Raw genomic sequence first — 71390 nt, 5'->3', positions numbered from 1 at the left:
CTTCTACAGACTCTTCCTTAGAATGCAGATTGTGTTTAAACAAGTACTTTATGTCTCTAGGCCTCTGTAAGAAAGCAGAAAACCTTTGCTGTGAAGAGTACCGTTCCTCAAACTGTTATATTGTAGATTCTCTCAGTTTGGCAAATGCCGAGGGTCCGAGTGCCTCTCGGAGATGGCTCCTGCAGCCTCTTCCAGAGTCTGGACTGGTTGTGAGATGGCAATTCTGTGAGGTTAATAGCAGCTGAACATGAATCCACTGCAGCAGGAGCAGGCTCACAATCAGCTCACACTCTGGCTCAAGCAAGAAATATGTTTTTCTTTTCTAAGTTATTTTGCATGCATAGAAACAGTAATTATTTCTGCTTCATTATATCTGCTCCTGAGCCTTTTCTGATACCGTGGCCTTTTGGAAATGGTTTTCTTATGCAAAGACTGCAGCACTGCCCATGTTACCAAAATATACCTGGGCTTCCCTGTTTTAATGCAGAGTGCAGTAATGCAGTAATGAAAATAATAGGATCTGTTTGCTCAGTAGAACAAAAAGGGTTTTAACAATAATGTTTACTAACACTCCCCATTTTCAACTATACAGATTACTTGGACTGAATTGTTTTGCAACAGTGTTTACTTACAGAAGTGGCTTTATGTTCAGTTTGTATTTTAAAATCTGACTATTGAGCTCTTCACATACTGAACACCTTTTTATCAACACACTTAAATTGCTTGTTCAGGTCCAAGAGTTTTTAATGTGATCCATCATGTCATTGTTTTCTGACTTGGTTTGCTGGTACAGAATATCCTTTGTAAATTTCCATTTTATGTTGAGTGGTTACTTTGGGGAGCGATGCACTCTTTGCACAAAGGAAGGAGCTCTAATGAGCTACTGTTGTTTATTTTTCTATAATATAATTGATTGGGTTCAGTAAATAATGTAGCATCTGTTGTTATACTGTGTGGGGAAATGTCAAAACAGTGAGATAGTAAGCAGATGGTTGAGAATGGAGAGGGAGAAAATTAAAATAGACTCTATTTAAAATATAATCTCATAGTAGATGAGCAAAAATGAACTGAAGTTCTATGTATAAATATTTATACTGAGATATAATTTGCTCAGAGGTGTGTGTGTAAGAAGTAGACTATTTAAAAGCCTTTGTAATCTTGCTTTTGCCCAGTCCTTTCCCTGCAATGTAATCACCTTCTATCAGTTTCTGTTACTAAATGACCTTGGAGAGGTTTTCAAAGGCACAAATAGCAACTGTGTATATTGAAAGTTCCTTGAAAATGGGTAAATCTCTGCCTGACTGCCTCTTCAGTTTGAAAAATTGTCTTTTAGGCACATTTTGAGGCAGGCAGTGTGTTTGTGCTGCTTCTTCCATTCATTTACCTTCTCTTTAAGTACTACCTTAAGTGAGGTGATACTGTAACAGAGCTGCTTCTGAATATGATCAAATTTTTGACAGATGCTGATGCTGCCCATGAATACCAAAAATGCCCTTGAAAATCAAGCTCACCTCATTCCGCAGTCTAATGTTAGGCATTAATTTTATTTTTAAAAAATCTAATCAAAGGATTGGTGCTCTAGCAGCTAGCAGAGACAGAGGACAGAGAACACAGACCTGGGCCCTGCCCTTAAAGTCTTGACATCAGCAATGTTAGCTGCAAGACAGCCATACACATATGACTGTCATGTAGTGTCATTGCAATTTGAGGGCTGATTTCATGCAGGCTGTTGTAGAAAATGTGTTCACCTGTACTCAGAACCATCTTCTTATAAGTACTACTACTACTACCACCAACTTTAAATCCTCAAGCTCCCATTTCTCTTCTCCCAGTTTTCTTCTTTAACGATTCCTACTTTTATATGGACTCCGTGTATCTAGTGTGCATTCGTGGCATTTTTAATTGCATCTTTTAACAGTGTTTCAGTTTATTTGTAGTAAATTTCTTGCATATATTTCTTTTCACTCTGAACTGCCATTGAGGGTCCAGTCTACTGCAAATGGTCAATTACCATTGCAAGAGGAAGGCAATTTGACATGTGCTTTTAAAGAAATACTTTTACTGCCTTTTAATTTATACCCTTTAAGGAAGCAATTGGCCACTTGACAATTACTCTCTCATTCAATTTTTTTCCAAGGCTTTCTGCCAAATGATTAAATTACGTTTCCCATCGTGCATTAACTGTAGACCTAATAATATGTGTTATAAAGAAGGATTTGTTTTAATTAGTTGTCTGGTGGGCTGTTATTAAGGAGCGAATAAAAATTATTTTGTCATTGAGATATAAAGGCTCTGGAGCACTGTGTCACATCTTGAAGTTCTAGAAGAAATAAAAAGAAAATCTTTCTCCCTTTCTTCTGTTGCTGGCATTGCAGCCTGAAATGGTTGTTTTTCCTTCCCCAGGCCATCAGGCTGTCTCTGGAGCAGTCTTTGCCCCCCGAGCCGAAGGAGGAGAGCACGGAGTCTGTCAGCAAACTCCGCATCCGGACGCCCAGCGGAGAATTCTTTGAGCGGCGTTTCCTGGCCAGCAGCAAGCTGCAGGTTGTCTTTGATTTTGTAGCTTCCAAGGGATATCCTTGGGAGGAGTACAAGCTGCTGGGCACCTTTCCGAGGAGAGATGTGAGTAAATACAACTTTCAGGAATAAATACCTCTGCTTCTTGCTCCCGTGGGTTGGATGGGCTGGGGTGTTATGGCATAGAAGGTAAAAGGTGTGCCTGGGTATGTTCCAGTGCTGCCAAGCTCAAAGCCAGGGGCTGGCTGCTGTCAGGTGTTACATACAGAGCTGTGAAACCTGCCTCCAGTGGCATTGTAAAAAATCCTACATTTCAGAAAACGTTGTGGACCATATTCAGTGAAAACTCAAATATGCTGAGCCAGCTTTGCTCACATTCTGTTTTGAAGGAAGCTCCATCAACACTGCTGGTAGTTCATTGTTTAGGTCTGTTATGGGCTGGTACTTTTGATTTTTCTGGTTTTGCCATTTGGATGCAACTTTATGTTATGAATAAGGCTCAGCATCAGATATTACCCAGTTATGAATGATTTTAATAAATATTTGATCCACCCTGTTACATAATACCAGTAGATAATTACATTTCCTACCTTGAAATTGTATGATGAACCTGCTGTGGCTGATTTTCAGAATCAATACTGCTCACTGCTTACAATAGCCAATTCTGTTGATAAATCAACAGATAATTTTTGTGCTTGCTCCTAAATTTCTATGAAAATCCACCTCTCTGTTTTCTGCACAAATTAGCTTTTATTTATTATTTAGTCATTGCTACAGCAAAGATGAAAGTCAGTGGGTCCAACTGTGCAGGGGCCCTGGATAAAAGGTGAGGGGAATGGGCACTGCAGAGATGTCAGGAGAGAGCCAAGCAGTGGTGGGTGGAGTTCAGCAGCTCTTTGGCCATACTGCCTGAGCACTGCAGAGGAGTGGGGCAGCTCTGGACCAGCTGGGGTCTTGTTTGCTGGAGGCATCTCCAGGGGACTGGTTAGACCATTTTTCACCAAAGGAGTTCAGTAATTTGGATTGCTTTTCCATTTTGTTTCCCATCACTGCCCCTGGGACAGTTCACTAGGAATGAGGCTCTGAGTGACATGTTCACAGTAGTTTGTAACAGATGCCTCTTACTTTATCATCTTATTTGTAAGTACTCCAAAGGAGGAGAAGCTCATCCTTCGTAAGCATACGACCTTGTGGGTGGATGTGGTTTCTGACCCATTTTTGGCACAATTGTGAACAGGATTGCAGTGCTTGCAGCTCTTCTTCCACCTTGCCCTGTACTGGGAATCCTGATCAGTCAGACTGAGAAGCAGCGTTTAAGGAATCTCATTAATCACTAATTAACTTTACTCCTTAAGCATGCAGTAACATTTCCAGTGGAACCAAAGACTAGAAGTCAGCTGTGTTTCCAGGATTACTGATGGTTCAGTGTACTTGACAAAAGAAAAACAGTGTTTTGCAGTCTAAACAATGGGGTTGTATGTTTTAAATATTTTGCAAGTCATGCCTCCCCATCTGTAACTTATTTCTGATGTAATACATATTTCATATAAATACCCTACAGGTATATTACTCGTAACTTTTTACATTTGTTTTTCACTTTACACTGGCTGTTTCTGTACTTATCACATCATCATCATTATGAATGCTAGTCATCTGTAAAAAACCTCAAAAATTTATCAGGTGAATCACATAAGAACAAGTACTAAAAAACAGTAGAAAAGAAAAAAAACCCACTAAATTAGAGTAGGCTGGTATTGTCAGTATATCTGTGAAACTGGCAGGGAGAAAAGGCTGAGGCAAAGAAAGGAGAGTTTAGTGGCAGGGTCTGGAGCTGTTGGTCTGTTGTGTGGGAAGCAAAGACCCTGTCATCTTTTTTCTATGATTCCAACCTAATAATGCCATGTATGAGGAGTCACATAAATGATTCATGCTGATTGACTCAGCCACGTATGAATCCCGTTGCCATTGTGACCACCAGAGCCACGACAGACAAAAAATATTCCCCAGGGGTTTGCTAACCACTGAGAACTGTAAATGACATCTGTCATGTTCCCCGGGTTTGGAAAGTTGGAAGCGTGGAGCTCCATAGACAGATTAAAAAAAAAATAAATAAGGCATTGTTGAATGGCTTGGATAACTACAGTCAAAGTATATATTCATTGCCTTGGGCTTTGTGGTCTGTAGTCACTTAAAAATACACTGTAAGTTATCAAGACCCTTCTGCTGTATGGTATGTTGTCAACATGAATGGAAATCTGTGCTACAAGGACAGAGCACTTGGAATGCTTGTGCTTCAGAAAACAGGAGTATTTAAAATATCTGTATTTAAACTATACATAACATTTTTGAAAAAAATATGTTTGAAAGTATCTGAATTACTTTGCTTGAGTTTTGCTGCAGTAAGATGAAAACATGTTTTATAAAGTCAGTTTGTGAGTTTTTTCTATCCTAATCTGCTTTACAATAACATACACACCCCAAAAGTGTTTCTGTCTTATCAAAACAAGGAGATTATCTTCAACCAGATCAACATTTTCTTGTGATAAACTTGTTAGAACATTTTTACCTTCTGTTCAAAGCCATCAGTTCTGATATAGTGTTGTTGAAGTACTTTTACATCTTTCATAAATAAAAATTCATTAGTTCTTAGTCCTATGTTCCAGTTGCTTACACAGATATCCTTAGCTAACTTAAAGTTGGTATCATAACCCTACTGTAAATACAAACTTCTACACATGAGCAAATACCCAGATTAACCTTTTCCAGACACTACTTGTAGATTTTAAAGCAGCAGTGACATTCCAAAGCAGTTAAGCACATGCAGTGACTTGTTATTGGGTCTTTGTCACTGACTGTGTTGTTCTTTCTACCCGTGCTGAAATTAGATATTAACCAGCTCCTCTCTCAGTACCTCAGCACCACATCTTGTACCACCAGTGTGTGTCACAAAGTGAGCTTGGGGCAGCTGGGAGCTTGTGCCCCAGCCTCTGGAAACCTTGGCAAGCACATCTTTGGGAGTGAAAAGCTGTATTGTATTTCTTGGCAAAGAAATTTCAATGCAAAGAATGTATTTCTTGTATTCTTAAATACACCTGCAAAGGCTTTGTGGGAACAAATGTGTGTGCTGTTAAATGTGTGTGCTGATTTCAGAGTTATAGTTCCCTGTCTTCCAGAAATCACATTTAGCTATAGCAAAAAGAGCTTACTCTATGTATAAGTGTGCTCAGTCGACCTTCTAGTTCAGTATTTCGGTCCCTTTCTCCTAACAGCCTTCCCAAACTCTGACTTATTGCAGCAAAACTCCAGCAAAGTAATTCTTATACTTTCAAACATACTTTTTCAAAAATGTTATGTATAGTTTAAATACAAACTCTGACTGTGGTACTCCTCTTGACCTCCCAGCTGCAGGATCCTCCCTTTCCCAGTGCCCTGGAGACCTCCAGATACTCAGTTCCTCCCTTACTTCAGTGCTAGTGATGAGCACAAGCCTGCCTAAAACTGTTAATTTCTTACAGGGTGAGCAATTTACCCCTCTTAGGCAAGAAGCTGAAGTGGACCAGGTCTAGCTGAAACTATAAGAGGAATGTGCAGAAATTTGCCCAAACTGGGCTTCAGCCACCCTTCTAGGGTTAATATGTTTGTGAGTGTTTTGTGGTGTCTGTCAGAAAGGAAGGGCCAGGCATGATTCCTCCTTCTAAATGCTATATTTGAAAGACTGAATTTATTAATTCCTCATGAAAAATCAAAATTGCAAGCTATAATTTCTGCTGCTGATTTTTCCTTGAGGTGGAGCATTAGTTATGTATTTGAGAGTATGCCTTCTGCAGACATGGTATTAGAGACTTAAGCTCTTTATTTACTGTATCTGGAAGCCTTGGTAAGCCAAGACTTCTACAGTATTTCACATTTTATTTTTCTGAGCCACAGCTTAGGATCAGGTGGCAGTTAAGTCACTTAAGGTTATTTAAATGCATCTAAAATGTTGCTTAATAATTCAGAACCAGTTTGCTCTGTTTAGAGTATTAAGATTTTTTAAATCCTTTTAATTAACCAATTTCAACAGCAGTTTAAATAAACAGAAACAATAAATCTCCCTTGAAAGTGCAGAAAATAAATTCAACTCAAATTGCATGTCAATTTAAATCAGATATAATCAGGATTTCAGTAAATTTAGGGCTAAGTAATTCATAGTTTTGGGAGTATATGGGAGTAGAATAATAGTAAGATATTCCTCCAAACCCAAATGTGTTTTTTCATTCCTGTGCTTTGGCAAGATTAATCCTCTTTGATGCTCGCAGTGGTGAAAATAATGCCACAGGATAGTAAGTTTAGCTGCAGCACTTGCTGTGGAGTCCTCTGAGCAGGGAATTGCCCTCTGATGTTCTCAGAAAGGTGATGTTGGAGCATAGTCCTTATTTTGTTATGCCAAGTAGTTTGACAGTTTTGTGTATGAGTTCTGGCAGCTATTCTTTGTAAGGATTATTCTGAATTTCACCCTGTGCAAACTACTGCCTTCAGATAACTTACTTTTAAACTCATTAGACCATGTGTAAACTCTCTAAATAGTTCATGAAAGAGTTAAATGTCCAGGACCATCTTTGACTTTTAACATTCTTCCCCCTAGTCATGATCTTGATAGAAAAATGGAAGAAAGATGTTATTGTGATAAAGGATTTGTGCAGTGTCACAGCTACACACTATAGTATTTTTAGTAATTTCATGTAAATCAGGAATGTAGCTTGAATGTCTTTTTTATAGCAGAGAAGGATTTCAGATGAATGAAATATTTTTTCTGATAGGTTCAAAAATTTTTGAGAATTACATGTGATACCTGTAATTTTTCCAGGCATTTCTGTTAGTGATATTTATCTTTCTTACTACACCAAGTAGTAGTCATCTCTTTTAATTCACGTAATTTAAATATTTCTGGTCAGTGATGTCATGTGCTTACTTTGATCTAGTTTACACAAGGCCACAGCCACCTACAAAGGTAGATGTCCCTCCTCCTATCATTAACAGCTTTCCTTAAGTCAATACTACCTGCCCTTGTCTTTCCTCTCCTTTCAAGATCTGTTGTTATTTTATTTATTCAAGCAGTTAGGTTTGGTTTAGTTAAGACACTGAGAAGTTGCCTAAGCAAATTGGCCATTCCAGGCTGGCATATTCCCATGCCTCTCTTGAAGCCTGCTTTCTGACTGTTCTTCCTGATCACTTGTAACAGTGGAGGGATTGGAAAGATTAACCTCAAGTGCAAGAGGGAAGGACACTGAAGCATTTGTAGCTCCCAGATTTTCCTGCTTTTAACGAGTTTGTTGCTCAAAAGAACAGTATCACAGTCTTTTGGTCAGCACCTAAAAAAGGGAGTAAGTAACATTCTTACTCTGATTAAGTCAGTCACAGCACCTGAGAGAACTTTGAGTATGTTTTGTTTCTTGAAATGTGATGTTTACTTTTGTGGAAATATAATTTCCATATAGGTAGTAAAAAATTCTGTAAATATTACAGAAAGATTTTTCACCATGTTTTCTTCCAAGAAAGACAGACTTGATGTGTTTTTTTCAGACCCAGTGTCTTTACATAAGTGACTGATCCAAAGTGAAGGATTAAAGCCCTTCATGTATCAAGTCACTGAAAGGAGATCTCATCTCACAGATGTAAGAAAAGAAGTAGAATTACATTCTGTAGATCAGTATAGTTTGTGATCTCTCACAGCAACTCTTTTTGAGTACAGGGAATGTTTAACAAGTTTCAGGAAATAGGTGTGCATTTCAGATGAGCTCTTTTACTCAGGCTCACTAGAGTAAGCAAGCATTCACCCGGCGCTGAGTGCTCACGTGGAGCGCGAGCTCTCCGTGAGCCATCCTCATTAGTTAGCCCAGTGACTAATGCCAACCATGGGATTAATGTATTCCACCCAAGAGCCCTTCAGTGCACATCCCTCGCACCCAAAGTGCTCTTTTATTCTGCACTGCCCCATTTTACAAAACATTTATTTCAGGGGAGGCACGTTTTTGTTCACAGGAAGATGCCTTAGTTAAGCTGTAGAGCTTTGCTCTTGCATATGACCTTATTCAGCATAAACTGGGGCTAAGATATTTTGTACTTTTTCTCCAGAATTCATGTTTAATATCCATTTTGTGGACTTTTTTGACCCATGCAGGAAGAAAATGAAATTTTAAAATACCAATAGAGAGCCTTTGTACTGGTATGATACTAAGACTGCTGTGTCTGGTTACCAGAAAATTTAATGATCTCCTGCTGTTTTGGTAATTGCATAAGTAATGCATCAGACTAAATCACCAAAGCAGTCCTAGGCACTCTATTTATTCCATTTGCCTATCTACCAATCACAATGTTATACTGTAGATATCATTGTGATATCTGAACATCTTAATCCTTTGAACTGGTGATAAAAATCCTTTTGGATTGTTCTTTCATGCAATTATAATTAAGTGCACATGAATCCAATCCTGGGTCGTTCTTCTGTGAGTGGCTGTGTTCCCATCCATTCCCCTCTGGGATGTATGCAAAGCAAAGTTTCTTACAGTTCATTTGGAGCACTAAATGTATTTATATGTTTTCCAATTTCCAGAGGATGTGGCTGTTTGCTTCCTTTCAGCTCTTCATCAGTCTCCAGAGTGAAAGCTGTAGTATTTCTGGGGATGTCATTTTTTTTCTGTGTAGCTAGTGCATTTAAAAAGAATTAAATACATGGATAATTGTTAGTTCACTATAAGCACACAGGCAGCAGTGCCCACAAGTAATGAACTGTTTTGCTCCCTGGCACAGCAGAAAGGATGCTTAATATACAAATGCTCTCATCTGTAAGTGCCAGTACTTAAACTTTCTCTGCTCAACAAGGAAAATCAAGGTAAACAGCATGAGGGAGAAGGTAGTGGAGCTCCTCTTCCTTTTCCTTGTCAGGAAAAGACAAGGCCCAGGGTTTTCTGTCAGCTTCTCTTTTTCTGAGAAACTGCACAGAGAATTCCTAAATAAATCTAAGATTTCAAACCAGAAAGAAGGAAGGGAGGAAAACAGAAAGTCTGAGGAGAGCTTTACACCACCTTGCTCCTCCTTGAAGCCTGAAGTCCTCCAGTCTCAGAGCTGTTGCCCCTGTGGGACCATTAATGTCCAGGTCAGGACCTGCATGTGACTCCTCCGACTGACTCCAGCTCCATCTTCTTGCTCTCAAGGCAGCTTGTGTAATATTTCAGCACCATTAGCACCACAACAATAAAAGTCACATTATTCAGAGAGGTTTTTCGTAATTGAAATACTTTTGTGCTTGCACTTCTGCCAAAATGAAAGAGCAGATCAGTTGTCATTGAAAATTAGCTGTTTGAAAGGCTAGAGGGAGATGCCGCCTTTTTATAGTGATTTTTTAAAGTGAGATTAGTTCTTGGAAAGAAATGTAAAACAAATGTTCAGTGGTGTTGGTAACTGGATGTATTTTGGCCATATTTTGGGCAAGTACTGATCACTAAACAAAATTTCTGGTCCTTGGCTAAAAAAAGGCACAGAACTGCCTCAGAGCTACCCAGGTGTATACAGCCCTACCCAAGGCCTTTTGTTGGAAAGTAGATAAACTACAGTTATGTATTATTTTCATTACTCACTGTTAAAAAGCTATAGGATTAGGGTAAAAATTTGGTATTTTTAAAAACATCATTAACATTAGGGCTTTATTTAGTTTTGACAAAAAGATTAATTTTTGTAGGGTTGCTTAAAAACCCTTTGTTTTTAAGCTTTTGCTTTTTAAGGTTTTCTTTTTTGCTTTGCAAATATGAGATATTTATTCCAGCTGAAAAATTGCAATTTCATTTGGAACTTTTAAAAAGCACCAGATAGTCCAGGTGCCACTCTACAAATATAGCAACAGTGAGTTTGGGCTCATCCTTGTTGTTTGCACCACCCTGTCATTACGTTTAGTGTTTTAGAAAAGAGGGGAGAACACAGTTGCTGTCTTAATTTACTGTCAAGTAGTGCAAGGAAGGCTAATCAGCCTTCACTGAGTAAAATCTATGCAGGTTTTTTTTTTTTTTTAAATATAAATTATGTTAAGACAATGAAAACTTAGACTCTGTGTCAAGGTTGGCCGCATCTTGGAGCACTGCACGGCTTTCCAAGGGAAAAACGGGAACCATGCTCGAAGTAGAGGATACAGCATCACAATTTTCTGGTTTATAAACAGCTGCTACTTTGCTTAGTAAATGTGTTTTTAAATATGCTTAATCTAAAATATGTTTTTAGAAAACCTCTTGAGAAAAATAAATCAGTGTGATGTATTGGATTAAAGCTTTGTATTTGGATCGAGGCTACAAGTCTTTTACTATGACATATTTTTCCTTGTTTGTGACGGCTTTCTTCAATTCAGATGTAAATTATCTCCAAGTTTATTCAACTAAGCCCAATCTAATTGCATATATTTCTATAAAGTAACTCTACTTTTGTTTGTTGCTCAAGTTGAACGTATTATCTGTGTAACCCAGAGATATTTCAATAGGTAGAAAGGATTCACTGTATTTGTTTGTGTGTCACTCTGAAAATATAGTTTTTTAAACAGATCTGGTACTTTACCAGGTGTGCCTTTAAGTAATTTCTATTGCATTTATACTTTAGGAGGATTAGAAAAGAGAGTAAAAGAACTCTTTGTCCGTTAGATTCATTAAATGTATTCATGCGTGTGTAAGTGGTATAGAGGCTGTGCTGCTCGGGAATCAGATCCTTGTCCTAGGGTGGAGAGAAAGGTGAAGGGTGTGATATTTACTGCCTGTGTAAGTGTCATAATAATTGTGTATTTGATTCTTTATTTTTAAATTACCTTCCTGGGCATTAAGCCATTTTTTTTTGTGTTTATCTTTTCCCCACAGAGTTAGGGAGGGTAAGGAACCACACCTTGTAAGTGGTAAAAGTACAGCTGCTCAGGATGTGAGTGTGTAATAGAACAGATAGGTCAGCAAAGGTGAAGACAGAAATAACTTAAATGTTATTCTAGAAGGAAAAAGACTTTGCTATAAAAATGTATTAAAATGCTGTTTAAGCTAGCATTAGTTTTCATTTTTGGTTGATCTAAAAACCCAATTAATTTACTCAGAGTGAAGTGTAAGCAGCTACTACATTCTTACAGGAGGAGTATAAGAGTTAACATCACTACCTTGTGCCTTGTAGAGTCATAAATAATTTGAACTTCTAAGTGGCACAGAAGTATTTCAACTAGCTAGTGCTTAGTTGGAATAATCACCACAGATGAAGCCATAGCTCCAGTGCACTAAAACCTAAGGTCCCATAAAACTGAATCCATAGTTGGAATAAAAGTTTTGTTTATCAGCTTGAACCTATTTCAGTGAAAGCAGCTCAATGGCAAGATCTGACATGGCAGAAATAAAGTCCTGTAGCACCTCTGGTCATGTTGCTGGAGGGAGTGTTCCCTGAAGGGAGGGGAGTGTTCAGGTTTGCACAGAAAGTCATTTGCCTGAAGATAAAATCTCCTGGGGCACTCTCTGTGTTCAGGGCTTTGAGACAGTCCTGAAAGCACCTGCATGGTATTGTACAGGGTTCTGTGAGCTTGAATGTCAGTAATTTTGCTGTCACTTGTGTTATGCTCTCTCCTTCTGGACATTGAGTTCTTCCTCTGCCACCCTTCTCACTGGATAAACCTGCAACACTTTACAGTCTCTTTTCAAGGGGTTTTAGTTCATGTTTCATTATAATATAAAGTATTGGGCATTAGCAAACTCACAAAAGATTTGAAAAATACATTCAGCTGGTTTCACAGTGTGATGCATGAGATGACTCCTAGAGTGCTTATGACTTTTAGAAAGTCAGTTATTGTAGGACTTGAAGATACATATTAAAATGTACCTTTAGCATTTGTTAAGGCCTTTAACTAATACTGAAGGTGAATTTTGAACCTTAATCGAGAAAGAATTAATTCTGCCACAAAGGTGGAACAGATGAAATCAGATTCAATATATAAGCATACTTCAATGGCTTTCTGTGTAATTGCTAACAACATAGAATAAATCTTTAACAAATAAAGGTGTAGGGCTTTGGGACAGTGTAACTTACATCATGTGCAGAGCTGTTTTGGAAAGAGCATCGTGAAATGGCATCAGAGCCAAAGGGTGTCAGCTCTATGGGCTCCAGAATTTGTACTAATGGTAATGAAACAAGGCACACAGATACATGTCTAAAGGCATTCTGTACTTTTCATTATGAAATAATGCACATAAATATAAGTGAATGAGATAAATATAAATGGTTGAGATCAGTAGAACACTGCACTGAACACACCTTTGCAGGCTACAGCTCTTTCCTTTGATCTCTGTTATAGATCATGCTTTGGTTTCTAATTCTGTTTTAAAATACTGTAAGTTAGAATGCATCTTAGGTCTTATACTTCATATATTTACAAAAGAAACCATTTTTTTTGCTAGGAGGTGTGTTCACTAATAAGGCTTCTATTCTTCGTAGTAAACAACATATTTACAAGCCACAAATAACAAAGTAGAAGCTGCAGAAGGGTTGTGGTGTGATAATTAAGTACAATGGCGACCCATATGAACAGAAAATGCCAAGGAGCTAAAACAAAGCAACAACAGCTTTGTTTGTTGACAGATGCAGGAGCCATATTGTTAGTTAATTGGGTAATGGTGTAAACATTTGCAAACTCTGCTGTCCCTCAGTGAATTAAGCAGCACACTGAAATTATGGTGAAAAGCTGCACAGTCCTTGTGCTGCAGGTACTCCAGAAGGCTCCTAGGACCCTTCTCACTGAGGAAGGAGCATCATGTGTAGTTGTTATTTAAGGCACTTGGAAGTTTGCAAACCTTAGACTAGGACATGTTATCTTGAATTATGCTCAAGTGAGTAACACATTTCCATATGGTCACAGCCTGGAAGGTTGTGTTCTGTGCCCAGGCATACTTTTGGGATTTTTTTTTCCAAGTGCAAAAGAGACATGTTATGACTTCCCTCCCTTTTCTTGCAAAATAAAAAAAGCAAATGAAAAACCCCAGCAAAATGGTTGCAGGATTTGAAAATAAAGATGTCTAAATTAATACAGGCTTGTACTGAAAATAAGGAAAATTGCTTTTCTCAGGTGCCCAATGCCTCAGAAGCTGTGAATTGCACAAACCCCTCTTTACGTCATTCCCTGCTCAGTAACAGACTGTAGCAGAATACCAAAACATTAAAAAATGCTACAAGATACTTAATTAGCATACTTCTGTAATCACAAACTTAAATGCACTACTTTGGCTGTTTTTTATATAACAGGTTTGCTTTCGTAGATAATAACCTTTCAATAATTCAAGCAGCATCTGTGCAGGAATGCATAATTGGACAGTAGATAATAGGAATCTAAAATTGAGTCTTGTTTTTGTAAATTATTTTTCTCTTCAGACATTTAGCAGTAGCTCACCACAGTACATGAAGTTTAGGAAAATAAGTTCCTGCTTTGGGAATAAAAACAATGCATCTGTTTGGTTTTTGGGTTTGGTTTGGGTTTTTTAATTATTTCATTAAAAAAAAAATCTGCTGCAGTCAGATGAAATTACACTGATTTTGATGGTCTTAGGAAGTGATAAGCCTTGAATATTTGTTCAAATTGTAATTTTTCCCTAATCATTCAATAAGACAATAGAAATGCAAATAGATTTCAAGTTTGCCTGATTTAGTTGGGGGGAGGGAATGAGAAGCAATACTATTTTTGTTAATAGGTAACAGGATTAGTAAATTACGCTTTTAAGAAAATTACATGAACATTTCTTATTAATTCATAGCATTTCATGTGCTGGACACTTTATGTTTTCTGAAAACATTTTTAGAAAGCAGTGGCGTGTTGTGATCATAGATGAAACAAATTTAACTTTGGAAAAAATGCTTATTGGCATGCATCTGCATTTATACCTGTGGCATAAGACTAATAATCTATTAGTCACAAGCAGACTTCTGATAACTGGTGTGCTCGCACAGCAAAATAACCAAAAACAGAATCACCAGGGAAAATAAGTTTAAAAATGGAAGGGAAATATTTCAGAAAATGGTTCCTCTTTCTACATGAAGCTTTGCAGTATTCTGAAGGATATCACAGCATTGGCTTGTAAACTTGAATGTCAGGACACTGGGACACTTGTCATTAATTTGTCTATATTAGTAAATATATTGTGTAATAACCACACAATTAAACAGTTTTCTCCCGGCCTGGGGTGATTGAGGTGTTTGGAAAGCACTGAAGTGAGTGGAATCTGGTTGTTCCACCCTGTGACTTGTAGCAAGAAAGGGAGTAGGAAAATAAAGTTTCCCTTTTCAATGGAGAGATCCTGTTGGGTTGGCTTGCGCCATCAGTTTGACTGAAAGATGATTGTCTAGGAGTGCAGTTTTATTTTTCATCTTAACTCATGTGTTCTAGTAAACCTTCCAAAAGTTCTTGACTTTTACAAAAGTAGATTAGTGCATAAGTTTATGGTAGAGAACCAGATCTTCTTGGAATTAATGTCAGGGATTCTGTTTTTTTATTATTCTGTTCATTGTTAATACAAAATAATTCTTGTAACAACAACAGAAAACACAGTATATATTTCTTAGTCTGCATCCTGGAAAATAATACTCACTGCTTCAGTTGTCACTGATAGAGGAACTCAAAAATCTTCCCAGTAAAAGTCTGCAGTATGAAGATAAACAATTCAAAAGTCTACTCACACATATCTTTGTGTTCATGTCTTTACAGGTGACCCAGCTGGATCCAAATAAATCATTACTGGAGGTAAAACTGTATCCTCAAGAAACCCTTTTCCTAGAGGCAAAAGAATAGATCAAACAAGATTGTAGGACTAATCATCCTTTGATAAGCCAGAGGCACAGCATCGAGAGGAAGACTTCTCTGAGCACCACCTTGTACTGACATCCAGCTCAATTCCATGTCACAAGTTTTGCCTCTTGCAAGATTCCTGAAAAATTGAAAAAACAAACATAGCTACTTAAAGTTTCACATACATGAGTATATGTTTCCGACCTCATTTAAATGAGCAGAGGATAAAGTTCTGCTATGAACACTGAACATTATGATTCTGTTGCTCACTTATCATCCAGCTTTTGTTATAATTAATGCACTGTTAAAATGTGAGTGATTGTTAAGTAGAATTTTTACTCCTCAAATGCCCCTTTTTCACCAAGGAATCTTGGACATTTCTGCCTGTACTTTTGACACTAGAATGCTGTATATTTGATATCTCACTGAGCCAGTGCTCTCATATATATGCATTTTATTTCTGTGTTTGAATTTCTACTTTGTCAACTAATTTAAAAAGGCAGAAAAAAAATTAATGGGACATTCTCAGCCATGGAAATTTAACAGTATTATAGTAGAAAGCATATAATTTTTGTTAGTACTTTCTGACTTCTTTGATAAGATGTAAGGTTTTGTTTGGAGAATATAGTTTGACATATATGCGAGATATTTATTTACTGGTTCTGCTTTGGGTCTCAGTTCCAATTCAGTTTAGGAAGTATTTTCCATTACATTGCAGTGTGAAACTGCTTATTGCATGATGTGAATATTTAAATAACATTAGACATGGCCAGTACCAGAAACCTGGTGTCTTGCCAACACTTCAGGAATCAGCTGATATTGAATATCAGCTGTTAAAAACCTTTCAAATACCAGATACAAAAGTTCTTTATTTCTCCTTGTGAAAGAAAGGGCAGTTTCCATTCTAGCAGTTTTTCTTCATTCTGGCACTTGCTTGTCTCCTATTACTCTGCTGGTTTAAAGCACCTTGTTTGGTTCATCAAACAATGGGTATTTTAAGGGGTGGTGTAATAAGAAATCTGCCTTATTGTTGCACACTTTGGACATATTAACAATACATTATTGATCCCATCTCAAATTAAAGAAATCATAGTTCTCTTGTCTGAAATGTATGCACCAGCTACCTGCTACCTGACATGGAAAAATCTAGTACTTTAAATTTCTCAACCACAGAATGAGCATACTGAGGCTAAGACCATAACGTGCAGTTGATGCCAAACCTGCATCAAAACTGGTTTATTTGGGGTTTTTTCTTTTCCTTTTTTTTAATTTTTATTTTTCCCCCCCCTTTTTTTTTATCTCTGGACTTGCAGGACAATGTGCATTAGCACTACAGGATCATCATCTGCTTAACTATTTTTTTTTCATTTAAAGCCTGGCACATTGTTTTCCATCTATGTTTATACGTAATTCATAGTGTTTATTGTAGCTGAATGAGTTCTGATTTGAAAATTTTATACTATGCTAAAACCAGTTGCACACATCTTTTAGTCTTTCTTTTTTTCTTTGGAAGGATGGTGATATAAAATTAAATGTATGCCTATTATTAAGATGTTAGTGATGCTGATATATTGTTACCTTTACCAAAAATGCGAATTTCTGAGCAGGCAAAGCCTTATTCTACCTTTTATAATTCTGTAATTAGTGAGTGCTACACCAGACACTTTTAGAAGTGAAGTATCTATGACAAACAAAAGGTTTAGAAGTGTAAGCAAATCCTAATAATTTGCAGCTCACAAATAAAAGAATTCCTAGCCAACAGAATGATAAATGTATGTGTAATGGAAAGCTGAATGCAAACGCTTCATTCTGAACTTTCGTTTTCTTGCAAAAAAAAAAATCCACTGTGTTTATTAAATAAGAAATTAACATGGGATGCAAATTGGGGTGGTGCTGTTTCTACAAACAATCACAGTAAACATACAGCAGGATTTTAAAGTGATGCATATATTTTTTTTTTCCTTCTAAGTTGGCTTTTGAGGAAAGGAGTTGCTGAAATAGTCCTTCATGAAGCAAAGCAACCTTTCAGCTGACTTGTTTATATTAATCTGTTCTGTTTAACTTCTGTTTGATCTCATCAGGCTGTTTTCTCTCACTCAACTTGGTTTCTGTATTTTGACTATATATTCTTTACTTTGATACTAGTTTTATAAAGTTATTAAATGTGGCTTGAATATTTGTTGAACTTGTTGAAGTCAGTGCTCCCAGGGTTGTTTGGCCTTTTTTTTTCTTCTAAACTCTACTATTTTTTCCCTCATTTTGTTCATATTGCAAAATACACTGTCATTATCAAAATGTTCTAGTGATAATTAACTGGAAGTGTTCAAAGTGGTGGCATTACTTCCCTCTGATATAAAGATTTTGAGATCAGTATACAGGGAACATTCTGCCACAATGTAGACAAGTGTATCGCTCTTTAAATAAAACGTTAATGATTTTGGTCCTTAAATACTTTGGGCCTGATTTCAAGAAGCAACCATGTCAAGTCACCTTTCTGAGTCACACCATCGACATAAACCAATCCCTGTGCAAAAATATTAATATTCTATGCCATCATTTTCTGCTCTCCTGGTATTCACTTCACACGTTGTGCTGCCATGGATAATCCTCTAGTCATTCGAATTTTGTAATTCAGTATTACCCTAGAACTGTAACACCATTGCTGCAGAGCACATCCCTGATTCTGCCTTTTTATCTTCAGGTTCTTCACATTAATGGATTACCATTAAGGTGATTAATGCATTAGTTCTAAGTCTTAGGGAATTACTGTTGCTGAAAGGAATCCCGTGTGATGTGTCAGCTTCCATTGCTCGTGGGGTGAAGGTGGGGACGCTCTGGCTTTGGGAGAAACTTTCTGCCTGTTGACAGTGGTGTTTGAAATCATTATAGAGACCATGCAGAACATGGTGTTTGCTCTGTACTCTCTACATGTGCACCCTTCAGCTCAGTGGGAGTGCTGAGGATGTTTCTAATGGAGCTGTGTTGGAGGGTTTGTCTATTCTTTTTAATGTAGCAGAAGAGGACTTTGGCTTTCATAAACTGTACCTACTCAGTGACATTAGAAACTTAAAATAAATTTTCAATTGCAGCAATATTTCTACTAAACGGTTATATGATTTCACTCCTCTGTATGTGGGGAAAAATCAAATCACAGTATCCCAGAGTCACAGGACTGAAGTGCTTCATTATCCAGGCCTCATGTCCAGGCTCCCTAAACGATGCATGAGAAGATTTCAGTGCCTTAAAATAACTTCCACGGCAAGCACAAAGCACATAAGTGGGTGTCTCCACACAAGAAGAGTCACTACCAGGCAGAACCAGAAGCTGCTTGGAGCAGTCAGTCAGAAATGCTAAGGATGGAGATGTCTTATGTGTGCCATTCCTCCTGGGGCAAAGGCTTCCCCTCTGCTGCTCTGCTCCTGAGGGCTCTCAGGTGGGGCACCAAGGGAGACACCAAGACTTTCCACCATTTGACAAAGCAGAAGATCCATTTTTATTTGGAAACAGTGATGGTGGCCTCCTCCAGAGGAGTTTTCACTGATTTTAATGCACACTTTGGTTTTTCCAATATTGCGAGGGCCTGAGGGGAGACAAGTTCCTGTGCTGGATATTCCCCAGTCTGCTTCAACACCACCATAGCACAGGTAGTTTTAATGTGTGTGCTGCCCACTAGCAAAGCTGTTTGCCAAAATACAGAAATCCTTTAAGGTCCTTGAGAGGGAGGGTGAAAATCAGTCTTTAGGCTGGCAGCTGTGTGCTTGCCTGGGGTGAGCCAACCCAGCCCTTGACAGTGGATGTTCATTGCAGCCATTGATCTTTTTGAACAAAAGAGCTGAGGGTGGAAACTGGATGTTGATTCTGCACCTGAGTTTAGTTTTATTATTCTGTTTGTGTAAAAGAGAAGGCAACTGCAGTAGCTTTAATTATATTTTTTTTCTGGATGGGTCATGCAAGAAAGCAGAAATTACTGTACACTGTACACAGCATGAGACGTTGTTCTCTACCTGAAACTATTTCCCCCACAGATGACAAAGGTGGAGAAACACCAAGTTTAGCACTAAACGTGTCAGGATCCAGGCCGTTTTATACTCAATTTAGTCTGATACAGATGTATATTTCTGCCAGCAGAGCCATCTCTGCCCCCACCTCGCACTGGAACCAGGCAAACTAATTAAAAAGTGACCTTTTTTCCTGGAGCAGTTTTGAGGCTGATGCAGCTCACTGATGGGAGTCAGTGAAGATGAGAGGAAGAGGAAGGCAAGGCCGCTCCCCCTGACAGCATTGCTGATTTTTGTAAGATGAAATTGATAAGGCTCCTTGAAATATATTTTTTTAATACCTTGTTACAACCTTTGCATTTTACATCCTTTTATTTTTAATTTTGGTTATATTTCAAACAAATTAAATGCTATAAAGGTTTGGCTGTCTGAAATTTCCTTAAATCTTGTCAAAGTCAGCAGCCCAGAATTTAGGGGTGAGTGTGTGCAGTGAAGGCAAGGCTCACTCCAGATCCAACTCTTGGGAGTCACTCCAGACTCAAGCACTGTAAAAGTTTCAAAGGGTTTTACTGTCTCATTAGATAGCAGAGAATCCACTCCTCAGCCAGGGCTTTCCTCTGTGGGCTCTTTTGTGTAATAAAGACCGAAGTCACACTGCAGCCTTAATACAATTCAATTAAAATGTCACTCAGCTGCTGGTTATAGGAGGAGGCTTCATTAGTTCCTGTGATTACAGAACTACTGGTTAACAGAATTGTTGTTTTGTACTTAGTACCCCAGTTCCCTTTGCTGTTTCCCAGCTCCATGTTGTGACAGTGTTCCCCAGGATTCCACAGTTCATCGCTGTTCCCTTTCGATCCACTCAACTTCAATGAGTTTGTGTTTATTAACAGCAAAAGCTCACCACCGATCCCTTTCTCCAGGAAGTGGTGTCTCAGTACCTTGAATAACACAGGTTCCCTCACAGATGCTTGAGGACGTGGCTGGAATCCTCTCACTGTGAAAAATGCTGCTTTCTGCTTCCAGCTATCAATTCTCAGATAATGTTACTTTTTTTTTTTTTTTTTTAACTCAAGAAAGTACATTTCCACTGTAGTAAACACCACTACAAATGACTAGCTTAGTTGTTTCTATTTTTAATAAAAGGAGTCTCTTTCACCATAAAAATATCTTCTGGCAGCTTTCCTGTTTCTGATAATTTTAATAATCCTTTACATCTTTGATAGTTGTTCCTTGCAGTCTGTCAGTTGTTTAATTCAGGATTTGTGTCTTCCAAAAGTTAAATTTCCATGGATTTTCTGATTTTCTTTTTAGTTTCCTACTTTGAGTCTGTTTTCCTATTACATCATTGAATGTGCTGGTTCACACGGCCCAGCTGCTTCTTGTGGGCATTCTGTAATCTTTTTAAGTCAGATACATGTGTACTCTGAGGATCTAAGATAGTGTCTTCAAAAAGTTTTGGTTACAATCTCAGTCTTTTACCTGTGACTTTAATTTCTCTTTGTTATCTTCCTTTTTATGCAGTTTTCTTCTAAAAGGGTAGTGCTACTCGGGTGATTTTAAAGAATCATCATCGTTTTTTAAAGTAGTGAATATAAGTATGTTTTCATTCACCTAAAAATGTAGTTTCTATCATTTTATTTGCATCTATGCTTTATTTAATCTACTGTCACAGTCTCCGTTAGCATGAGTTACTATCACTGATAAGTATTTTATACCTTGTAATTATGGCAACCTACTCATGATTTTGCCTTTTCTAAATTTACAGGTAGACGTAATTTGTTGTCATTTGAAAACCCCCGTTCTATTGCAGCTATTTTAGGAGCTTAAAAATTATTCTGATGTGTACTTTAGGAATATTTTTCATTTTGTGTAGGCCTATTTGCCTGTTTATGTCCTGATTAAGACTGATTGCGTAAGGGAAAGCATTTCTGAACTGGTGGCAATGAAGAAGGAGGTTTTTTAATGACAGCTATAAAGTCGCTGATGCAGAAGAACAAAATATTTTATAATCTTGTGGATGTAATAAAGAAAAAAGGGGGGAGATATTTTTTAGAACCTGCGATTTACAGAGAACACTCCATTGCTGAAATATACTTCTTCAAGGTTTAGACGAAGGTGAGTCAGACATTGTGTGGCTGTTGCAGCATCGTCTAACGTGGGAAAACCAAACCAAATAAACAAACAAAAACACCAAAAAAGTGATCCCCGCCTTGCTGCGGGTCCCCCCGCGCCTTCGCACCTCGCGGCCGCCGGCTCCCCGGGAGATGCTGGCTTGGCGGAGCGGGACGGGGGCGAAGGCATCTCCGGGCTTGCCCGGGGACCGGCCGGACCGCAGCCGCCCTTCGGCCTCTCCCGGGCGGGACGGAGCCGTCGGGGCAGAATTCCCGGCGAACCGGAGCGTGCGGCGGCCGCCGGGCGCGGAGCCGCCCCGCGGGTCTCCCTTCCCTTCCCTCCGCGGCCGCCCTGGCTCCGCACCCGGCCTGGCTCTGCCCGCACCTCCACCAACAATTATTTTTAAATTGTTTAAAAGATAATTAAAGCGAAGTCAAAAGAGCGGGAAGCGCTCGGTGCCGCGCCTTCCCCCGCGGCCGGGGGCGGAGAAAGGGCCGCTCAGCCGTGCGCTGGGCGAGGGGCGCGCAAGGAAAAATTGGGCATTCCCGGGGGAAAATCCCCAACAACCCACGAACAAACAGCCAACAAACCAAACAAATGGAGCCACATGCTCGGGCATCGCCCTAGCGCTGCCCGGTCCCGCGGGGCTGATGGCACCGACCGGTGCCGTGGGAGATTGCGGATGGTCCGTCAGTAACTTGACAGAACTCTGTGTTTGTATTAGAGCCCCTTAAAATACCGCGTGTCAGCTGGAAAAAGAATACAAGAATCATTTTTTTGCCCCAAGTGCGTGTTGTTTTGGATGACGCTGTTACAGCCGTCCCCCCGCCCCTCCGCAAACCCCACGATGTGTCTCTTTAGCGATGATAGACTGTGTTTATCTATCGCGTTCCGCCAGGATTGTTCTGCTCCTGAGCTCCTGGGGCAATAAACATTGAAGGGGGAATCCTCTGCCAAATCCGACCGGGGTTGTCATGATCATGAATAAAAATAAAAGGATTAATCTTCTGCTTTCGGCTAATGAAAAAAAATTAGCCTCCAAAATATGGAAGCGCCGCGATGTGCTGAGCCGGGATGCGGCCGGGCAGATGCGGGAGCGGCGCGGGGGGGGCGGTCCCGCACCTTGGGGTGTCCGTGCCGCTGCATTTCCCCGCCGCCCCCTCCCCGGACCGGTCGCCGGGCCCCAGCAGGCAGGAGGGAGCTCCAGGGTTTTTAATTACACTCCTTCCCTTTGCTCCCTTCATTTTTCTGCACCCTTTGCAGTGAGACACACTTGGAATTAGAGTGGTTGTGACATTTTAGTGGCAGCTTATTGTGCGGAACACTTAAAGTTTAAAAAACAAGCCCCATAGAAGTTGAGGGGCTTAAAGCAGCCCCCTTTGTGGGGCAAGACATAGAGTTTTGATTCTGGACAATGGTGTTTCTCAAATTTCTTCCAAAAACCTGCACCCCATCTGTGATCTCAATGAAATCGCTTTTCTCTCTCCCTTCAATTCATTTGGCAAAGGCGAAGCAGATGCATGGGACGGGGTCTGAATTTTAATTATTAGGTTTTACCTGAAACAAAACAGCAAATCCTTTTTACCATGTGTTTGAAGTTAGGAGACGGGTAGGGGAATATAAAATATAATTAAAAAGCTCTCGGATCGTTAGGGAGCTGACAAGAGCCTTTTTAATGAACCTCTCGGAGCGCCCTACGGTAAATTAGCAGAGCGGGGCTTTCCCGAGTCATTCTGGCTCTGGGCTGCTGCCCCCGCGGTACCTGCGTGCGCCCGGCGGTGCCAGCGCGTGTCCCCGCGGCTGCCGGGAGGCCGCGGCACACGCGCGTGTCCCTGCGGGGGCCGCGGGCAGCGCCGCGGAGCCTCCGCCGCCGCGCACCGCCGGCGCGGGGACGCGGCACAGCCCGTGCCGAGCCGAGCCGCCCCCGGCCCGCGGCCGCTCCGTCGACCCGCCGAGGTTCGCAGCGCTGCCGGGACAGCCCCCCCGCCCTCCCCGCTTCCCGCGCATTAACTCAGAGTGCATTTAACCAGCAATAAGGTGCGGGGGGAAAATTGTCTGTCACTTTAATCCATGCCCGAGGGGCTGGGAAATAAAAAGGGAGAGGGAGAAGGAGGGAGGGAGAGAAAAGCAAAGGTCTTAAAGAGCCCCAAATCCACAGGCGAGCGGTGGGAATGCGGAGCCAGGCTCGGCTCCCTGGCCGGCCCTCGGTGGGCAGCGAGCCCCGAGCAGGCAGCGCCGGCTCCGGAGGTTGATCCCGTCTGCTTTGGGAGAGGACCCGATCTCTTGCCGCACTCCCCCGGCAAGAAAGGGGAACTCATGCCCGCGCCCTCCTCCGCTGTGGATCCCGCTCAGCTCTCCTCTCTGGCAGGTGGAAGAAGGGGAGAGCAGAGCTGGGGGCCGCCATGGGGACCCCCACACCCCTGTGACCCCGCAGAGCGCTGTCCCCTGCCGGGACGCGTGGCTTTCCCCCTCCACAGGCAGAGGATGCTCCCCTGCCCGCCCCGCTGAAGCGATTAAGGTTTCCTTCCCCTCACTTGGGAAGCCCCAGCCCGAGCCTCAGCCAAACCCGGGGGACATCAGCCAGTGCCGAAGGCCCTGGGGACGGACCACGGATTTTTAATTTTTAGATCAAGCACACGGGGGAGGAGGGGTGATGGATGGATTTTTGCGTGTGTGAGCTTTTTTTCCTCTTTCTGTGTGTCGGTGTGCGTGTGTGTGGATGGGCACAAGCTCTCAGAGAAAAGAAATTTTAGAGTAACAACTAAAGGCTTTCTTGTGCAGTTATTTTAAGGGCTTTGTTCAGTGCCTGAAGGGGGATGCGCCCATTTGTTCGGGAGGGGATTCATCACATGCCCCTTTCATGTGAACCAGAGGTTAACAACCTAATGAGCACTTGGTGAAGAGATGAAGCGTGTAAAGAGCCCGATTTTCCCAAATCCTGGTCTGCTGTCTTGGGGATGTGCTACTCTAACCTCTGCTGGGCTAATAGTCTCCGCACTTCCAGCGGGGAGGCCCCGGGAAGCCCCCGGGTCCAGCCGCGCTCAGGCGGGGCAGCAGCAGCGAGGCGGCTCGGTCGCGATGCCCCGCCGGGGAGCCGGGGGGGCTCGGCCCCACCGCTACATATGTTGGGTCAAGTCTCCCCATTGTGAGCGTGTAAAAAGGTGTAAAAACTCAATCATCTGTAGCTTTTTTAAAGGGAGGGCTTACCCTGGATTTGTTGCATAATGGATTGTTAAAAAAGTAGAGGGTTGAATTAAAACTGTTCCCTAGTCACTTTTAATTAGACCACTCTATTTAATTAGCAAAGTTGAAACATGCAATTAAAATTAGCTCAGTTTAGCACATATTAAAGGAAATGGGGGACGCGGCTCCGGCTCATATTAAAGCGAGTCGGAGGAGAAATGGCGGAGAAGTCTGAGAGTAAGCGAAATGACTCTGTGGAGGTAATTCAGCCGGCGGCCATCTGTCAGAGGACCCGCCGTGCCCCTTCATCTCGGCCCCGATGCCAGTGTCCCCCTAATGACCGTCCCCGCAACGCCAGCGCGATGCGCGCGGCCGGTGCCGCGGCATGGTGCGAAGCCCTTCGAGGGCCGCGTGTCCGTGTCTTTAGGATGTGCTCTTCTCCAAAAGCCGGGGGTTGAGTGCCTGCGCCGGCCCCGGCGAATCCCCGAGGGTCGGACAGCCCCGGCCCCGCCGCCCGCCCCGGTGTGGGTTCCCCCCGTCCGACCGCCGGGCTGCGGGAGGAGAGGAGCCCGCGCAGGAGTGCGCGGAGCCTCGAATTTCCCTTATTTTCTTCCACAAATCTTTCCCCCTTGTCGTTTTTTCCTCCCCCACTGGGAGCCGGGAAATCGAGTTAATAATGTTTCAAATACTTGAGAAGTCCGGGCTAACGGGAGTTCCGTCTCCCTTTCCTCGCTCCGGATCTGAAGAGGTTGCCTGGACTAGAAGGAATGTGCCTTTTTCTTGAAGGGGGGGTAGTGGTGGTGGTAATTTTCATTCTTGTAATATTGGTTTGGGGATAATTACTTTTAATGTCAAAAAGATTTAGTTTAATATCATCTCTATTAGGCGGCTGGGCGGATAATTAAAAGTGAAGATGATAGCAGCAGGGAAACAGATGGCATTTGCTTACTTTGATTCAGTAGGTAAATAATGAAAAAGTCAATGGCAAACCCCCTAGAACAATTGAAACCTTAAAGAGCACTAACATTAGCAGGTACTTACAAACTGTCTTCCGCTAAGAACGAGATGAAAATACACTAATCAAGAACTATATTTCTCTGGGATGCTTCCGAGGGCTGCGCTGCCTGCGGGCGTGCGTGTCCCTTCCCCCGCATGGCAGCCAATAGCCGGGCGCTTTTTAATTAAGATTTTACTACTGCAACTGAGGGAAGCTGCAGCAGCACCGTTGCTGCAGCCCTCTCGAACTTGGGCACCGGCGCAGCCGTACACGGGAAGCCTTTAGGTGAATCAAGGGGAGTGAGGGGAGAAAGAAACACCAGAGAAATCGGGTCTTCTTCAGAATAAATATATTAAACCCCTGTCGTGTTTTAGCGGGCTGACCCAGCCGTGAGCGCTGGGCCGTGGAGCGTTTCTGGATGCTGACAGAGTCAAACGCCCGGCGGGGATAACTGAGCAGCAACCGGGGCACCGCGCAACGAAACGCGGCGTCTCTGGTCATCCCTGTAACGAAGTAGTATTGACTTTCACGCGTCTGGAGGGCACGGGCTGCCCTGACCACGGTGGGGTTGCCTCTAGCACCCTTTAGCCCCAGTGACTCCGGAGGTCGGCGGCTTTCCGCGCCCGGCCCGGGCAGGGCACCCGCCCCGCTCTCTGGAGCCGGCCCAGGCGCCCGGTGCCAGCCCGGGCTGCTCCTGCGGGCCCCGGCCAGCGCCTGCTGGGAGGACGAGAGGAGCTGGGTCCAAGCCTGAGTTCCTCTCGTGGTTTGACGCTGGGAGTTGCTCCCAGAGCCAAGCTGGGAGCGAGACCAGTCTCGGGGGCTTTAAAGTCGCATATCACCGGGTTTGGAGAAATGAATTTCTCTTTCTACGTCCCGCCCGGGCAGCGGGAGCGCGGCTGCTCTGTGCGTGCCTAAAACAAACATCCCTCCCCCAGAAAGACAAGGGAGCAGGGATGTACAAGAAGATTTTATTGTGCCTCGTCAAACAGAAATGAATTGCAGTAGGAGAGAAGGGAGGAAAAAGGGAGGGGTGGGGGGAGAGCAACATCCACCTCCCCGCTGCCTCCCGTCCGTACTCATTCACACACTGGGTTCTGGCAGGCCGGGACAGAGCTGGAGAGAGCCCCGAGCCCACGGCAAGTCCTGGCCGCGCCTCTGCTGGTCCGGGCGAACTCACAGCTTAGGGGTGGTTGGTTTGAATAAATCTGTGAAATGTGCGCACTGTCTGGGTTCACAGCGAAAGTTTTCAACGGAAAATACGGACAGGGGAGAAATTATTATTATTGTTAAAATGTCAAACCGGTGAGAAGTGTGATTCCGGGCTCTCCTTTTCTAAAAGAACCTCGTAAGAGAAGAGCAACACAGGAATAGTTGGGTCCCGGTTGGAAGCGGCCTCTCCAGCCACTTCCCTCCTGGAAAGCGGAAAGGCAGAGTCTCCCTGAGCTCGGAGCAGGGTGCCGAGTCCGAGAAGAGGCCTCGGCTCCGGGTCAGGAGCGACGCCGGCGAAGAGCGGCGCTTCCCGGGAGCGGCGGCTTCGCCTCCTGCCCCCTCCGCCTCCGGGCGCCTGCCGGGGCCACTGCCGGCCCTGCGGGCGGCCGGAGAGGAGCGGGGCGTGGGAAACCCTCAAGCGCCCCTGAAACTGGGGGAGATTTGGACAAATGTCCTCAGAACCTGCCGAATCCCGGAGTTGCGTTACATATTCTTGCAATTTCAAAGTTTTTATTTAATAAACCCTTTTTACTACGATATACTGAGTGTAACATTTAAAACCAGCACATGACCAAGCGTTTTGGACGAGGGGGTGTCCTCTGCTGGCTTTGGACGAACAGCAGAAACAGGCACTGGGCGTTTACGTGCCCAGCTCTGGGACACGGCACCCCAACTCTGCGTATCGCAGTGAGCGGGGCCGTGCTGCAGGAGCCCAGGAAACAGCCTTGGGACAGAGATGCTGCACGTTGTGTGTTCCAACTTCAACACCGCCGTTTGCAATGTTACTGAAAGCCTGAGGCTCCGAACAGAAACCACCGCGTTTCACTGGCTGATTACTGACCCACTCTTGGGTCGGGCTGTTTTTTTTTGTTTTGTTGTGCTTGTTTGTTTGTTGGTTGTTTTTTTTTCCCATGTTTTTTTTTTCTAATATAGATAGTTTTAACCCGCCATGAACGGAAAGGATAACCCAACCCTTTAATTGAAGTCAGAGCTGAAAGACAAGGGAATGGGGGAAATCGGCATAACCCGTCCTGTGTTGTTGCTGGTGGCGGGCTGCCTCGGGGGGGAAATGGAAGGTATTTGCTGGAAAAAACTCCATCGCAACCCCAAACAAAACTGCCAGGAAAAAAAGGAGAATATTTTCTCCATGTTAAACAAACATAAAGCAATATTTTAAATGTTTCTTATTATGTCTGATCGAGATCTACGAAATCCCAATTAAATCAGATGGTTAGAGTAATACTCCCCGGAGAATAAAATTAGTGGTTGCGAATAAAATTAAATCGGATATTTTGACTTGACTTGGCTGCTGTATTAAATAAAGGTGTTATAACACCTAAATCACGAGGAGTGGGAGGCAGCTGCGGCCGCAGAAAATCGGGTAGGAAAGCGCTCATTTCGTGATTTCGTGTCAAAAAAAAAAAAAAAAAAAAAAAAAAAAAAGAGGAAGACGGATGTAAGTGTAATAAAATTATTGAAAATTTGGAGGAGAGCTCTGCAAATGTGCATTTCGCAATCACGGAAGGAGAGTGACCAAGGGGAAAAGTCATCTCAGCATCAGCGAGCGCTGCGTGTCCTGCAGCGGGGCAGTCCCGTGGCCCTGCGCGGTGTCCAGCCCGCGGAGGAAGCGGCGGGCAGGGCCGGCTCGGCCGGCGGGGCCGGCACGCTCCGAGCAGTGCCGGGGCTTTCTCTCCTCCCGGCTCGGGGCCCGCAGCTCCCGGGGCACCCACCCGGGAAGGCACCGGGAACAGCTCTCGCGGCGTGGGAGCGCAGGTGGGGATGCTGAGGCGGCGGGAGGAGGCCCCTACCACCGGCAGACGGTTCCCGCTACGGGCAAGGACTCATGTGAAAAAAAAAAAAAAAAAACTTCAGAGAAGAGTGCCGAGGAAGACGGAGATCCCTCGTGGGAAAGAGAGGGGAGAACCCTGGGGAAAGGAGACGGCGTTATTTCCCACCGAAGTGCTACCTCCTCCCGCTACCAGCGAAGGTGACGTCAAACCCGGGTGGCTGATGCTAAAACAAAAGCTCCGGGGTTAATATACAGTTACCAGCCCGGCAGCCTCCTCCTCCTCAAAAATCAGTCCCTCGGGTTTATTGTCACCGCGGGGAAGGCGCCTGTTGAACATGTAGTCACGCAAACAGCTGGCAGGAGAAAGAAAGAACGAACTTTACTTTTTGGGGAGCGAAGGGCGGGCAGGGCTCCCCCAGACTAAAGCGCAGAGAAAGGATGGAAAATCATACTCACCTCGGGCTTCTCCTGCTGCGGCAGCACTTGTGCATTCACCTGCGGGTGTGGAGAGAGAGTGAAAGAGAAGAGGGGAGAGAAGGAAGGGAAGGAATGAAGGGAAGGAATGAAGGGAAGGAAGGAAGGGAAGGAATGAAGGAAGGAAGGAAGGAAGGAAGGAAGGAAGGAAGGAAGGAAGGAAGGAAGGAAGGAAGGAAGGAAGGAAGGAAGGAAGGAAGGAAGGAAGGAAGGAAGGAAGGAAGGAAGGAAGGAAGGAAGCATAGAGGCGTCGTTACGTTCTATCATAAAACAAAATCTCCAAGGGGAGGGGAGAGACCATAAATTGAACTGTCACCTTGCACAGCATATTCCCCCCTCCCCTTTTGACAAGTAACACCCAGGAAAAAAAAAATCAAACGGTTGGCAAGTACCGTTTCCAATGAATTAAAAGAAAAAAAAAAAAAAAGGAAAGGAAAATAGGGCCAAACTCTCAGGTGGCGGGGGAGCGGGCAGTGTTTTCAGGCACACCCACGCCCACGCTGCCCCGCTGTCCCCGCGGTGCCCCCCGGACGCTCCCGGCGCTCCGCGGGCGCGGCGCGCTCGGGCGGCCGCGGCGGAGCGCGGGGCGGCCAATCAGCGCGGCGCCCGCGGGCCCTGGCCAATGGCAGGCGCCACATTGTTGTCAAATGTTGCCTAATGGCAACGCGGGCCGCAACAATAGCGCGAGTGGCGGCGCGAGTGGCGGCGCGGCGGGCAGCGCGCTCCGCTCCGGCCGCACGCTCCGCCAGGGCCGCGCCGCGTCCCGGGGGGCTCCGCGCCCGGCCCGGCCCGACCGCCGCTCTGCCCGCCTGCTCCGGGCTCGCTGCGGCGGAGAGCCCGGCTCCTCCGCCCGGCTGCGGAGGTGCTGCTCGGGAGACGGGGTGACTTTTTTTTTTTTTTTTTTCGCTATTCTCTGCTGGATTTTAGCCTCTGCGGCTCGTGGCGAGGGATCCTGTCGTTGAAGGTGCCGGATTGTTCTTTGAAGGGACACTGCTAGTCTGTGGCCGCAGTTACAGGGGGACGGGGGAACGGAACTTAGCGAGCAGCTCGGGTTGCACCGGGGCGCCGTGGGGAGCGGCGACCCCGCAAGCGCGGACGGGAGAGCTCGGCTTTGAGCCTGGCGCGATGAACTTGGTGCTGCCCCGCCAGATGCGCACGGAGAGCAAGGAAGCGGGAGTGATCTAAGTTTCCTTGGATTTTCTTGTGTTAGCTTTGCTTTTCGGGCGCGGAGGGGAGGAGGGCGCGGAACGGCTCCCGACGGGCCCCTCCTCATTTGAACCCCGCTCCGGGGCCGTGTGCTGGTGCGGGGGGACGGGGGCGTCGAGCGAGGCGAGAGGACAGGCGCTGGGGTTTGCATGCCCGCTCCCGGGGCTCTGTGTGCCCCCCACTCGTGATTGCGCTTGAAGGCAACGGGAGCCTCTCCGCGCCCGGGCGCGGCTGCGGCGCAGGGGCTCCCCCGCCCCGCGTCGCTTTGGGGGAGGCCGGGGAGGGGGGGCCGCTCTCTCGGGGCGGGCTCGCCGGGATGGAGCTGCGGTCGGAGCTGCCTAGCGTACCCGCCGCGCCCCCCCCGGTGCCCCCCAGCTCGGTGGCGGCCGCGGCGGCTGCGGCGGCGGCCACGCTGCCGGTGAGCGTGGCCGGGAGCTTGCTGCGGGCGCCGCCGCTGCTCCTGCGGGCGGCCGAGAAGTACCCGCGGACGCCCAAGTGCGCCCGGTGCCGCAACCACGGGGTGGTGTCGGCGCTGAAGGGCCACAAGCGGTACTGCCGCTGGAAGGACTGCATGTGCGCCAAGTGCACCCTCATCGCCGAGCGCCAGCGCGTCATGGCCGCTCAGGTGGCGCTGCGCCGGCAGCAGGCGCAGGAGGAGAACGAGGCCCGCGAGCTCCAGCTGCTCTACGGCACGGCCGAGGGGCTGGCGCTGGCGGCCGCCAACGGCATCATCCCTCCCCGGCCCGCCTACGAGGTGTTCGGCTCCGTCTGCGCCGGGGCCGGCGGCGAGGGAGGCGCCGGCGCCTCAGGTAAGGCCGCGCTGCGAGCCCTCGGAGCGGTGGTGATGGGGGGAAGGGGCCTGGAGAGGCGGCGGGAGATGAGCGGGGCGCGGAGCTGCGGGCGGGTGGCCCCGCCGACGGCCGGGGCGCTCCGCGGGGCGCGCCGGGGGCAGCCCCACTGACGGTCTCTGTTCCTTCTGCACCCCCGACCCGCAGAGTCCAAGATGCAGAAGTTCGAGCTGTTCCCCAAGACGCTGCTGCCGAGCCGCGCCGTCACCCCGCAGCAGGCGGGCGGGAAGCCCCTCTCCCCGGACGGCGAGTCCGTGCCCGGCACCTCCTCCCCAGATGCTCGCCACGGCTCGGGCTCGGAGAACGGGGACGGCGAGTCCTTCCTAAGCTCACCCGTCTCCAAGGGCCCGAAAGAGGGGGAGGAGAGCCCGGGCTCCATCAGCCCGCTGGGCTCGGACTCGGGCTCAGAGGCGGACAAGGACGAGCAGGACCCGTCGCCCTCGGCCGGCGGCCGGCAGCGGACTCCCATCGACATCCTGACGCGCGTCTTCCCGGCGCACAAGCGCAGCGTGCTGGAGCTGGTGCTGCAGGGCTGCGGCGGGGACGTGGTACAGGCCATCGAGCAGATCCTCAACAACCGCGGCCCGGAGAAGGGCCCCGAGGAGGCCTGGGCCCGGGACGGCGCCTTGCAGGGCCTGCCGCCCACCCCCGCCGCCGCCCACCACCGGCCCTTGATCGCCGGCGCCATGGCCCCGGCCATCGGCACGCTGGGCAGCCGCTCCGCTTTCTCCCCGCTGCAGCCCAACGCCACGCACTTCGGGGCCGAGGCCGGCGCCTACCCCCTGGGCACCCACCTGGGACTGAACCCGCTGCGCCTCGCCTACTCGGCGCACAGCCGGGGACTGGCCTTCATGACCCCCTACTCCACGGCCGGGCTGATGCCCACGCTGGGGTTCCGGCCGCCCGTGGACTACGCCTTCAGCGACCTGATGCGGGACCGCTCCGCCGTGCACAAGGAGCAGGTGTACTCCAGCGGGCTCTACGGGCCCATGGTCAACAACACCCCCGAGAAGCAATAGCGGCTTCCTAAAGCTCGTCTGTGTAGAGGTAGCTAGGTAGGCACGGGTGGACGGACACGGGTGGCTTCCTCTCCCCCGTGCAGGTGGTGGTTGCGTGCAGAGCCCGGCGCGGACAGGCGTAGGTGTATTAAGGTGATAAAGGTGCACTTTCATTGTCCAGACATGAGTCACTCTTTGTTGCTTATGGCCATAAGCATGGATATCCTCAGCGCGTCGTGGGGTGTGCACACACACACGCGCGCTCTTTCCCACACACATACATATATATATATGTATACTAGCAAGTGTATAATGTTATAAAATGGAAATCTAAGTTATTAATGTAACTCGTAGGTGAACTTGGTATTAACGTTAAGCTAAAGGTTAGGCAGCGCATTGTAATACTTACCAGGCATATAGATGAAACATTGTCAAATCGAAAACCTTTTCCTTCTCGCCCCCAGAAACGTTGCGGTCTGTATATAACATTGGAAAGTAGATATATTTGTAACTGTCCGTAGGACCCTGGCGCCAATGGTGTATGATGGTTTAATAAGCCTCCTTCATTTGTGATCTGCAAGAAAATTGCTTTCTTGTTCCGATGTAGCAAACTTCTTGCTGTTTCTAACAGGTAATTCTGTGTTTCCATTTCATAGAAATAAATGTTATTTTCTATTAAAAAAAAAAAAATCGGTCTTATGAATGGCAAGTGGTATTTTATGAGATGATGGAAATGTGTTTTGGGAAATTTATTTGACAAGTACATTCAATATTTAAAGGAGTTTATGCAACTCTTACAAACATGTTTACTACATTTTTATCATGGTCAAACTAGATATTCTCCAGATAAATTTATAAATAAAAATGAAGCGTACAAGCAGAAGCAAATTCCTTATCAACTGAAATTGTCAAATACATTTATTTCTGGTTCTGGTCTTTTTCTTATTTATGCCTGCAGAAAAAAAATCCCCAGAAAACCTACAGAGGTATAAATTTAAGCAGGATTTCTCCCTTCAGTATCTTGATGGTTTTTGACATATTTAGGAAATTAGGAAATTTGGCATTGTCGCAAAGAGAAGCCTGGTTAAATCAAATCCCACCTTGCGAACTGTGGGTTGTGTAGCAGCAATAAGGTTTTACCCCTCGTATCTGAAATTGAATTATGCCTTTCAGTTGTTTTTTGTGTCAAAATAAGCACAGGGATCTATAATAATGACATTTTTTCAAAATGTAAAAGTGCGTTTGCGGCAGAGGCGGATGAGTTAAAATCAGCGCAGGGAAGGTTTCTCTGTTTTCAGAGCTGTGTGTCCTTCACCCTCATCCGAAGGTAAAGGCTACTTTCGTGGCTTTTTTTTCTGTTCTCGCTCTCTCTTTTTTTTTTTTTTTTTTTTTTTTTTTGGCAATGGTGTCCAAATGTTTTTTGAGATCAAAAAGTAAGAAGGGCTTTCCTGCCTCTATTTATTTCTATATTGGGATGAGCGGGGGGCAGCGGGCGTGCCCCCGTGCATCCCGAGAGGGGATCCCACCGAAGGCCGGAGCGTGACTTTCTTGCCAGTCCTGGGAGTGTTTGGTCCAGGAAAACTATTACTCACAAAGAACAAGTTCAGTGCATGGTTGAATTAAGACTGTAAAAGCTCCTAAAGTTGGTTGGTATGGAAACCTAATCCCAGCGAACCGCTCCGTGGCACAGCTGGACTGTTTACTTTCTCACTTCAAATATAACTGTGTAAACATTGGCTGGGAGCTGCCAGCGCGGCTTCTACCAACCAGTTAATATACTGGTGGGGCTGGGAGGACAGGAGTCCTGCCGCAGCTATGGAGGGAAGCTCCTGGGTAAAACCAAATTGCATCAAAACGCAATTCTTCCATCCTGCATGCGATTGATCAACTTGGATACAATTTTATGATTTTCTTCAAAAACAAAACCAAACCCAAAACCAGATCCAAAACAAAACCCCACCAAAAAAGTAAGTAAATATTGCAAATTACACCTAGGCAAATACTTTTGACCCCAGTCCATCCTGGGAGCAGCCAAATCAATATCGCAAGGGAAACTTTTTAAAGTCTCGTGTTCCAAGAGCGGGTGAAACTTAATATTACTACAATAAAACGGTTTAATAAAGAAGGGCTTTAATAGTGAGCTAATTTGATTGAGTTTCCTAATTCCACTTTAATTGGAAAAGGAGTTGTCTGTTTGGTTATAAAGTGCTAGGGTTATGTTAGACTGGGGAAAAAAAAGATGGACGTTGAGCATCTGAATAAACTTTTTTCTATTTTTTTTCTTTTTTGGTTGGCAGCTGACTTTGTGCAGGATGGGTTTCCATATCTAGGATTATGAACGGGCTACAAAGAGCTGCTACTTAAAGAAATCAGGTCGCCACATTTCTCCTATTCTAGCCCTGTTGAGAAGGGCTTAGGAGCTGTTGATTTAACTCAGCCCCCCTTTTAATTATAAAAGCCATTCTTGTGTAGTTAGGCGAGCAGGACAATTTATCAGAATTGTTGCCGTGTCTTGGAGGTTGGCTTGAGCTTGGATTTATACAACCGACAATGGGGATCACGACGATTAACTTTCATACGGGTAGTTTAGGCAGTTAGATTGGGGGGAGGAGTGGGGGGGGGTGAAAATCTCTGATAAATTATCGTACTGAAGTAATTCCCATAGATTAAAAAAAAAAAAAAAGAAAGAAAGAAAGAAAGAAAGAAAGAAAGAAAGAAAGAAAGAAAGAAAGAAAGAAAGAAAGAAAGAAAGAAAGAAAGAAAGAAAGAAATCCCTTGGGTTTGGAGCTGCCTCGGAGAGGTTCGTATACAGAAGCCTCTGGCAGAACATAAAATATTCAGGTCCCTTTTAGAGTAAAATAAAATGCTGTCACTTGAATAAAAATCGGCGGAACCGAGTATAAATTATTTGTGAAGCAGAGAGGCTGCGGGTGAGCGCTCGCAAACTTCCCTGTTAATTAAATCTTAATCCACGGGTCGCAGGAAGCGGCGGAGCTGTAGCAGCGGCTGCTGTACATACAGCGGGACACGTTCCAGAGTTATATTAACTGCACTCGTGTTTAATATGAATCAGTCCTAATCCGCAGCATAATAAAGATCAAATTAGACTAACCATTTAGTAGCGAAATGACATTCCTTCACCTAAAATGAACCTCCCGGCGCCGTGCTCGCTGCGAGGCAGCCTCGGCAGCCCGGCCGGGCGGGCCGGCGGCGGGGCCCGGCTCGGGCTGAGCCCAGCGGGCTGGGCGAGGCCGGGGAGGGCGGCGGGGCGGCCTTTTCCAGGCTGGCCAGTTTAGTTTTCAGCCTGAGGGAGGAACCCCGCTACCCTCCCTCGCTTGCCAGAGCCGCCTCTTCCCCACCCCTCCGCAAAGCCGGCTGGCCGCCGAGGCCCGGCGGGTGCAGGAGGCTCGGTGCTGGTGTCGCTTCCCCGGCGCCGGCCCGGAGCGTCCCCTGTCCGCTGCAGGGGCCAGGGGGACACCCACGACAGGGAAGGGTGGTGGCCCTGCTTCCACGCGGTGCCCTGGGCAGCCAGGGCCGCTCCAGCGGGCACATGGATGAGTTGTTTTACTGGAGACCGAGGAGCGAGTCCCGAGTCCCGCTCTGTCTTTCCCGCGGCCACGGGAGCGCTGCGGCCCCGCTATCGCGGCTGTCCCGGGACTCGCCGCCCCGTTTCCCAAGCTGGAAACCACCCCGCATCCCGGCGCTGCCCGGAAAGGAGGGATGGGATGGGATGGGATGGGATGGGATGGGATGGGATGGGATGGGATGGGATGGGATGGGATGGGATGGGATGGGATGGGATGGGATGGGATGGGATGGGATGGGATGGGATGGGCCCGGGTGCCTCTCACCGGGCCGGGCCGGCCCCGGGTGTCTCTCACCGGGCGGGGCGGCCTTTTGTGCCGGCGCTGAGCAAACACAGCTGCCGCCGGTGGCACCGTTTGAGGGAACGCGGCTCTCACCGTCCCACCCCTCGCCCCAGCTCCCGGCCATCCTTCCTCTGTGCTCCCCTGGGCGGGGGCGACACCAGGTACCCCGCGGCTCCCGGGCTGATCTCATCGGCGGGGGCGCAGCGCCGGTGTCAGGCACACGAACTTCCCACGTCCCCCGGCGAGGGGACACCTCTGCCTCTTCTCACGGTGCGGGCACCCCCCCTGTGTTGTCATAACATCCCCATGGCAACTGCGGCAATTACTCCTATGCCAGAAGAACAATAGGAAAGTATTTAATATATTTAAATGTGATTAAGCAGGTGGAAGAAACGAGGAGGAGCAACTCCGTAGGAAGAGCCGGCGGAGGCTTCCAGGGAGCCCCGGGGGCTGCGGCTCTCCCGGGGCAGCAGCGGCACGTCTGGAACTCAACAGATGGAAGCGAGCGAGGGACGCGGAGTTACACCGGGAGAGGAACGGAGTGTTTTACCGTTTTCTGCTGCCTTTAGCACCAATTGAGGCACGTGAAAATTCATTCCGATTTCCATCTCTCGGAATTTCGACAGAAATACTAATTCACCGTTGCAAAATAATATTTTCCCCCTGTTACTGTTCCTTTCCAGTTTCCCCTTTATTTTTCTCTACCTTTTTATTAAGAAGAAAACAAAACAAAACAAAAAAGCCCCACAAACCCACTGTTAGCCGTAAGTTCGGAAAAGGCACGGAAAAAACCCCGTGAAACTGCACAAAGCTGGTTTTTATCCCATCTCCAAAACGAGCTTACTAGGAAAAAAGAACACTTCGTCAAAAAAAAAGAAAAAAAGAGAGAAAAAAGAAAGATAAAAAGATATAATTAATTTAAACACACACTTTAACCTGAAGATATTCCTTTCCAGGCACTACCCCTCATTTCTTTGTAATTAGGGAATCTAGTAACCACGGAAGAGATGCTGCTGACCCAGGGAGCCACGGCCACTGCTGGGCGGATGATATCCAGCGAGAGCTGCTGCTGCCTTTCCCCGGGAGCGGCCGGGGCTCGGCCAGCGGAGCCCCGCGAGCCGGGCCATCCACCTTGGTCTTGAATTCACTGTTAAATTGTGCGGCCGGTTGTGGGTTTGGTGGGAATTACTGAGTGCGGCGGCACAGGAAGGAGGGTGCGATGCTGATGCGAGGGAGGTGCTGTTAATGCGAGGGACCTGCCCTGGGGGAGGAAGAGGTTAAAGGGTGCGGGGATGAACTGCCTCACCCTGGCTAACAGCGATGCGAGCTAAAACAGCTGGAGAAGGTCTATTGGTAAGGAATTCTGGTGCTGGGTAACGCCTAAAGGTAAAAGAAGGGTGGAGAGGAGGGCGAATTCCAGAAGAGAAGAACACGGCAAGGGACTTGATGGAGTCTTAGGCTGGAGAACTGGGATGCAGTATTAAGAGCTGTGTAAATAATTAAGATTCACGAGAATAAGATCTTGGTGTCTGTGTTACAAGAGTAAGATGAAAATGCGTCACCTGCCGTGCATTATCTAATATAATAATATATATAATATCTCTATATATGTGCCTTTCCTGAGGGAGCCTTTAAGGCTTGACTATGCTCTGCACAGGCTGGGTAAGGTGGTCCTGTATGGTGGGATTGACATTTTCAGGAAAAGACGGAAGTCCCTAATTTCAGATTAGTGCTCTCAGGTGCTGCTCAGGGGTCAGGAGGCTCAATTACATGAGCACTCAAACGCAGGCCAAGGCTGAGCAAGGGGCTGCTGATGTAGAACAGCGCTGGGTGTTCTCCCAGTGACTCACTGATTGTTCATGGGGAAGCAAGTATCTCGAGAGAGATGAAAATGCTGAAAGACCAGGCTGTTACTGGTAGCTTTAACTGCAACAGGCTGTTTGGTAAACATTTCTAACCTTAATGAAGTCTGGTCTGAGGCCTGTTCAATCCAGAAGCTGGCATAAGCACGTGTTCCTCTTCACTCCAGGTATGAATTTGGCAGAAGTGGACAAGGGCATGATGAAACACCTGCCTGGGGGATAATTCTGTTTGGAATGCTGTTTTTTGCGGTATTGGATTTACCTGTGTGTGGGAGCTAAAGTCTTATCTTAGGTTTTATCTTAAATCCTTGAGAACTCTAAACTACAGGGGGGGAAGCATTGCTTCCTGAAAGCCCTGTTTTGATGGCCTGGAAGAGCAAAATCTTGTCATATACTGGTTTGTGGATTAATTTTCTGTAAGAGATGGTGCTATGTGGTTCCTGACTTCACACAGAAGCCCTATAATGCAGATCTGTGAGGGGTAAGGGTGGATCCTTTGGCATGTTCTCAATGTGAGAACATTTTTTGCAGCTAGTATGAATTCAGACAGAATTTTTATTTCTGTTTTATATTCCCTCCTTTCTTTTTTTGGATCTTAGTAATTTGCTGTGTAGTTTATAAAAGTTATGCTAATGTTGTTTCTAAAAACTTATTTTTCCCCCTCAATATATGAATAAATAAAAAATAAATGGATAAAACCATAGATAAATTTCAGAAAAAAAGATATAGAAATCCCTTGAAAGCTGGTCACCCAAAGTCTTATTACGCATCAATAGTTACAGATCTGCCTTACATATCCTCAGAAAGTATTTGCCTGTTTAACTGGGAAAATATAATAGATGGGCAGGATCTGTGCAAATTTTAGTAGGTTCATGAGAGCAGGGCAGGCTCCTGGGGGGAAGAGGGAAGTGGAAAGGAAACCTGAAAGAGAGAGTGGATCTTTTCGTGTGGTCTGACAGGCAGATGGAAAGCATGAATTACAAAGGCTTTTTAAAAGATCTGCTTGGGGTTTATGTTTACAGAGAGATTTAACAAGACTGGCTGGCCTTGAAATGCTAAAGTTGTTGCTAAAATCAGATGTTTGGGAGTGAAATGGGGTACTAGCCCTGGACCAGAATATAGGAGAGGTTCACAGAAATTCATCAAGACAGAGGCAGGGCCAGCAAGGCAGGGCCCTTATAAAACATTCAGCAGATCCTGAAAGGGACTTAAAGGTCAGCAGGACCTGGAGTCAGGGGAAGGAGGGAAGCATGACCCCTGCTAAGGGGAGCTGGATCCAGACAGAGACCACGAGCCTCTAACCAGGAGAAGCAACAGCAGCAGGAGGAGACAGCGAGAATGAGCTGGGATTTGTGAAGGAGGAACTCAGCGGTGAGACAGCTTTACAGGGAACAAAGGTATCAAAACATTACCTCGCTTGCTTGTAAGTGGGATATGGGATATTGATTTCCTCTCATGGCTTGGGGAAGCCCATGGTTTACCTTGGATAGGACCTATGGATTTCCTGAGTTTTCTAAATCTCCTGCTTGCAAGGTTAGCCATAGATATTTACAGCTAAATGAATGGGGCAAGTAGTGGAGATTATAACTTTGGAGAGCCTTTGCTTTGTAAGGGGAGAGTCAGATATCTTATTCTGGCAGGAGAATCTAATTAAGGGCCTGTTCAATAGGAGTAAATGTCAAATGATCAGGCACACAGGACTAAAATTGCAATGCTCTGTCCAGTGTGCTAGAATGTGTGTTATGAGATGCCTGGCTTTTTTTCCTTCTTAGAGGGATGAATTATGTTTGATTTCTCTAATCATTATTTTTATCCCCATTATTGAAGCTTTATTTTGACACAGAAAGTAATCTTGATGCAGTGGGGCCGAGAGTAGGAAAATTGCTCCAGTAGATTTGGCAAGGAACACATGGCTCCAGCCTCTCACAAAAAAACTACCCTTCTCCATGAGAGTTTCATGTCCACCAGAAGGGATCAGAAAAGGGTTTTCAGGGCCTCTTTTCTACAATAATTATATTATAATGTTCTTCCTGTTCAACGGTGAAAAGGGTATCAAAACACTAATTGAATTTCTGTTTTCAGATCCATTGGAAAATATCTGGGAACATAAGAATTGGTGGTAGCATAACACATAAGAATTGCTGGTAGCTGCATTTGGGGGAAAATTAGCCCATCATGTGGTTTACAAACATAATCTGTTGCCCAAAGCACACCAGGCGAATTAGTTAACCCAACTCTGATTTCCTGGGAGTGTAACCATTTCCAGATGCTCAGGGTGCACCTCACACTCACGCCAGGCACTTGGAGAAGCTGGCAAAGGCACTGTCATGTGTGTCACCATTACTGAGGGACTTCCCAAGGGTTACATGGAAAAGTCTTTGGATTCTGATGCCAGGCTGAAATGTTAACTTGCCCCATGCACATTTCACTTTGGCTTCCTAACCTCCCTCCTGGGAGAGGGCTCAGCTAGTTTTCATTACCTTGGTCACTGAAAGAAGAACTTGTGTTGTCTTGGCAAGCAAGGACATGTATATCTTGGATCTGGAAAGGGCTGCAAACCGGTGTGAGATGAGGATACCAGTCTGCTTGGCTGGGAGGTTTGTTGCTAACTAGAATCAGGGCTGGCAAAAGGGGACACTGAACTCTTGAGAAGGAAATGGCTCTGCTAAGCTGGAAGTCTGTGGTGATGGAGGTGATAAGTGATAGGTGTGCTCTTAAAAACAGGGCCAGAAGTGGAGCTAATGCCGTTCAAGGAGTCTCACAGCCTTTTTGTTTTACTCCTCATCATGGAAATCTCCAAGGGAAGTTAGTCCTGATAAGATGGGCTGCACTGAACAACAGCAAATGATTTTCTGGAAACTGTGAAAAGCTAAGACTGACCTGGTGAAGTCACGGGTAAAATGTCTAGTTTTCCTGGGAGCCTCAGCAGGGTAGATTCTGCATCTGATGGACATTGATGATATTGGGCAGAGGCACTCTCATTAAGAAATTGCCTGCTGGAACTCCCTCCAGCCATCTGGCACCCAAAATGCAACAGCAAAAGGGATCATGTTGGTGATTTTCAGTAAATGTTTTGCACAGAGCCATCTTTGTTGACGGTCTCTATTGTTTTGCAGATGTTTATGGTATCATGAATCTTTTTTTCTCAGCCTTAATTGAATGACATGCTCCCCCAGTTCAAGGGTTAACTCAGTTATAACAGAAAGGAAATTTGTATGAAACTTTTATCCTTAAGAACTTATTTGGGCAGATCCTCAGATCATATGTTAAATTTGAAATATTTGAAAATTTTTGACTCTCAGGCTGCTGTCATTCCTTCTTTTCTTTTCTTTTCCTTTTAAATTTTCATACAAATGACTACTTCTACAGTTTCAGTGTCCGAGTTCTGAGCATTGCTCATCACTTTTGGAAAAACAAGTTGTAGCTGATTTTCTTAAAGGTTTTAAGGGCTTTATGAGCAACAATAACCATTAAAATATTGGTGTATATCACTCTGGTTGGTGCTATTTGGGTTTTATTTTGCCATATTTGTCAATGAATCGAGAGTGTCCTTTCCTCTCAGTTTAGTTTGAGATGTGAGTGGGGCTCTCAGATGTTACACTCAGATTCTGGACTCACTTGGGCAAAAGTTGCCTTTGTTTCCTCGTATTCCCAAGCAGAGAATATTGTCTGGAAGCAGGATGCACACAACCAAAGTGCTTCCTGAGGTAGCAGAATGCTGCTGGTGCTCAGTGGGTGTGATCTCCGGGGCAGTTCTGAGATTAATCTGAAAATGACATGATTTTGAAACAGGTATAACTGATGCTTCAGCTGAGAGTGCTACACTAAAAGTCAAGCATACTAACTTCTTATCTCCAGTCTTTTGAAAATTACAATTATCCTTTATTTTGCAGGCTGGTTTGTTTAACTTTCATTGGATTATTCTCATGGAATAAGAATGAGATATTGCTATTTTAGAGCACCACTGGAACCTTGCAGATGAAGGAAGCTGTAAGGTTTTCTAGTGACAACTGCACATGGGTCTCTGAAGATTTGGTTTGTATACTAAATTGTGCTGCTAATTTACCAACACTGTGTGACCTTGAGCTATTCAAAACAATTTATTATTTTTTAAAAAGTGATTTTTAATAGTGACAGTCTCCAGTTTCAGTATGAGACACTTGAGACTTGAATTGCAGACTTTTGTACTACTTGAGTATTTATTTTTAATAAGGGTCCTAATTAAGTGTGCAATCTCTGTAGCAGGAAAGCTCTACTGGACTCTGTCTTCATTCATTAAAATGTGTCAAATTCCTCAGAGTTTAGAGTAGAGCTCTAACAATGGCAAAAGAGACCCTGTGTCCTGAATGTATACGAACATGTGCCAAAGAAGATGTTAATAAGTATTTGTGCAGTGATAAAGTACAGCAAACAAGGGGTTACACATTTCCTCACTTTCTGCTACCCAAGCAGAGCCCCTGACTTCACTCAGGAAGCTGCACTGTTGTGAGACATGGAAAAGTAAAATACACTCTGCTTTATAATAAGTCATTTCAGCTCTGTCTAATTAACACTTCTTAGTGTTAATTGTAACCCCCTGTTCTGTGTTTTTCAGGGATGATATTTCCCAAGTAGTGCTGATGAAATGTCAGGCAGAGGTAGTAATTTTGTTTTCCTTGCTATTATAACATTGTGCCATAGATATAGTTATATACAGAGATACATGCCAATCAACCAACAGAGCAAATAAGATGAAGAAGTAAAAATCTTCTCCTTAGAGAATTTCTTAGGCAGACAATGAATTATGAGCTCTTCTCTGCCTAGACAACTTGCAGTGAGAACAGCTATTCCTACTGGCATTCCTTGCTGTGATTAAAAAAAAAAAAAAAAGAATAATTTTAGATTACTTGTTTTATTAAATCAATAGACTTAACAGGATGGAGAGGAGGAGCACAAAAATATGAAATATTTTTTTATATAATCTGCAGAATCCTATAGGCTTCTAACATTAATGCTACAGAAATACCATTGACCAATATTTGCAGAACAGCATTTGATGAACAATAAAGACATTCATGTTGTTGGAGAGGGGAAAATCCAGTTGACATTCTAGCAAACCCATCCACCTTGGCTTTGTAGCCTGGAGGAAATGAGAGAGTGGTGTAAGAAAGTGGAAACATGAGAGTCACTGTTAAAACATCACCCTGGTGCTGGCAGCACTGCAAAACCATTGCAAAAGAGAGTAATGATATGGGACTGTTGTAGGTCACTGATGTTTAAGTTGGATTTTTCCTTTGGAATACCACTCAAAAACTGAAGGTGGAGTTTGCTCTGTGACAAGAGATTGTGGAGCAATTGTGGTCTCATCCAAACAATCCTGTGTCTGATGGCAGCCAGGAGTGTCTGTGATGGCTCCACATTTTATGAGCAGGTAAAACTGAGAGAGAAATCTGACTGAAGATAAAGCCAAACCAACCAACCTCTCATGATGAAACATGGAAAAGAAAAAAGGCCAGTATGTGAGTGCCAGCTGTCACTTTTTTTTTTTTTTTTTTTTTTTTTAATTAGGAAAGGGTCCTAAATTTAGGCCTACCACTAGTTTTTCAAACATTACAAATTTCTCCATGCCATCCATGTAACACTTGACCTTGCAAAAGACTTGATGGCCCAGTTGAAATGCTGGAAGTGCTTTGACAAGTTACTTTTAGGAAACCACTGATGTTTATAGCCTCCTGGCTATTTTGTAGGGGCTTGTGCTATATTTCTAAGCACTGGGGAGGAGGAAGGCTCCCAAAAATTCTCTTTCCCTGGATTGTGTTCAATATAACTAAGGAAAAAAAATTCAAAACTATGTTTCCTCCCTATATTGAGATGCAACGAATTGCTGGTGTAGTAGGGATTACTTTAAAGGATGGCAAAAAACTCACACTTTTTGACTGAGCCACATGGCAGTTGTTTAATCATTACAGACTTTTGCTTTATGTCTAAAGAAATTAACTATTGGTCAATTCACAGATCTGTGTGTGAAGTGGTGGCTGAATTCAGTGACAGTAATCTCTGTGTCTGCATGTACACACACATAAATATATCAGTGTATGCACATATTTCTATCTCCTACCCTTGTGAATTCATCTACCATTTGTAGTTTCTTTACCAATTAAATTTTCCAACACAGCAGTTCCCTCTGCATCATGTCATGCATGCTGACTATGTGCTGATTTAAGGTTGAGGATAATTTAGCAGGGCTGCTGATTATGGCAAACTTATTCTCAGGAGATCAATGAAAAATGTGTGTTTTGTGATGAAGTTTGTTTTGTGTAGATTAGAAAGATAATGATACGGATACAGATTAGAATGGGACATTAAAACCAAAACCATTGGGTGAGAGCTCTGTGAAATCCACACTGCAAAGATAAGATGGGAAATCAGCTGGTAGAACACGTGGCTCTGGGTCTGAGATCCACTTTTAAACTTAGCTAGACCTGACCGTGAGAACCCCTGTGTTATTTCATGCACATGAATGTTCTCTGTGTCTTTCATACTGACATGTTTCCCATATTTAAAATTTTGCAGTCTATGGAATACAAAACTTTTTTTTTTCTGTGTGCCTAGGACAGCTCCCAGCATTCATCAGATATTCAGTAATAATGAGTTACAACTCCCTTTGTTTCATGTTGATGCTGAAAAGCAGGTGAGTATTAGTATAGGAGAGACACTGCTTGAACTTGGAAAGGCTGCAGTCATTTCAGTACAGTAAAATTGTTGGTCAAGCATAAAGTAATTATCATTAAGAGAAATATAGCTGAGAAAAAAGGTATGGGGTCTTTTCTTTTTGTTTAATAATCTTTCCTGGGAATCTCACGTTGTTTTATTGATCTTGAGGAAGACCTGAGAACCATACAGCAAAAGTCACTATTCTCAATTTCCTTCCATTCTTCATCCAGCTCTTTTTTGAAGACCAGCAGGTTTATACAAGTGTAAGCCATGAATTCCTTATCCTTCTAGAAGTGCACCCCAGCTTATATGGACTTGCAGAAGGGATGCACAATATTCATATTGAATTTTATCTTATTAGCTGGAACTCTCAAAATGAGAGTTGACTTATTTAGGGGGGAAGCATTCCTCACTGAGGAAAAGTAATAGTTTTGACAGATTATATGATACAAGTCTCAGGGTCTTCTACTACTAACATGAAAAAACCATGTGGTCATGAATAGTATAAAATTAAACTATTGGGCATATCTGGTCCCTATAGTTTATCTATTCTGAGTTAAGTAAAAGTTAAAAAGTCACCTTGGATCTTTTTTTTCTCCATCTTTCCATTACACTTTTATTGTTTGGAAGTAATTTTAATTTTTTTTAAACAAGTAAATTGCATATTTCTCCCTTTATGAAAGAATCACAAAATTAGAAAACTGCATTCTCAGAAAATACGATTTAAAAAAGAAGGCCAAAAAAAAAAAAAATCCTTGAATCAGAATGGTTTGGATTAGAAGGGACCTTTAAAAAATCATCTATTCCATATTCCAACCCTCTCCCTACAACAAGCACACATTTTCAACTAGGTCAGGCTGCTCTCCATCCATGTAGATGAGCATCTACAACCTCTTTGGGCAACCCAATTTGGTGTTTCATCATCCTCACAGAAAAAAAAATTACTTCCTATATCCAGACTGAATCTACCTTCTTTCAGTTTAAAACTGCTACTGTAGGTCCTATTAAGAAGCCTGTCCCCATCTTTCTTATAAGCCCCCTTTAAAATTTCTTTATATTTATATATAATTGAATATTATAGTTGTAATCCAGTGTTTAATATTTTATTTAAATATCATGTTCATGAGAATATTCTAGCCAGAAACTGTATGCCATGTTCTGGACAGAAGGCCTTTAATGAATATCTCACAATCTCACTAAAAATGGATTTCATTTTTGTCCTCCTACAGCAATATTATTTTCTCCTATTTTGCACTTCAATTGGCACACCCATCTTTAACAGAATCTCTTCATCAACCCTGTCCTTTGCTCTGGCTGCTAAACCTGCAGCCTTTCTCTCTAAGTTAGGTAGCAGATTCCTGTGACTGCATGTGAGATACTTTTCAAAGTGGTTTCTACCTCATTGCCATTAAAATCCCTTTGACAAAAATCCTACTAGGCACTGTTTCTTCAGCCTGTTTCCTGAGATCCAGTTACCAGGCAGTGTTGCAGGGTGCTTGAAAGGGCTCAGGAAGCAGCTTCTCTCCTGAGAGGGACTTAAAGAGATGATCTGGAGAATGCAGGAGGTTTGTACCAGTAGTGGTGTCTCCTAATCCTCTTTGTTTTAACAATCATGTCTAAAACTTTAAAGGTGCCTGCTGAGCTCTTGTTCCAATGTCAGCAATGGAAGTGAAGAGCTTTGCTTGCATTGCAAGCAAATGCAGAAGGAAATGTGCTTTGGGCACCTCATTGCTACTGAGGCAGGCTGGGCTTAAATTTCCTGTGCTTCATGCAGCTCCTGTGGGCACAGGGGGAGTTACCTGGGGCACAGGTGTGCTGGGTCTTTCTCAGCCCAAACTTCCCTCGTGTGGAAGGGAACTCCCAGCTGGAGTTTGCAAGAGAGAAAGGAGAACAATTACTGCACCTGGCAAACCTGAACTGTCAGTGCTGGCCGAAGTCGGTGACCTACTGGATATCTTCAGTACTGAAAGGATTTTTGTCATCTGAATCCCAGAGTCCTCAAATTCCTCAAGAACCTTAAAAACAAACTTTTAGCCACCTAGCTGAGGAAGAAAAAATAAAGTCATCAACTCTAAAGGTCTGATGAAATGAAGGGAATGACATAGCTATTAAAATATTATGTTTGAAGCAGTCCAAGACCAGCTCTGACTTCTTGTTTAGGAGTCCAGGCTGGCAGCACCAGAAGACAGGCTCTTGCCAACTATCAGAAACTGGAGGCAGCTAGAGTCTCTCAATGGCTTCCAGGATCCAAAGTCTTAAATTTAAATAATTCATGCAGTTATATGAATAATAAATTTAATAGTAATGATTAAGGCAGATGACTCTCTGTTCAGTTAAATGGTCACAGCCAACTGAAAAATGTGTGTGGTGCATACATGCTGCTCTCCTCCTCTAAGTTTGCAGCATTCAGCCCCTGACAAGTTTGTTTAATGCTGTAGACGATTCGCTTTGCCCTCAGACAGTGCTTCACCCTTTCCCACCTCACACCTGGCTGCAGCAGTGCGTCTGGTTTGCAGAAGTTCCTTAATTCACGGTGTTTTGTGCCGTGAAGCTCCAGAAACCACAGCTTTCCTTCCCAGCTGCTGTGGCTGCTGACGTGCTGTTCCCTGCTGGCTCGTGCAGTTGTTGGCTGCTCTGTGGTGGTTTCCTAGGCCAGGCTCCTGTTGGCCCCAAAGTCCATCCCAGTGGGAGTTAGGACAGCCCAGCAGGGTGTGCAGAGAGGGCAGTGCAGGCTTTGGAGCAGGGTCCCTGCAGGGGTCTGGAACAGGAGGGAAAATTCCCCATCTCTTATCTTGCTCCTCCCTTCCACCAGTACCGTTCGGCCCATTTCCTCAAAGAGCATTTGTGGAGTCTGCAGACCACAGAGTTTCTTTTCTTCTTCTTCCTCACCCTGTTCCTCCATTCCATCTGGTGTTTTCCTGTTCTGCTTCTTGTTTGCCCCATTTGAATACTGTGAGAGTCTTGCACTGGGAGTTTTGACCAGTGGATGCTGTGGGGTGCAGCCTGGGGACAAGCTCCATCAGCTTTTGCTCTTTACCCTGGCTGATGTGTGCTGCTGCCTCGGGCTGACACCTTTGCACAGAGGGACCCCCCACTCCCAGGGACATCACCCCATGGTGGAGGCCTGGCTATCTGATGGCAGGGAGAAGGACCTGGGCTTGCTTTCTTCTGCTGACAGCCAGGAATGAGATGGGGCTGACTTTGCTCCTTTGCCATTCCAAGCTGGTTTGTTCATCCCACTGGCTGAGAGCAGCATAAACAAAAATACTCAGACGCTGAGACAGTTGTTCCTGAAATACTCATGGCAGTGGGAAGCAGATCAAGCCCTCTTTCCCTGCCTGTTGTTTTTTTAAAATTAATTAATTAATTAATAATTTTACTTCTGTTGACTGAGCAAAACTCCCATTAAATTGCCTTTTGCAATTAATGGGTTGGAACCATTTGTTCCAGAATGCTGCTTGAAGGCTTCCAGCACAATGCTGACAGGATTTGCTGCCTGCTGTACTTAACCCCAGTTTCTTCTTCACCCTTTCCCTGGAGCTCTTAGAGGTCAGCCAGTGGCAGGGCTTGTCCTGGGGTGCACCTTTCAGTCAGGCTCAAAACACACAGTGGGTCTTTCCAGCAAAATGAGCTATTGCCTCAAGCTGGAACGGGCAAATCAAGCCCTCAAACTTCGGGAAATTCTCTACAGCTTCCAGTTATATATCTTATCCAAAGCATTTTTACAGTGCTATTTCCCTGTTTCCCCCGCCAAGAGCCATGCAAGTTTGCTGCTGTGGCAGGTTGGATGCGGAGCTTGTCTGAGCAGTGTCTTGGTTCTGCTGCCACTGTGTGGTCAAAGCTGGGCTGGTGTCTCAGGTATTTCTGTTTCTCACCGTGATTTGTGTGGCACCAGCAGAGTCCTGGCATCCTACACGCGATTCTCCTCCAAGCCCCTGTAAACGAGCAGTGACTGAATTTGATGGACTCTTTATTTGTGTTGGAGTAGCAGGCAGGGACGCCTGTGCCAATAAAGGTCCGTTGTGCTGGGTGGGTCTTAGGCTGGGAAAAAACAACAAACAGCCCCTAAGTCAGCTCTTAATTTGATACTCTGCTCTGTATGTAACAGATAAATAAAAGTGACGCGGCAGGGATACATCTCCAACTGCTGCTGTTGACAGACCTGGCTGAAATGCAAGCAGAAAGGGCAGACTGTTCAGTGGGATTTCATTAATCTCAGTCCTGGTAATCCCCACAGCTCAGACACACCCCAGGCTGGTGGGGATGTGGCTGAGTTCTGCAGACCTGGGTTTTTCAGGTTGAACAGTCACAGATCTCTTGCAGTCTCACACGCTGTTGAGGTTTCAACAAACCACATAAGCTTTGCTATCCAGCAGTAAAGCACTGCAACAAGTAATAAAATACAGGTGTACTTAACAAGAAAAAAGCTTATATCAGGTTTGCTTTTCAGAAAATCATACAGTAATTGTTTATGTTTTGCCAGTTTGGTAATATACAGGAGGTTTTTCAGTCATTAACTTACTTGAGTGAATTAGGAAAGTTTTATTGTAGTAATAAACAGTGATATGTCTCTTCAGGGACTTTCAAAGCAAGTGAAATAGAAAACATAAATTACTCTGTGGTTTGCTTCTGCATTCCTTGCACATTCAGGATTTTCACTGGCTTTGAGGAATGGAGGAGCAAGCCCCAAATATTTGTAAAGAAATCGGGGTGAAAAAAAGTTGCCTTCAGCCCAAAGATTAGAAAAAAGAAAAATGTCAGCACCAGAAATTCACAGAGGGAGGATATTCTAGCTACTAGGGGAACAGCAGCTGAGAATGTCATGCAATACTTTTATTAACACAGTATGAAAGGCAATTTAAATAAATAAAAAGGCCTATTTCTGCCATTTTCCAAAGCCCTTATTTAATTTCGGTAAAAACAAATATGCCACAAATGTTAAACTGATTTGCAATCATCTGATGACCTCAGATGCAGTCTCAGCTTTACACTCAACAGCAAGTGACTCTCTCCTGTCTCCCACTTTCTGTGCTGCTGAACCCCAGTGCCTTGGGGAAGGGATCCTTCCTGTGGGTCTGCGCAACGTGCAGACCCAGCTGGGATTCCTGCCTGCTGCTGGGTGTTACCGTTCACAAACTGGTAACTTTGATTCTTGATTTAAAATTTATTTATTTATTTATTTATTTTGCACTGATCTGGCTTGTGGAGTGAAGCATGCAGTGGACTGCAGATCCTTGCTGGAAGCTATTGGCTGCACTTGGTTACTCTAACACAGACAAAAGGAGGGGTCGGCAATAAATCCTGCAGCCTTCTGTGTAGGTCTTGAAGTTGGTTAGAAGCTTGGTAGTCAGATAATTTCCTGGGATTTTTTTCTGCTATTAGACTTGCTGAATGAACCAAGTTCCAATGCATTTCCATAATTTATGAGACTTAGGCTACAGGTGGCTGTATAGGCAGAGTAGTGATAGTAGGATTGTGGTGCAGATGACTGACACACAACATTTGCATGTACTAGGATTGTAGAAACCTCATTTCCTTTGGAAGCTGGGCCAAAAGTAGAAACCCTTTCCAGTGCCAAGCTTTTCTGTCATACCTAGTAGAGGCTTTTTGCCCATTCATGAGTGTGCTGAGCTGTTCATACAGCATCTGTGCCAATACGTTTACTCAGCAGTCTGGTTATACTTTCACTGAATTGTGTGAAATGCTTTCAATTTATCATGGCCATGAGCAATATAGATGGGTAAGGGAATAGAAAAATGAGCTTATCATGTGGATTTAGCTTGGGTGGTTTTGATTGTGGTCATTTTGGATTTTGTCCTGAAGAAAGCTTTGGTCACGTCCTGTGTAATATTTTGAATTTCACGGTTGTTTAGTGTAAGGAATAAAACATTGTCACCCAATGGAGGTGACACAGGCCTAAGGCACAGCATGATCAAGGTGGGTCTGCGTGTGCAGGCTCAAAATAAATGGTGATGACCTTGCACAAGTTTCTTCATGGAATCTCTCTGCCTTTCCACCTCTGATCCTAATCCAGAAATGCAGGCCCAAGGGTGGAGAAGAACGAACCTGTCCTTTGGGACTTTGTAAACCACCCTGCAGCTCTGAATTCCGCCGCTGTGACTGCAGCGCGGGTGGATTTAGGATTTGCTTTTTGCCGCCCCGTAAGACAGTGTGATGCGACACCGGCATCCCCCTGGGCTGTGCGCACCATGGTTGATTTAAACCACTGCAGGAACCCGCAAAATGTTTCATTCCCGCATTTCCAAGGGCAATGTTTAAGGACGGGACCGAGACGCCCCTGGAGCTGTCCGGGGTCCGCCGCGCTCGGCCACGAGAGGGCAGCAGAGACTGCGCGGAGCGGCGGCGGCCGCTGAGCCCGCGGCGTCCCCGCTGTGCCCCGGGCCGGCCCCTTGGGGGTCACCGCTGGCCCCTTGGGGGTCACTGCTGGCCCCCGGGCTGGCACTTTGGGGGTCACTGCTGGCCCCTTGGGGGTCACTGCTGTGCCCCGGGCTGTCCCCATGGGGGTCACTGCTGGCCCCTTGGGGGTCACTGCTGGCCCCTTGGGGGTCACTGCTGTCCCCTGGGCTGTCCCACCAGGGCTGCACCTGTTCCCCTGGGCTTTTAGCCTTTGTGGTTGAGAACTCAGACCCAATTTCTGAAATGTGGCCCTTTGTTAGGAGTGATTTTTACTTTTTTTCCTCCAGTGGTGGTGGCCAGTCCATCTCTGCAGTGAGTCTGTAATGACACCTCGAGGATTTGTGTCCTTTCTGCTGCCTCTGTGAAAAGAGCAGAATGGGAGAGCTGGAAAGGAGCAAATCTGTCTGCACCTGTAAAATGCTGTCACCGTGATTACAGTGGCTGCCAGTGGCACCAAGCACTAAACAAGAGGCAGCAGGTAGATGAATCAGGCAGGTAATGGGAAACCATCCCATGTCTGACATGGTGTGGGCACTGAAAGAGAAGATGGAGTTCATTTCTGATCCGTCTGGCAGAGGTCACTTTGCAAGCAACAAACTCTTTTATCGTATTCCTCAGTGTGCAAGAGGAGGAGGAGAAAAGCACTGGCAGATTATGGGCTGTGTGGAAGAACTGAGTGCAGCTGAAGTGGGTTTTGGTGGAGCAAGGCAGATTATAGTGGGTGGATTGATCTAGTTTTGGACAGTATTTTAGATAAGTAGTAGTGTGGCAATGCAGAAGTTCCCAAGGTTTTTGGATAACAAATCATGGTGATTATTCCCACAGACAGTGCATTGCTGTACCCTCAGCCCTGTACCCAGCATTATCAAAGTACTTATTTACACAGAAGATGAATCACAGACAATACAAGCTGCTAAAGGTGACACAGCAGCAATATGTGTTCACAGTTCTCATCCTCTGAGGATGAGTTTGTAACTTCCCTTGGTTCAGTGGGAGTAGGTGTCCCGGTGTTTCTGAAAAGCTCTGGGAGTCTTTGCACTTTCGTCACCTAAAATCCTCAAAAATCTGCCCCGTAGTATCTTAAAACTTGACATGTTTATATTTCAGTTTTGGAGAGAACCAACTCTGAATTCTGCAGAAGGGAACAGTGGCAGCATTATTATTGGTGGCATTTATTCTCTCTGAGAAGCTTCAGATTACATTATTTAATATCTGTTTTATCTGTGTTTCAGAACTGATTTTGGTGTTGCAACAAAGGCAGACTTGTCTTATGAGAATCAAAATTATACTTAATTGGATTCTGCTTTGGGAGTTTCTGTCAATCACAGAGCTGTGTGAATTGGAAAAGACACACGATTGCAGCAATGATTAACTTCTCCAGAGTCGCTCTGAGTGCTGTGGATCACATTTCATAAAGAGATGTAGTATCTTCAGAATAATTGTATTGTTCTAAAGGGTGTCTTCTGAATACCAAAAATAACTTAATTTTCTTTGAGGGCACACATGAGGAGGAGACATTCTCAGACTGAAGGTTGTGAATATTTCTGTATCAGACTTCTCCACCTGAAGCAGCCTTGACTGCCTTCCTCCATGTGCAATTCCTGAGAAAAACATAAACAAATGGTGAATTCCCTGTCCAGAGAGCAGCCTGCCTTTGATGCCAACGTGCATGTGAACGACCTGTGCATCGTCTAGAGGAGGCAGGTGGTAAATTAGCAGCAGGTACAGACTGCTAATGAGTGAATGTTTGTGGTGCTGGAATATTTGAGCTACTTATTGTAAGTACACACCAAAGCTGTGAGTTTTCCCATATTTAAATAGCCACGTAAAGGAAGCCAGGTCCTTTTTGCTTTTATATTACTGGTTTATTTTTCTGAGTTGAGGTTTAATTGACTTTAATCCTGGCTCTTACAACTAGGTGACAGGAAATACAAACCACTTCTACTTCAGAATGTGAGCCTTTAAAAGAACTTTGAGTACTTCAACATTTATTTATTTATTTATTTATTTATCTTAGGATTTGTAACTTATCAATTTAACTTTTTAAAGTATCAGAAGATTACATTTAAAGAAGGGGTTGGTACAAAATTCACTGCACTAGAGGTCTCTAACCTGAAAGGGCAGACAATAGGGGTTTTTTGCACCACTGTAGACAGTTAGCCAAAGTTAATATTCCCTTTGCTTTTATCTCTAAAATTGCATCAACTGTCTCCAGTGACATTTAACTTACATATGTGAAGGGTTTGGCATTTTTAGATTGTCAGGGTGTTATTGGATGAAAAAGCTGATTTTGTCACGGGACATCTGTTTTATTGTTAATTAGATGAAATAGGAAAGACATCAGAAGAGTACACACAGAAACTATTTCATAGTTCCTGCTTAAAATCTTACTCTGATCCCTTGAAATTAATGATGCTTTACGGATTTTCACATTTTGATGTGAGTTTCATTTAGGAAGTTTCGGGAACAAATGACAAAGAGTTGTTATCCATCTGTGCCTCTGTCTTTGCAATTCAATTATTCTCTGCCATTGTACAGTCTCTCCTTTCAGAACTATCACAAGAGAGAAAACAACCAAGAAGTTCATTTATCATTTAAAAAACCCAATCTAACCACAATAACTTATATCATCATCACAGCTCGTGTTTTGTACTTATCAAAGTACGAAGTGCCCTGTTAAAAAGAGTTGATCATTTTGGCAGTTGTGAACTTGTTGATGTCAAGATCCTGTATTCTGATGATGGCCTGGCTTTCCCCCCTCCATTCTCCTTTTTTTTTTTTTTTTTGTCACATTGTAGTACAAAGGATCAGGTAGACCAGATTTTCTCTGTTTTCAGTCATTCTTAAGGATTTGTCCTGGTGAGAAGGCAGGTATAAAATACACTTCCCAGGAGAGCCAGAGAAATTGTAGTTTGTGATAACTGGTGATAATATGTCATATTATTTCAGGATGAAGGCAAATGAGATCTCTCATGGGAGTAAGGGAGAATAAAGCATTAAAAGCAGTATTCATACTGGTGTAATATTGTAATGGTATGGAAGATCAACATGAGATGAGGGCAGACACCAGATTGAGTGGCTGCATCTCTCTCACAATAATGCATCTGTAACTTGGGAATGGAGAGCTGGAGAGATTCCCAGGAGCAGTGAGGTGTGTGGGGAGCTATTTCAGTCCTTTCTGTTCCCTTTGCTCTTGAGCCCTTTGCCAGGGGCCCGACGTGGCCTGGAGCAGAATTTGGTGATGGAGAAGCAAAGGATGCACTCTGGCTTTGGCACACCCATGCTGAGGAACCCTTTCAGCTGGAAAAGGAGGAAAAGCTCTTCTGCAGTTCCTGTCTGGAGAAATGTGAGGTAAAGAATACACAGAGACTTCAGAGCAATTCATGGCTGCACAGTTTTCATTAGACTATATCCAAGCTCACTGAGTGCTGGTGGGAGAGGGAGATAAGGATGAAACTGGGAAAGTAGAATTTGATTTGGGTATGGGGAATAGCTTTTAAGTCCCTGAAGTGATGTTAGCAGGAAAGTGAAGTGACTTCAAAAATGCAGTCCTCAGCTGTGTGCAGACAGCTCCTTTTCCATCCTTGGGAACAAAGCCCTGATCTCCTGAAGCAGTTTACAGAGGCCCTTTCCCCTGTGTACAGGGATGTCAGTGGTTCTCAGTGGAAGCTGCATGTCCTGAGCAGCCCTGTGAGATGAGACCCATCCAGTTAGGGCAGGGCTTTGTGGTAAATGTCAGTAGTGGTTACTCTGGGGGAATGCAAGAGGAATTCTGAAGAGGAGTGCTAGAGTTACCTCTGTCTCCTGGCTTTGATGCTATAAAACCCTTTCAATAATGGAGCAAAATCCCTCACCTCTCCCCAAGACTTTCATAGATGTGGTCTGATGTGGTCTACACTGACCTTGTGAACATATATAATGGAAATTGTATATGCCCTTTTGAGTGAGGGTCCTGGCCCTCCACTTCACTACAGAGGTGGATGTTATTATACTATTACTAGCCCAAAAAAATTATTAGTTTTTCTAATATGTAATATCCATTAGCTAAAAATATCTGTCCATTGTTCTCAATGCTGTGCCCCCTTCTTTCCCTACTTTTTATTGTGGAATTCATGCTAGGGATAAACTTGGCAAAACACTTTCATTAGTGTGACTAAGGGAAGATTACAACTTGTTTCATTAAAATGGGAGCAAGATTGATACCCTTTATTAGTGAGCTGGAGCAATCCCTGCCTTTTCTTCTCAAATGCTCCATATCTGCTTGGCTCTGGAGTGCACAGTCTTGATGAATTGTGAGTTAACTTAATGGAGAAGAAAATGTGTGTAGAGCTGGGTGAGGGCAGAAGGGAAAAATACAGATGAGAATCAAGGAAAGAGAGAAGAGGCTTAACAGAAAATGAAATGGCATCTTCCCAAAAAAGTTGATGAAGATAAAATAAACAGGTGGCAAGCAATCACAGAGAATGGCATGCAGGCTCAGAGAGGGAGTGTAGGAAGGTACACAACAGTGCTGAGGGGACAGATGGATCATAGGCACAAGGTCAGGTTTTGATTTTTGAAGAATGGAATGTATGGGAATATTCAGATCAAGGATCTTTGTTCTGACCCACCTTTGCTTAAATTAAGTAAGAAAAGATCAATGTGAAAAAATTCTTCCCTTTCCCTGAGGCATAGGATCTAAAATAAACACTAGAAACTTAACTCTATTAGCAAAATATCTCAGACAATTTTTGAATGATAGCACCTTTACCTCCTTTACCTGTGATTCCAGACTCAAAAGCAATTGCTCATGAATGGAAGGATTTTCAGCCTGTGGATTTCTGCTACCTGGGAATGTTCAGAGCTACATTTTGTTACTCTGCTGACTAAATCAGTGTTATTACTTCTGCCAGGACTGTAGTGACAGTCCAGACTGTCCTGATGGCTTATTAGCTAACCTCTGATTTCACAGTCTGCTGCTGCTAACGTGTCAGCCAGAAGAGACCTTGCTTGGCTTTCAGAGTTAGAAATTACCAGGAGTGGCTGTTGGGGGTGAGAGGGGGAAACACTTGAAAATTGAGCTGCCCTCATGAGGAAATCATTGAGAGACAGAGCAAAAGAGCAGGACCCGAAATACCAACGTGGTTTTCCATGAGAGTCAGAGAGCCCTCAGCTCCAGGAGCACTGTGCTGGAAAAGGCATGCCAAGGCCATCCTGGGGAGGCCCCAGAGCTGCTGCTCCTATGTCTTTCTGATCTGGAAAACCCATAGAATTTGATTTGGGTTAGGGTTAGATTCAAGAAATAAACTTCACGTGCCTATTTTTGTTAAATTTAAAGGTAACTACAGTAAACTAAGCACAAGAGCAACACCTACATGACATTCAATACCAGTGTGCCTGTAATGAGCATTAACACCTAATTTTCAGTGTGCCCGTGATGAGCATTAGCAGCTATTTCCATGTTACACATGGAAGTTATGCACCTCAGGGTGATATTTTTTTTTGTATAAGGATAAATATTTGTCAAGGAGATGTGGTGGGACAGATGTTGGTGTAAAACTGTGGCAGCTCTGTTCCTGAATCAGGATTTTGAGCATCTAAGCCCTTGACAAGCTCTGTGTTTGCATCCAGTGAAGCCACGTAACAGTTCTTGAGGTCGACCATAACAAATAAATAGTGGTTTATGTTGGGGTTTTATTTATTTATTTCTATTTTGAAAAATAATTTTTTGACATTTTTCTGGACTTCTAAGTCATCCTTTATAACTCTCTTCCACATTTTAAACTCTTTTTTGCAACCTTGGGAACTAGAAATTGCATGTGCTGAGATTCCCATGCAAATATTGTGTATGAGTACCTGGGAATTCAGGGAAAATACCAAATACCCCAAAGCCATGATAAAATCAATCAGTACTCAAATCCACTAAAAAAAGGTGCAAAAGTTTAAAAAAAAAAGAGGTGGGAAAGATAAAAAAAAACCCTTCCAACCTCCCCAAAGCAGCTGAAGTGGGACTAAATCTTTAATGATGGAGTCTTAGATAAAAGACTAAAATATTTATATCACCTTTTTAACCTGAATTTTATAGCAATGAAGTTTAACATATATCTTCTATTACCTTTGTCAAATTTATGACTAGCTCTCATTTATGGATCCCTTAAATATGTATAAGACAGTTTTAGTTATCTTGTTTACATGGGTTTTCTCTTTGGGCATTTGTCTCCATCACTGCATAGCATGTTTATGGTAATTTACTATAATACATGTATATCAGAGGCAGTTTAAATGACACTTAGCCTTGAATATATTTAAGATTTTTTTTCCTTGTAGCCACTAGGAAGTCAAAAGATATATGAAAAGCTATTAATTTTCCGATGATAGTAACATAAACAATATTAAAACTTGTATTTGCTCTTGGAACAGTGTGAGGGAGAAACATATAACAAATGAGGCATCACACAGGCAGTTATTAAAGAAGTAAATTAATAAACTCAACATTCAATCTTTTCCTTTCACGTGTCAGGGATAATGTGGACAGCAGTTTGATGATTAGAAAGAACAAATTGCATCTGATTATTTGGGTTGGCTTTAATCACAGACTTTGTTTAAGACTCCTCAGTAAACATCTGCTTTCAGTAAGTTTCCTTTCCAGCCCTATGGAAAGGGATTCCCCACCTGTTTTCCAGAGCAGGACCTTGTGTTACTGCTGGTATCCAAAGGATCTGAGGGAACTGCCTCTGCCAGAGGGGCTGATGCTCTGCTGGTACCATGGGTTTTACTGCAGATATTTCTGTGAGCAGATACAGAAGGAAAAATCCCCAAAGGTGGGAGGCTGTGGCTTAGAGACCCAGAACTGATTTCCCAGCTGGTGCCTGAGCTGGAGCAGAGCACAGATTCTGTGTAAAGCTGGGCTGGGCTTTACCTGGGAATCTGCACTACTTGTAGCCCCATGGAAAGGGATGGCCTGGCTGAAGGTCATTGGAGAGAATGAACTGTACTCCTGGCTTTTTGGGCTTGGGTCCAGTTCATTCCTGACTGTGAGTACACGAGTAACATGTATGTATCTTTACATCCAGGCATTGCTGTATGTTTCACAATGGTAGCTGAATTTCCTGAAATACCTTGAAAATGCCACTGCATTTCTTACCTGCTCTTTTTGGTGCTGGAAAACCTTTAAAAATCTGCTCCCTAATCTTACTAATCTAAAAAATACTGCTATTATGGAGAGACTATTAAAAGCTGACAACTTGTTGAGAAATTAAGCTCTGTGGCCTTTGATGAAGTGATTGAGGAAGACTTGCAGACGTTAGGGAATACCAGAAAGCCCAGCTATTAATGATAATGGAGGCAGAAATCCTTCAGAGATTTCACAAAGACGTGCAGCACTTCCCCTCCACCCCAGCCCACCTGTGTATACTGTGATGCTGACAAGAGAAAACTCACTCTTAGAAATGGTTTCCTTTGAATGCATGTTTAGAGAGAAGTCTTTGAACTGATAAAATTCATTTTTGTGGTTTGTCAGTAAGGGTGGACGCAGCATCCCTGCTGCACACTTGGGAATGTGTAATTGGAGTTATTGAAATTTGCTATACTGCAAGTGCAGAGGGAGCCATCACGTTAGAAGCAACATTTTGGAGGAGGAAGCAAGGAATGAAATTCCTTTTATGAATAAGCCCAAATGGCATGATGGTGCATGTACTTTTGTGTTTGCTTTCTCTCTTTGTTCTTTGTTCTTCCTTCAGCGATGCATTTGCATGCAGACTGCCGGTGATCAGCATGCAGAGCTCCCGTACAGCCGAGCTGTGTGCTGGCATTGATCTAGTGGTCTGTGCCAGCTCAGTGGTGCAAGATTTACTTTAATTTCCTCTTCCCTTTGTTCTTCTGCCTCTGTGCTTTAAAGAAAGGCTTTTGTTTTATTACTTCCAGAAATTTTGAGAAGTCCTAGCCATTTTGTATCCAAATAACCGTGACACATTTCTCCGTGACAGATAATTGCAGAGCTCCCAATCTGGTGGGTTCCACACTTATGTACCTCTGAAATCCTCAGTTATTAACTTTGGGGAGATGTGGTTTTTGGTTAGACTAAATGGAGAATGAGCATTTTAAAGCAATGGGGGTACGCAGCTGGAGATTATGTGAAGAAACCTCTGACATGATTTTGACAGAAGGTCTGGACCAGAAACATGCACTCTTAGACATCAGGGTTGATCAGGATCATGGAGGGAGTGTATGGAAAGGCCCTAGAGAATGGTGTAACATTTGCAACTCAGCCATCCTCTCTTTTTGTACAGTTAACTTTGAGTAGACAAATAATGCACAGCAGAAAAAAAAAAATCTATGAGTTAGTTTGTCTCCTGTATACATAAATAGTTAGAGATTGCCTTGTTCTTACTAGTTTTCCTTGCCAGAAGCAGCACAGATGCTTTCAAAAAGGAGAAGAACCTCATAAGTGCTGCTGTCATTGGAGTGGTTTTGGTATCTTTTCTCTCTGTGCTATAATTGTGTAGTTGTTCAGTGGTTTGAGGTATATTTACATGGGTTGATCCAGGGTCAGGGGTTTCAGCCTCTTTGCCTGCACTAAACATGGCTTTCTCCAGCAAATTTATTAGGATTATATCCTCTTAAAGAATTAGTAGAAGTCATTAGTTTCTATTCTTTAACTTCCTTTCTTAACATATATTTTCTGCAGGGGCAGAATTCTGCAGGAATTATGTTTTAATTCCTTTGTTCTCCAGCTTGATTTCACAGAGACTGTTTTCAAGGCTGCTTTAGAGAAATCTCATATAGGAAAAATTGTGAAGAATATATTCTTAGGTTGTGTGTTATTTTTGTTCCATTCCCCTCCCACCCAAGTTGTAAACCTTGGCTATCTTTGGGCTTATCCTTATATCACCACTTTGCTTTATTTTGAGATGCTGACAAGCTATTTTAATACCCTTGTGGAGGAAGCCATTCCAGTTGCTCTGCAGGTGTGCAGCAGCTCAGCGAGCAGGGCTGTTCATAAACCATCCTCCCAGCTTTCTGGAAAGTGGCTTCCACTTTTAGAAGCAGCTCCAGGTGCTGGTGTCCTCACCAGGGACTTGGTGATTTTGGACCTCCTGCCCTGCAGCTGGAATTCCCAAGCTGTCAGCTGGTTCTTGGCGGGGGAAGGGAGGGAAGCAGGTTTCTTTTCCAGTTTGGTTAACACAGAAACCAAACACAGCACAGCATCCTCCTCCTGGCACAGCATCCTCCTCCCAGCCTGCAGGCCAGACTTCCAGAGTCCTGCCAGGACTGCAGCTGTGGGAGCTGCCCAAGCAATCGTTCCCCTTGCTGCAGGATCTGATGAGGACACAATGGACCATGACCAGAGCTGTGCATCTCAAGGTGATGTGAGGCAGGTGAGCACAGCGAGGAAGGTTATCTGCTGGGCAGAGTCTGCAGCACAATGGTGCTTTTAATGAAGAAACGGAGCAGAATTACAAGCAGCAGATTAATTGCTTTCCTCAAAAGGAAAATGTGCTTAATTTCAAACTGGTTGTTTCAGTGAGCCTTGTATTGTATAACACTCACCTGAGACAGAGGCTGACAGGTTGTCCCAACCTTTAATTGACTAATTAATAGTTATTAATTAGTATTCCCTGCAGCTGTAGTCTCAACCATGAGTTAATTGATTCTGATGGGGAATTAAATGTCCCATGTCAGAGATGAGTGCCCATAACAACATCTGAGGCAGTTATTTTGTGTAATAGACTAAAACAAACCTGCTCTGTATGTGTGTACACTGGTACTAAATGGCACAAACCTTTGGTTTTGTTTATTTAAACCTATTGCTCCGTGCCTCTTGGATGGTGGGGTTTGTAAACACTTAATGGAGACACTAATTCTTACATAACTGGGAGAGAGGGAAGGCTGTTTTCAAACTCTCTCTTCTGATGTGGGATCTGCTTCTCTCTCAAAACTGCCATAAAAACATCTGCCTCTCCAATTCACTTTTGTCACGAGTTAAAATTCTCTGGAGAGGAGAACTAACTGGTAGATTTGATATTTAAGTATTCCAGCACTGACAGGCTACAGTATTTCATAGAAGAAGTATCATTGTGTCTGTTCAGTTTATTAGGTTAAGAGATTTTGGAAAATAACCTTTAATGGGTGGCATGATTTGATAGGCAGGTGCAGCTGACAGAGCAAACATTAGTTTTTCTGTTCAATTTATACTGTTTTCTGCAGTGGAGCCCCTGCCAGGCCGGAGCAGCTGGATGACACTGCCTTTGGTTAGCCAGTGTTGTGCTGTCCAAATCTTGTGGTGCAGTAAAACTTCTGAAGCTGAAGGAAGCCTTATTCAAGGCTTTTCAGCAGAGTCATCCATAGGCTTGTCACTACTCAAATTCAGGCTGTCAGGTTTTATGATATTATGAGAGCTCCTGGCATTTCTTGGTTCAAAATATACACATAGTACATGAAAGTATTAAAGGGAAGTATCCAAACTCTGATGCAGTGGGACATTATAGGCAATGCAGGAGCCATGCAGGATAAAATCCTGATTCTGTCAGTGTTGATGGGTATTTGCTAAACAGTAGAACCAAGATATCTCCAAGGGTGAGCAAAGAACATCTGACAACCAGTCTGCAGGAGGTGGTACTTGCTTGGATGTGGAGCTCCCTGACTGCTGCCATTTTACAAGTGTAGAGCAGAATCCAGGTTTTCTCACGGTGGCTGTGAATGGTAAACCTAGAAATGAAATTGTGCAGGCCATCTCCAACGAGCACTGACAAAATCTTCCTGTCACCTGCTCATGGGCTACTTTACACTGTTTAACATCCTTGGTTATTGAGGAGAAGTCTGGATTGAGGAGAACCAAAGACAGTTCCATCTTCTTTACAGTGATGATTGAGAGATGAATGAGGGTAAAGGGAGGTGAGGCAAACAGATAAATGGTTCTGAATGTAATATTTTAGGCTAAGCCACCAAATGTCTATTTAACATTTAAAAGGAAGAGAGTTGCCCTGCAGGTGAGAAAAAGGGATGCTAAATTATTTTGAAAAATTCAGGTGTCAGGCAAGAATGGGGAAGATTTACATGTTAATGGCATCCTCAGCAGGAGAAGAAACCTTGGTGTGGTGATGGCAGGCAAATAGATGCACCCATCTGCACCTTCAGATATTATCACCTGAGTTTGAATAGTCCCACAATTTTTTTTTTTTTTTTTTTTACAAAAATAAAAATGAGGAAAGATTTGTATTTGGAAGAGACACGCTGTGAAAGAGTCTCATGTTACTCTGGAAACCTTTCTGCAGATCAGGCCTTCCCACCTGGCCAGACAACAAAGCTGTTTAAGATATAACCTTGAGTGGTTTAATGCACACTGGGTTTGGGGCTGACAGCTCGGAGCTGGGCACTGGGGAGGGCCCTGGTTTCTGTGAACTTGAAAAGAAGCGACAGAGACCAAGAGCATTTCTGATGGGACCTGACACACACAGCTGGGCCCAGCTGCCATCACTGTAACTAAATTGTAGCAGAGTGCTTTGTCTGGTTAGGCTTTATTTTAGACCTTAAACCAGATGGTATTTTCCCCCTTCTCATATTGTATGTTTTTCTTTCTAATTTTTGTACAATTCAGTTAGAACTCGTCAGAGTAAGGCAGGTTTCACAGTGAACCAAAGCTGCTTGCCCATACCATCTCCTGAGAAGATATTCCAGTGTCTGAAGGGGCCTACAGGGAAGTTGGAGAGTGGTTCTTTATCAGGAAATGTAGCAATAGGACAAGAAGTAATGGGTAAAGGCTGAAAGAGAAGAAAATTAGCTTAGCTATTAGGAAGAAATTCCTACTGTGATGTTGCTCAGGGATGTTGTGGATATCCCATCCCTGGCAGTGTTCAAGTCCACCTGGGATGGAGCCTTGAGGAACCTGGTCTGGGGGGGAGTGTCCCTGCCCATGGCAGGGCGGTTAAGACTAAATGACTTTTGAGATCCATTCCAACCCCTTAACAGTCTGTGAATCTGTGAGTCTCTACCATGTCCTGAAGTAGCATTTCATGGGAATGTAAAAAATAATTGTATTTTATAAGTTTATTAAATTCCTGACTCCCATTTACTTTAATAAACTTTGAATTAAACTGAGACTGATGACAGAAGCAAATAGCAATAAGGCAGTCTGCTGTCATCTTTTTACTGAAAAATATTTTACATACAGGATTCAATAGCCGTGGCAAAAGGTTTTTTTCCCCCTCTGTGTTAATATGCAAAGGCCTAATAAGCTTGCTAAACATTCCCTGCAGAATTATCTGCTACAGCTAATTTGGGCTAGGCAAGGCATTTGGGCCTGCGGAGAAGTTCTTAGAGGTGTCAAGCATTTTCGAAATCAGATAATTCTCCTTGGCCAGTCAGTAAAAGCCGTGGAGATGCAGTCTCTGGGTGGATGGCACTCCTCAGTTGAGATGTTAAACTTTGTTTCCTTTCAGAAGTGCCATGAATCAGCTCCAGGCCAAGCTAAGCATTACAGCGGAACTAAAACAAACATAAAGTGGAACCAATCCTAAATATATTTGCATCTAGATTTTGGCAGACATTGTTATGGCTTTCTGTACTTTATGTGCCTTTTTCATTTTCCTGTGAAATATTTTTTGGTGAACTTATAAGGTTTTTAAACTACTTTAAGTTGTTGACTCTTCCACTTATGCTAATGTCGCCTCTTGCTCCACTGCTTTATTTTTAAGGAGAAAGAATGACTTAAAGCTTTGCCTCTGCCTTGCCTAGGCATGTGCTAGAAAGAATTTGTGCTCTCGAGAGTGCAAAACAACAAGGAAAGAAAGAAAAAAAAGGCAGAAAAACTTTTTCTTAGTCTGTGGGGATGTACAACACCAAAGTGAGGTTTTGGAGTGACCCAAGACTTCTGTGATCAAAGTTTAGCTTCACTCTGAGACAGGTTCCTAGCTGAAAACAGAAACCCTGCACCTTACTGCAAAAAAAAAAAAAAAAAAAAAAAAAAAAAAAAAAAAAAAAAAAAAAGTATAAATGAAATTGCAGGACTGGATCCAGTTTGTATACATAACATTACAGACATTAATTCAAAAGTTAATCAAGATAACTGAAACGCTCTGATCTCATCTTTCTCATCCTTTAGCTGCCCCAGCAGCACAGACAGAAAACTCAATCCATGGACAGGGTTTTAAATGAGTTTGAACTGACACTAAATTGAGCCTAACCTTTGAATAAGCCCAGAGCTGGTAGGAAGAGCTCCATGCTGTCTGCATTGATGAGTCTAAATGTTTCAGATTTTTCTTAGAATGGTTTAGGTAGTGACAGTGTAGCTAAATAATGCACTTTTACTTCTAGCCAACCTTTTCAGGTCACACTCCTTTCTTTCAAGTTGTGATAGCTACAAGACATCATTTAACCAATGCAAAGAAAATGACTAAAATTCTTCCAACCTGCTCTTAAAATAAAGGAGTACCAAGCTTTTGGCTTATGTGGAATAGTTTGCAATTGCTGTGAAGGCTGCATAAAGAACACTGATTTGGTCATCTGAGTAGGAATGCAAAACACCAAACCTACTCCTGTGATGATGAGGTAGTTTCTTGGCAGTGTGTTTTTCTTACAGCTTTCAAGGTCAACTTTCATTAAAAGTTTCAGGTACTATCAGTGACAGCTTTTTATTCCTTCAGTTTTTGGAAATATGTTCCTAGCCAGAATTTTCATACAATTCTAAAAATGTTAATATTGACTGTACAACAAAAATCTGATTTTTATTCTTGAAAACCCCTATATAAAATAGCTGAATGATTTGTCATCCATTATTTGCTTGCTTTATTGTATTTCAAACAAAAAGAAATGCTGGCTATTTTTAGTCAATACTTTAGATCAGCTTTTCAATCCTACAAGCATTAGATGCACAGTATAGATATTTGATGAATACTCTTGTTTTGACTTTTTGGCCCTACTTTTGTGAGTAAAGTTCCTTGTGCTTGCATAATTCCAGTGTAAGGAGAACAGAGAAATGTTGCTAATTTATAACAAGCCTGCTGTAGAGATACCCAGCATGCAAGGAAAATATTTCTCTACTAGATAAAGCAGTAAGAGTCAAGGAAACATTTCAGTTACAGCCGGCCAATGACAAAAAATTTTAGGAAATATTTTAATATAATCCTATTATTAGAAATAACCATGTGAGTAATTGGTGATTTCATAAAAGAAAGCAAAACTTTGGGACTGTAATCCTCATACATATTTACAGAAGTCTGCAAAAAGTACTTAAAAGATGCAGAACCTTAGTGTTTTCAGTCAGAGAGGCTCAGGAAAACTGAGCATTTACTCCATTGGTATGAAGATTTCCGTTTTTAGGTTTAGAGCTGGGAATGCAGATCCCACCGTGTTCACCACTGAATGCCTCCTAGGAGGCAGCAGTTGACAAATATACCATGATAAAAATTCAGAGGTGCTCGATCTACATGCATACAAAGGCACATTTGAACATCTTGCTGTGATTTCCTCTCATTATAATACATAATATTCAGTTTCATGCTGCTAATAAAGTTCTTCCCTAGATAAAACTATTGTGAACATACCAGGTATGATCCTTGCCACAATGCCTCTTTTTACCAATTCTGCAATATCAACAGATAAGACTAAATGTAGGTTTTCTGTACCCAGTATAGATTCATTTATGTTGCTAGGAAAGTGCAAAGAAGCTGATATAAATGATAATACAAGTCTAATGTAGTTTTTTTTCTTTTATATTAGAGAAGCTTTTTGTGCAATAGAAAAAGCTCTTTATGGACAGGAAAGCTTTATTTTTAAATATGCTCTATTTTGGTGCTAATTTATTATTTTTGACATCTTAATTATAACTTGTCCCATAAAGTGCTGATTGGTAGTGTCAAGATTTCTAATTTGTGTCCATAAAAAATATATTTCCCTATATTTTTTTTACTCAATTTGATTTTTCTGTAAAACTCACTCATGCAGTCAGACACAAAATTGCAGAGAGGAAGGTCCCATCCACCTTTCCCTCTGCCAGGAGGTGCTGAGCAGAGGAATGCAGTGGAAACCTTAAAAAAGACTCAGCCTTCCAAATTCCTGGGAAAAGGCAGAAACAGCACCCTACCCTCTTTCCAGTGGTCTGGGGAATAAAGGACTGTGTACAAAGTTATAAGAAATTCTGTACAAAAGGAAGTGCTGTTGGGTGCTAGTTCAGCCATGTCTGGAGTTCTGCTTTATTCCCCAGTGAAAAGTCCTTTACATCCATGAAAATGTGTTTCAGAATAAGGGGAGGACAATAAAAATGAGCTTATTAGTTTCTAAAAGGCTCTATCCCAAAGCAAAGAAAGGTTTTTAAAGAATTTGGCTTATTCCTGTAAAAAACTGTTCTACTGAAGTTTTGCAGATCAAATGTACCAGTCTACAGCTGTACAAATTCTCTTTCACAGAGTATGAATGTTGCAATTTGCTAATGTACATTTTGCTTTTCATAATATTCACAAAACCAGTTTATGGTTCAGAACATTCACAAAGCTGCCGTTTTTAAACTTTGCTTTTGAACACATGGCATGGTTTTCCCACTTTTAAAAGTAAGGGTGGGTGGGTTTTATTTCTTTTTCCTTTTTTTTTTTTTTTTTTTTTGCAGGTGTCTTTTAAATAAGCAGAACACTCTTATCCAAGCCCAGAATTCCCTGGCCAGGATGCCAAACATTTCTTCTTGTTTTGTTTGTTTTATTGAGTGTTTCTGGATGCTTCCAAGGCTGTATTTACTGTAACTTTATATCCTCTATGTCACTGTATGTTCTAGTGCAGCTAACAGTAAATGAGGGATGTAGTAGATAACATCCCAACACGGAGCAAGCATTTCTAGTGTCTCCCCAGGACATGGTGGTCCCTGTGAGGACCAAGAGTTAAGTGCTGGTTTGCATTCACCAGTGCCAAGTGTAGAAAACCCTTCACCACATTGTGAAAATAACTGCAACGGAGAAAAACCTCCCCTGTGAAACCACAGATGAAATATTCACTCTAAACCTGTTCTTGTCACCAGAAAATATGAACAGCACCTCTCTGCCAATGCCTAGCAAAAGATGGTGGAGCTTTTGGAGCCTTTTACCTTTACTGTTGCTGCTAGCAGCAATGAGTAACTTCTGCACCTTTTCCCAGCTCATCCCTTAGGGGAAGGTGGCTTAGAGGAACCTGACTGAGGCAGAGGAAACAGTTCCAAAGCAGATGCTGCAGCAGCAGCTGGGTGGATGCCCCATTGCAGGAATCAGTGTGTTGCTTTAATGATCTCAGGGTTTGGATGCATTTCTCTGAAGCACACGCTTGGACTGTTTGCTAAACTGTTGCCAAGGCGTTGAGCATCGGGGATATTGTGGTGGAGGGGGGGAAACACATTGCCACAGATGCAGTGTAGTTTTTCTATTTTATTTTATTTTGTCTGCCTGTATCGACTCAGCACCATGGCAGCTGTTCTCTTTTCAAATAGCTTTGTTTTCCTGAGGCATAGTCTATACTTATTCCAGGAAGTTGTAGAGGAAGGCGAGCAAGTAGAGGACTGCAGATGAATTTCTGAGCACAACCATTCTCACACTATTTAGAAGTAAATTTTATATCCATGCATGCTTTTGCAGATGGCCTGAAAAGAAATGGGAAATAGAACATTTTACAGAACAGTGTTCTGAAAGAATGGGGTACTGGTATTTCTTTCAGTGTTTGTGAACGTGTGAATCAGGCCCTGAGGTGGGATGTGCCAAGGGCAAGTGCCCACTTTACAGGTGAGAAGTAGAGGTGTAGCAAGTGGTTTGCCAAGTATTTCAGAAAGCCTGACAAAGCTAAAAATAGGACAGACTCAGCCTCGTCCCTAGTAGAGGATTTCCAGGGAATGTGAGCTGCACTGGGATGAGACCTGAATTATTCCATTTCTAAGCCTGAGGCCATCTGAGTGAGGTTTGCTGGGTCTGCTGTAGTGATTTGCACTCACTTGGCTGTTTGCTTCTCTCTTCCCAATGTGTAGTAACTTCCTTCCTGAGCTAAATGAATGCAGACCTTGTTGAAAACTAGTAGGAGAGGTCCTTAATACTGGAAAGGTACTTCCTCATCTACATGCTCAAGAAAAAAACCCTATAGTATCTAATTAAGGGTCATTTTCTTATAGGAGATTTTCTTTCTCTTTGTAATTATTTTTTTCTTGCTGTTCAGTGTTTTCCCTTATTTTTTTTTCTTTTCTGTATGAATGCAGAACTTGCTCTTCTTCCTGCTGTGTGAATATATCTGCTCTTGGGGTGAATAGTGAATGTCTACTTGCCACTGAGTTAACTTGCCTCCTGTACAGATGTCACCAACAGACACCTGTTTTGTTAAATACGTGTAGAAGTTGAACATCTTAGTGAATCAGGGAAGTGTCAGGCAAATTCCAAAACACTAGTGCTGAGCTCTTAGTTTGAAAGTGGGGAGAAACGTTATGTAGCCTTTCTTAGGTAATTTATATTCAGTGGATTCTCCCTCAGTGTCCTGTTCTATTAATCCTGAGACACTTGTCACCAGTCAGCCAAAGGATTAAGAGAGAAAACTTTGAGTTGCTCAGACTTTCCTAGCCATATGCTTGGCCTTAAAGGATGTGTTGAGTATGAGGTGATTCAAAGTGAAAAGCTCAGCAGCTTTATAATCTCCTAGTCTCTGAAGTCACTTCAGCTATGGATGCCAGAAGCAGAAGCTCCCAGACTGGATCATTGCTCTGTGTGTTTGGTAAATCTTGCCCCTGCAGCTTTAGGGGTAAAGAGCCAAACCCAAAAGCTCTCAGCTTTTTTTATTTCTTTCCTGTCACAGTGTAAGTACCTGCAAATAATTATATCCCTTTACTGGAAATATTTGGCATCAGTGCTGTGGCTCCGCCATTTACATTTTCTACAGTCTCATTCCAGACTGCCAGTTCTTTTTTATTGCTGCCTTGTTAGCGTGACGAAGTGATGACAATCTTCTATCCCTGCTGTGGATGCAGCCAAATGGCAGAAGAACATTTGTCTGCAAGACCAACTGAATAAAAGTCTGAAATGACCAATTAATAACAGCACCTACCTGACATTATCTGTGGAGCCCGGCCATGCATGCACCACAGTCTCTCAAGGTTTTGTACATTGAGACTAAGGAGATATCTCCTATTTTAACTAAATCCAAATACAGTTTTCCAAAATATCATTTATTTCTTAAGGCCTCCCTCTTCATCTCTTTCCAAAATTTCTAGCAGTTCTGCTTTTGTCTTTGGCAAAAGCATCTGTGCTTAATGGGCCTGTGAACAGAGGACAATCTATCTAATTAAAGGCTGATCTTAAGCCATATTCTCTTACTGCCATCACAGAAACATACAGCAAATACCCTGGATTTTGAATTGGCTTGACTCAAAGTCTTGGACAATGCAAATGTGGATTTTACTTTTTACAGCTGCTCTTTTATCTGTATATTGTTTTTACTCATAAATTCTAAATTGATCTTGACTTTGGAAAAGTCTGTGTCTACTTCACCTTGGGCTTTTTTTTTTTCCTACTCAGACTAGTCATGAATGTCTGAACATCTCAATTAGCATGGCTGTATGGCTCTGCACTGGCTGAATCCATAGGTAAATAAAAAACCACAATGCTACTGAAACACTATCATGAAATAAAATGTAGTTTTACCATCAAAAGTGACTACTCCATACCTTTCTCTCCTATGTGGCTAACTTGCTTTTTTGATCAAAAGCACCTGGAGCTGTAATGTGGTCAGGCATCTCAGGCACATCTTTGTCCTTCTATTTGCTCAATGTTATCCTATTCTTTATTTTGCTTTACCACAGAAATGAAAAAAAAAACCCAACATTCAGAAGGTGTATGGCTTGCCTTGATAATACCACTCAATATTTGTCTGCTCTCTGTTTTTCTGTATCTCCTCTCATGTTCTAGATCTGTCCAATTTAAGCTGCATGCCCTTAGGGCAGGGCACACCTCGGTGTGGATGAATTAATGTTTGAACTTTTCTATTCACTGCAGCATGTCAAGCACATCCTCTATGGGCTGGCTGAGACCTGATGAGGAGCAGGAAGGTTATAAAGCACTGTTTGAAATGGGTCTCTGTGTGGTCATTAAAGTGCATTCATTGTCTATCTGCCTCTCTCTCACTGTTTTTAACTTCAGTTCTCCTTGACCCAAAATCACATTCTCATTTTCCAACAATTTTCAGTCCTCTTTACCTGGTCAACTTCCTAATTCAATTCTGCAAGAAAATGTTCAGACACTTTTACATTCCCATCTTGAATAGAGCCTAGATCTCTTGAGGGCCAGTGCTGACCCTACCATTTCTTCATTTTATCTGCCTGTGGATGTAAGAAAAAATGGATGGATTCTTGTGCTAGTTTCTCTCATTTGTAGTAACTTTGCATAGTCACTGCTTCTCTCCTATAGGTCCGTTCTTGAAGGCTTTCTTCTGAAAAAGCAAGTTAAGCCTGCTGACCACAGCCTTTCACATTCCTGCTGTTGGTAAGGTACAGAGAGCTGACGTGGGAAGCCACTGCCCTGCATCTCTGTGATCAGCATCTGACATGCCAGAGCTTTCTTCCTCCTCTCCAGCATCTATTTTCACATCTTGCTCTGTGTGGGATTTTGGTTATTCTGTTTGTATTTTGCAGTCATCCCACGCCCTGATGCATTCCTGCTGCTGTCAGGTGCTTTCCTGTTTTCCTATATTAATGCACTATCTCAAGAGTTTGTTCAAAGTGTTGAAAACTACAGCAGTGAAAACTATTTTTCTGTGTCTCGAATTTCATTTTTGAAATTAAGGATTTTGTAAATGTGAAACAATAACTGCATTAGGCAGAGCAGATCTATGTTTTAATTTGTGATGAGAAAAAAGAACCTGTTGAAAGAGAAGTCCAGCTTTGCTGCCTGATACTCGTTGTTAGCCAGGTCTGCTAGAGCATTTTGATGTTAGCCTACTTAAATGTTATCATTGAAGCCTGTGGGCTTTCAGTGTGTTTCTTGGAGCAGAGTGATATTTTAATTGCCCTTGTGCCTGTTTGATGCTTTGGCCAGGTAGTGGCAATGAGAAGAAAGGTACTGATTTGACAGTGGTGATGCAGCTGACAGCAGTACAATTCTGGATGTCTGCAGAAGAAGTAAAAATTGGGTTGGCTGTCCTTAGGAGTATAAAAAGAGAAAGTTTGTTTTGAGATAAAACCTTAGGATTTGGCATAGGAAGTTGTCCTAGTTTTACTGCCTGCTAAATGGACTGCTCTTGACCTGTGTCTCCAAATGCCCTCAGGTACTTGCCTGCCTCTCTAATTGCCACAATTTTTCATTTAAGAAACATTTTCAAAGTAGTCAGAGTTGCTTTTTGGCCTTATGAGTGTCTCCAGTTTCCCAAGCTGGCATCTGCAGAGCTGCTTGTAATGCCATCCTACCACTACCAAGCTGTTCCTGCTCCAGCCAAAGCTCCAGAGCTCCTA

At 43.5% G+C, this 71390-nt stretch overlaps 2 protein-coding genes and 1 long non-coding RNA gene across 3 annotated transcripts in view; all 3 read left to right on the top strand.

The window, feature by feature from the left end:
* FAF1 (Fas associated factor 1) overlaps positions 1-17774 on the top strand; it is a 152853-nt gene extending 135079 nt beyond the window's left edge. Inside the window, exons 18-19 of the mRNA XM_068198731.1 lie at positions 2404-2619; positions 15245-17774. Coding sequence (XP_068054832.1) covers positions 2404-2619; positions 15245-15328 — 300 coding nt within the window. The 3' untranslated portion in view covers positions 15329-17774. The remainder of the gene's footprint in view (positions 1-2403; positions 2620-15244) is intronic.
* A 12186-nt stretch (positions 17775-29960) lies between these two features.
* DMRTA2 (DMRT like family A2) lies at positions 29961-32832 on the top strand. Its single transcript, XM_068198710.1, has 2 exons — positions 29961-31105; positions 31292-32832. Exons 1-2 carry the CDS (start codon positions 30613-30615, stop codon positions 32161-32163), a joined length of 1365 nt encoding a protein of 454 aa, XP_068054811.1. The 5' UTR covers positions 29961-30612; the 3' UTR covers positions 32164-32832.
* A 4513-nt stretch (positions 32833-37345) lies between these two features.
* On the top strand, positions 37346-52765 carry LOC137478990 (uncharacterized). Its single transcript, XR_011001930.1, has 2 exons — positions 37346-37397; positions 52216-52765. It is a non-coding gene; the product is annotated as an uncharacterized lncRNA (long non-coding RNA).
* Positions 52766-71390: the final 18625 nt, after the last annotated feature.

The sequence above is a fragment of the Anomalospiza imberbis genome, chromosome 9, assembly GCF_031753505.1.
Source record: "Anomalospiza imberbis isolate Cuckoo-Finch-1a 21T00152 chromosome 9, ASM3175350v1, whole genome shotgun sequence".
Taxonomy (NCBI): domain Eukaryota; kingdom Metazoa; phylum Chordata; class Aves; order Passeriformes; family Viduidae; genus Anomalospiza; species Anomalospiza imberbis.
Note: the sequence above shows the minus strand (reverse complement) of the source record. Positions and strands in the feature narration are given on the sequence as shown.

Excerpts from the sequence above, each read along its gene's own strand:
- DMRTA2 (XM_068198710.1), top strand. The coding sequence starts at position 30,613 with ATGGAGCTGCGGTCGGAGCTGCCTAGCGTACCCGCCGCGCCCCCCCCG. Across the intron at positions 31,106-31,291 it reads GGGAGGCGCCGGCGCCTCAG|AGTCCAAGATGCAGAAGTTC; the intron begins GTAAGGCCGCGC and ends CCCGACCCGCAG.